Raw genomic sequence first — 71,212 nt, 5'->3', positions numbered from 1 at the left:
AATCAGTTCTCAAAGTAGGCCAATAGAATCCTGCCCTCAAAACTTTAACCGCCAAAGATCTGGCCCCAATTGTTGGGTCCAGGTGGGCCAGCATCCTGCCTGCAGGTAGCATTCGAAACGGGGCGCTGTCTGCTACGCTATAAGAAATAACGTTGCGCCCTCACTAACACCAATTGGTTTTGGCGTAGTGGTAAGCGCGTGATCCTACAAGTGGTATCAGAGCCAGGTCCCGTGTTCGAATCCCACGGAAGGCATGCTGTGCAGCTAGTTTGGCTGGCAGGTGCTGGGGGGGGGATTGTTGGGTCCAGGTGGGCCAGCATCCTGCCTGCAGGTAGCATTCGAAACGGGGCGCTGTCTGCTACGCTATAAGAAATAACGTTGCGCCCTCACTAACACCAATTGGTTTTGGCGTAGTGGTAAGCGCGTGATCCTACACCAATGTGGGACGCACACACTCCTTCGTGAATCTCACTGATTATCCTTTCGATTTGGTCCTCGGGTACACACGCCAACATAGGATGGGTGTGGCTCTGCCTGAAAAGCTGCCCCGCCACCAAAGTATAATGGCTTGCCTCGCGCCTCAATTTTCGGCTAATAGTACTCGCATCAAGCTCGTCCTTTAGAACTTTAAGAATTGGATCCATCCACGACTCGGGTGGCTCATCTATAAGCATGATTGACTCGCCGTCGACACTAGGTCCTGACAATGTTTCTTGAATGACAGATTTATTATTTCCCGGCCTTCTTGTACTGGCCAACTTTGCCAATACATCCGCTCTAGTATTTTGCTCCCGCGGAACATGTTCTATATCCACTTTATCAAAATGAGCCATCAACTGTTTAACGATCACCAAGTACCTCACCAACTGCTCGTCTCGCACCTGGTAAGTCCCCACAACCTGCTTCACCACCACCTGTGAATCACTTCTTATTGCCAAAATCTTTACCCCCACATCCAAGGCCAACCTCAAACCAGCAATGAGAGCCTCATACTCTGCCTGGTTATTTGTCGCCTAGAACTCAAACCTCAAAGATTGCTCGATTTGAATATCTCTTGGTCCATCTAGAACTACACCCGCCCCGCTACCCGCGGTATTGGAGGACCCGTCGACCGACAATGCCCAAGCCGCTCCCTCTGTTGGTACTGTGGCGGGTGTAAGTTCTGCTACGAAATCAGCTAGCACCTGACCCTTAATAGCTCCCCTAGGTTCGTAGGTCACCGAATATTCCGTCAATTCCACTGACCAAGACACCAATCGTCCCGCCAGATCAGGCTTTCGCAAAACTTGTTTTAAGGGCAGGTTGGTTCGCACCACTACCTGACACGACTGGAAATAAGCCCGGAGTCGTCGCGCTGTTGTAATCAGAGCGAAAGCTGCTTTTTCAATTTTCTGATACCTTACTTCGGCCCCCTGCAAGGCCCTGCTAACAAAGTAAATTATGTTCTGCCGCCCCTAAGTTTCTTGAATCAATACCGAACTTACTGCGGTATCCGTTACTGCAAAATAAAGTATTAGGGGGATCTCGACATTAGGTTTCGACAAGATAGGTGGTGTTGACAAGAGACACTTTAGCTGTGTGAACGCCTCCTCACACTCAGCTGTCCATTGGAAAGTTGCACTCTTCCTGAGGCATTTGAAGAAAGGAGCTGACCTCTCGCCTGAATGGGGAAGAAAACGTGACAGAGCGGCTATTCGACCCGCTAACTTTTGGACCTCCTTAACATTCGCCGGGCTTCGCATTTCTCTGATGGCTTTACATTTATCCGGATTCGCCTCTATTCCCCTTTGAAAAATCATGAATCCTAAAAACTTGCCACTTTGAATGCCGAAAGTACATTTTTCTGGGTTCAAACGAACATTGTGCTTCCGCAGCTCCCCAAATGCCTCGGCGAGATCTGTCTCATGTGCTCCGCCCGAAAGCGTTTTTACAACCATATCATCCACGTATACTTCCATGTTTCTCCCCATTTGTTTACTGAAAATCATATCCATTAACCTCTGGTAGGTCGCGCCCTCATTTTTCAGACCCAAAGGCATCGTTTTGTAGCAGTAGTTGGCCTTTTCGCCATAAAAAGCTGTCTTGGATTCATCCTCCGAATGCATCCTTATCTGATTGTAACCTGAGTATGCGTCCATTAGACTTAGCAACGCATGTCCCGATGCTCCATCAACGAGCTTGTTAATGCTGGGGAGCGGATAAGGATCCTTAGGGCAGTTCTTGTTTAAGTATGTATAGTCCGTGCACATTCTCCACTTTCCATTCGCCTTTTTCACCATCACGACATTTGCCAACCATGTTGGATACTTGATTTCCTTTATGAATCCCGCCTCAAGTAGTTTACTCGTTTCCTGGCGATTTCCCTTGATCTTCTTCTCCCCCATTTTCCTCTTCTTTTGAGTAACCGCCTTCGCACCCTGCTTCACAGCGAGTTGGTGGCAAATGAAGTTTGGGTCGATTCCGGGTACATCTTTAACTGACCAAGCAAATAAATCCAAGTTCTTGCTGAGAAGCTTTCCTAGTCGGGCCTCCTGAGACTTGCTTAGGGAGGTCCCCACTTTAAGCACACGTCCCGCTACATGCAGATCTTTGAGTGACTCTACTGGTTGCGCGGCTTCATCTCTCAATTCATCTCTAGGGTCTATGAATGGGTCATCATTATTACCAATCTCAAATACACGGTGGCCCTCCTTGGCCCCTCTCTCTCCGAAGATGCTATAGAGCTCTAGACTTTTTTCATAACACCTCCTCGCAGCCGCTTGGTCAACCTTTAGCACTCCTACCTTCCCAGTGCTAAGTGGGTACTTAACTATCAAGTGCGTCGTTGAAATGCAAGCTGCTACCTTGTTCAGGGTCCTTCGCCCTATAATCACATTGTAAGACGTAACACAAGAAAGAACCAAGTATTTTACTTGGACCCTCTTCACGTTCTCGCCACGCCCGAAAATGGTTTCTAGCTCCAGCCATCCCCTGGCAGCCACCTTATCACCTGCAAAACCCACTAAGCTCCCATTGTAGGGCTTTAGGTTGGCGGGATCCAGCTTCAACTTTTCAAATGCGTCCCCATAAATGACGTCCGCGGAGCTTCCTTGGTCAAGAAGAACTCGCTCTGTGTCATAACCTCCTATCCTCAATAAAACCACAATCGGGTCGTCCTCATGTGGGACTATTCCCTCAAAGTCTTTCTTTGTGAAAATGATGGGTGGATGATCAAAGCCATGCTGCCCTGCGTGCACCGAGTTAACCATACGCGAGTACCTCTTCCGCGCGGAGGTAGTTTCGCCTCCACCACTAAATCCCCCTGAAATACTGCAAACCCGCCCTAATGGAACATCGAGGTCAGAATCTGCTTCTTCTACCCGGGCGACTTCATCGTTTGCTTCTGTATCAACCACAAATTCTAGCAAATATCCCTTTTTAATCAGGCGCTCAATCTCATGCCTCAGAGTCCAGCATTGATCAGTCATGTGCCCATTCATCCGGTGGTACTCGCACCACTTGTCTGGATCATCATTTGCCGGCGGCCTAGTCCGCTCTTTAGGGAATGATATTAACTTAAGACGAGTCGCCTCCTTTAGGATATCCGACACCGGCGCGTTCAACGTGATCCCGCCTCGCGTTGTCCCTCAACTGTTAACTCTTGCTTCCTTGGGATTTTCCGTCGCGTTCACCACTTTCAAAGGCTTCGGCGTGATTGGTCCTCCGGAAGGTTGCGCCTGATATGGGGCTGGGCGATTCGGTTTGGATTGGTTGAATTTGACGGGTCCTGAATGTGTCGCCCCCTTCTGAGATGTGGAACCATCCCTCTTCTGCTTCTGACGGTTGTCCTCCTCCTCGAGGATATAAGTTTCCATTCAAAGGTCCTTCCCTAAGTCCATTCTTGAAAGCTGCCACACAGACCGAGGGCACGGAGTCCTCCAAGTGTACTGATAAGTCATTGAATCGTGTCATGTAGCCCTTGATCGATTCATTCTCCCGCTGAATTACCGCCAGCAAAGCTGCTATTGTGGCCTGCTCAGACCTACTCGCCGAGAATTGAGACAAGAATCGCGTCGAGAACTCTGTGAAATCTGCGATTGATCCTGGGGGAAGGGTGGTGAACTACGTCATGGCAGATTTCCTGAACGTGGAGGGGAGAAGCTTACACTTGACTGCATCATTCACCCCAGCGATTACCATCCGTGTGTTGAAGTAAACCAGATGCTCTTTCGGATCTGTGGCTCCTGAGTAAGGATCCAAAACGAGTGTCTTAACCTGTTCAGGAATCTCCTCCGCCGCGATCTCCTCATAAAAGAGTTGGAAATTGACGACCGCCGCCGCGGTGTGACGATCAGATCCTTGATGATCCAACTTGCCACGCGTCAACTCCGCCACCTGAGTTTGCAAAGCCTCATTAGCACTTTGCATAGTTTCCAGCCTCTCCAGTATCTCCGTTAAACCTGGGTTTCCTCCTCCATCCGCCGCCATTGTTGGCTCTCTTACCGGGGGAGGTTCTTCACTCTGGTCCGTCGTCAATCTCGCCGCAACCGCTCTCCTGGTAAATCCAGCCAGCTCTCAAATTAGTGGGACTGATGATCTTCTCGTCGGCCCCACGGTGGGCGCCAAAAAGTGTTCTTACACGGCCACAAGCCCCGGAAACGGAGGGTTTATCGTCTAGGGTTCCGAGCCCCGAACACAATAAAAACTGATAGAAAATGAGAACCTGTTTATTCAATGAAGTCTGTTGCCTTTTATAGTGGGGCAATTACATCAACCCTAATCTATTACACATGGGCCTCAACTATACTTTCATGGGCCAGACTACTAGCCCAATACTTAGCAGCCCAATTCCTTCATCTAAGCACGCTCGAGCACACTCGCCCTAACGTGACCCTCTGACTGTGGGACTCGCCTGATACCTATTTGGCGAGTCCTGTCCAAGTTGTGCAACCAATCCACGCGATCCGGGAATCAAAAGTTTATCGTTCCCCACAGAGTCAAATGTTCTATCCAAGAACATAGAGATAGGGTATAGCCCCTAGAGTATGAGGATTGCACTATGAGAGGGAGAATTTAGAGAGAGAAAATAACTTAATATCAAGTGTGTATTCCTCAAATGAGCCAAGAGTCCCTTACATTTGGTCACCGTCCCCTATCTATAGACTAAAGGTTGGGCCTAGCGTCCCTAACTGTCCTAAGTGGGCCGGTTGGGCCTCTTCGGGGAGGCCCAACTCCCTGGCTCGCGCGTCGCCCTTAGGCAAGCGACCTTGGGCGAGGGCCCCAGGGGTCTCGCCCAGTCCAAACCTCAACCTTGAGTTTGACAGGAAAAAACCGTTTTGATTAGGTTTAGAAAAAACTGAACGGAGGTACAAGTGCCCGCGAGTTGGTGTAGACCAGATCGGGGGATGCTTAAGTTGAATTTTGATGCTTCTTGGGGCCATGAGAGTGATGCAGGGGTTGGGGATGGTGGTCAGGAACTATGAGGGTTTGCTGCTTTGCAGCGATTGCGCTTGTTTATGGTCGGGTCCGTGGTTATTGTCGAAGCTCTAGCTTTCCGGTGGGTAGCTTCTCTAGCGGTGGAGCTGGGTTTTCGGCGAGTTTGTTTTCAGACGGATAGTCTCCAGCTCTTCCACATGTGGAAGAAACCTCCAGATGGAGAAAATTATTTATCTATTGTTATTTAAGGATCGTCTTCTGTTTAGCCGTTCTTTTGATTTCTTTTCTCTTGCTTTTGTTCACCGTTCTGGCAATAATGTTGTAGACTTCTTGGCCAGGAATGCTTCTCATACACCGGTTTAGTGTGGATTGAGGAGGTTCCTTCTGATGCTGAACCTCTTGTAACCGCGGATATTTTGGCGTTTGTGCCGGCTTAATATGATAGTGTTTCGTAAAAAAGAAAAAGAAAAAACTGAACTTGAACCCAACCTTAAAGAGATGAGGATGAGTTTAGGAATCAAAATAATTTAGCTAAATTCATCGTGATGTAATAATTAAATAATTTAAATATAATATTAATTAAATAATAGTATTTTTATATATTTTAAAAAAATATATGATTTAATCCAAAAGCATTTTATATGTTAAGATTCTTGATGCATATTTTTCTAAAATATGTTTTCTATATAGTTAATTTAAAAATATATGACTTTCAAAAAAAAAAATTTAAAAATATATGATTCAATATAATCATATATCATTTCAAAAAAAAATTAATCATCTAAAAAAGATTTTAAACAAAGAAAAACTCACATTTCGCAGATTTCCTGAACTTTATTAGGATGAAGTTGGCTGTTATATTCTTATCCATGCTTTCCTCAAACTCACTTTGCCCCGCCTCGTTGCTATGTTTGGATAGAGACAATTCAAGGACTTTAGGGATGTTATCCCCAACTTCATCTCCCCACAAATAAATGATCTTCTACTCGTTAGGGATAAACCATGCATTTTTTCACATGAGCTGAGAACTTAATTAGGGCCCTTAAAGCTCTAAGGAGAAATGCATTGAGTGGGCTTTTCTTACACCCAATAAAAATGTTGCAATTTGCAACTTTATCAATAATTTACAAATTTATACTCCTTCCGTTTCAAAATACTACAAGTTACTATCCAATATCTATGATGCATTAATTATTTTTTTCATATTTACCCTCATATTTAGTATGAAAGAGATAGTGTGATTTTAAAAAGTTTTTAACTTGGAGAGAATAATTCATGGGTAGGAAAGTCGGTAAAAGATTTACAAATTTATTATTAGTAACTATTTTTCTTAATCTTAGATAATTAAGTAAATGTGACTTATAAATTAGAATATAGCAAGTAAATTTCTTAGATTTCAAAACTATCAGCACAAGAAAAGAGAAAAAGTTTGATGCACCGACGGTGTAAAGTTTTTTTACACCGTCAACCAATCAGATTTCAAGGATGTGAGAAAATCTCTCTTTTCATTCTCACATCCTTGAAATCTGATTGGTTGACGGTGTAAAAAAACTTTACACCATCTGTGCATCAAAATTAAACTCACAAGAAAATTGGTTTTATCGATAGTCTTGTAATTATGTTTTTACTCAATATACTAATTATTGCACCAAAAAAAAACTCAATATACTAATTTGAGAGGAAATTCAAAGTAAGATTGATAGATGCTCCAAAAATTAAGGGAAAAGTCAAAAGTTGAATGTACATCACAGTTTTAGTAGATTCAAATTATTCAAAGTGGTCCATGTAGGATAGCTCAAGTGGTAGGAGCTGGGGACATATGGGTTGGATAGGGAAAGGTCTAGGGATCGATTCCTAACAAGTGCAATTTATCTTTCCGATGTACCCAAAAAAAAATTATTCAAAGTGGATTTAAGTGAGGTTGTACCGACCACGCAGCCGCCCCTAGCATTATTAAAGGTAAACTATAATCACACAAAGTTACTCATGCAATAATGATTGAGTAATGATATGTACACACCTCATTTCTAAACACTTTATTTCTATTTATTTTTATTTCTATCTCTCATCTTATCATCTATCACATCTCATATTTTCTCTCTCTTACTTTTTCTTTTATTTTTATCTCTCTCATTCCACCTCTTTCCACCTTTTTTAGAGGTGTGAAAGAATTATTAAGACAGGTGGAAAGCATGCGTTAGACGATTTGGTGTGAACTTTGGCTTAATTAAATTATATTCTCTTTCACTTTAGCTTAAATTAATTAAGAACTTTAGTATGCTAAACTGGTTGACCTCTTCCACTAAAAGATTCCGAGCTTTTATGCTCCCACAGTACTTTTTTCACTCCTTACGTGTACCATTACTAATTTACTATATTCATATTTATAATCATTGGACACGTGTCGGGAACCCTGTTCTGCTTTCATGAGATTGATTAAAAAAAAAGGACACACCGGAAAAATGCAAAGAACTGATGTGGCAAGAAGAGAAAGGCACACTGATACTTTTCCCTTTTTTTTTTCCTCTGATTAGTATTTTTTCATAAATAATTATCTCTCATCGTAGATGTTAGACTAGATTCAATTTTTTTTTTTTTGAAATTGGAATTCATTTAATTAAGAAGAAAACACAGAAACAGCAACATCGTTCTGGATGAGAAAAGAAACCTTCAATGGAGCCTCTTCGATCCAAACCAAACACCCCGAGCGAAAAGCTAACTTAGCAATAGCGTCTGCAACACAGTTGCCAGTTCGAAGTACAAACATAAAATTAAAAACATCAAAATGTGAAACTAACAAACGACAATCGTTAACCACCGTCTCTAAGTGCGCGAAACCCGAATCTCGCCTTCCCTAGTAGTTGTGAAGCGCCAGACAATCCGTCTCAAAGCTAACTTGTCGGAACCCTAACTCGCGAGCTAATCCAAGGGCCCATCGCAAACAAAGCGCCTCTGCCAGAATTAGTTTCTCACCGCAAACAAAGCGCCTCGAGACTAGTTTCTCATCTTACAGAAATAGACAACACTAAGCTATGAGGACCCACTTAAGTTTTTCTATTTATTAGTTGAAAATCGAACTTCCAACCATTTTACCGAAGACATCAAATGTTGAACCGCTAATCCACTTAATTCCCTTGGCTTAGTATTTAGATTAGCATTAGTTCATCAGATTATTAGTTTATTATCTCTAATCTAGTCAAGTTCTGTACTAGATTAATCTAGTCTCTTTTTTTAATTAAATAACCTCAATTTTTCCTGCACAACCCACTTTATTTCTTATCTTTCAATAGTATCACTAGTCATATCTTTTTCTTTTACATAAATCTTTTATCGTAATTTTATTTCTTCATTCTATTTCCACTTTTAATGAAATCTGAATGAAACTTTATTCTTTCTTTATAATATATAATATTCTTATGTGCAATTTATCTGACTTTTCTTTTTCTCCTCCCTTGACAAATCCTTTTGCCTGCGAAAATCCATTTATGTGGGTTGTTGAGAGTCAACTTGAGCTTTTATTCAACAAACCTCGTATAAATAAGATACACTTTTTTTTATTGGGTTAAAATACTTATTGTACTTTTAATTTTATTCAATATATATTTCATGGCTTATAAAAAAACACTTTTTTATAAAAATTAAATACATCTTGGTTGACTAATTAGGTTATTAATTGTACAAGTTAAACAAGAGGATGATTGTGATCAATTAAATATTAATAGTACTTACTCCGAAAATAAATTACTTTTTTTTTGAAATGGAAAATAAATTACTTTAACCACAATATCATTGATTTACCAGTAACAAAAGCTCTACGTGCTCTATTTAACCTATGAAATACTCTATCTATTTCAGGAATTAATGGATACAAAATGGCAGGAGTCCCCCTAGTCATGCAACACTAAACTAATTCAAAACAAAAATTCAAACAACAAAAGATTTAAAAAGTAAAAAAAAAAAACTTTAGGCAGAAGTAGGCTTTTCAGGGTTTTAAAAATTGCTATTCCGGCTTAAGTAAGGACAGGTGAATTTAGTAGCTTTTTCTACCCGAAAAGCATATAAATTATGTTCAATTCTGAGTTTAGAGCAAAAGTTATGGCCATTTGAAGTTTGCAGCCAAAATATCCTTCACAAATTTTTATTTCTTACTTTCAGCATCAAATTCAATACCTGTGGTGCATCAACCAGTCATCATAGCATGAAAGAAGTGTGAATACAAAATTTCGATTATCATTTGCTTTTAAGCTCTGATACAATAATTGTCATGTTTAAGCTTTGATACACTAGTTACACTAGTTATGCTTTGATTTACTTGTGTCAATTATTGCTCTGATCACATACTTTATATATAGCTCAGAATCTGGACTCTTCTAATGTTTTCATTAAGTCTTAGATTCAGGGGGAGCTTAGCTCAGAATCAAGTTCAAGTCCTAGATTCAGAAGGAGCTGAACAAACTATACATATCATGATAAGTTCTTTCTAAACCTTAAACTCTGATTGTTTTAGTTTTTCGTTCATCAAAATACATAATTTGGTCATCATCAAAAGGGGGAGATTGTAAGACCAAGATTTGGTTTTGTTGTACATCTCTAGGTTTTGATGATAACAAGTATATATTTATGGATGAAAAATTTTGGTACTCTAACGTTTTTCTTTTAAGTGTTTGACAAATATGTTCTGATTCTGATTTAAAGATGAATTCATCAGAAGTCAAAGACCAAACATTGACCAATGATCAGCTTCCACACTCACTACGTTCTGATGAACGGTAGAATTGTCCTTCAGAAGTTATGAAGACAAAACTCTGATAACCGGTTCTGAAGATCAAGTGTTGAAGACTTTGAAGACCAGAAGTTCTGAGTGAACAGTCAAAGACTCTGAAGACTTGAAGATTCTGAAGACCCAAAGAAAGCTGGTTCTGAATACCAAGTGCTTCTACTCTGAAGACCAGAAGTTCTGATTGAACGATCCAGATGTTGAAGACTTGAAGCTCTGAAGATCTAAGCTACCTCGTGACTCTGATCAGAAGCTTCACTAGTTCCAATGAGAAGCGCCTCTGAAGATCAGAAGTCAAAAGCAAAAGGCATGGGTCATTATCAAAAGTACAAGAGTAGTGTATTATTCTGACCGCCTACCTAACGAGGATCGGCTACAGTAGGTTCTGAAATTTCCAGAATTGCCCTCCAACGGATAGAATCCTTCAACGGAAACATCACGTAAAGCTTGGAGTGTATAAAGGCTGAAGAAAGGAAGAAATAACTAAGAAAGAGAAAGCACTGCAATCAAAAATACACTCAAGAGAATTCCTTAGCAATATATTTCTTCATTGTTCTAAATCTGTTTACACTTGCTAGTTTAGAAGCACTTCATTGTAAACCCAAAGTTTATTCAAACTTGTTTGTAATTCCTTAAGGGACCAGTTCGGTCAGAAGCCTTGAGAAGACTAAGATTTGTGTCTTAGTAGTTACTAGTTCATAGGTGTGTTAGTCACTGAGCAAGTTGTGCTAGTGCAGATTGTAACAACCTTTGATTAGTGGATTACCTTCATTCAAAGAAGGAAGAAAACACCTTGGCGGGTGGACTGGAGGTAGCTTGACGTTTTTCAAGTGAATCTGGATAAAATCATTGTGTCATTCTATCTTTTATCCTTTGCACCTTCTATCCTAAAGAAACCGAAAGATTTACTTTAAATCTTAAAGGGAAACGTTTTATTTGCAAAACCCTATTCAAACCCCTCATTTCTAGTGTTTTTCATACCTTCAATAGCATCTTGGATGTAACATTTGTCCCTGTGTGTGGTTTAGTGTTTTATTGATGAAGTGGTCAATAATATAGGGTTGTTGATAAGGCTTATGTGCGCCGTTTAGAGAATATGCCAAGTGTGATCAAATTGATTCCATCAGATTTGATCTAAGGGTTTGATTGTGAAAGGTTCTATCTTTTGTTCAAATCTTAAGTGATAAGATTTGGTGCAGTTTTTAAAAAGATGGATTTCCTGTTATTTTTTATGGACTCCTTGTTCGCTCAAGCCCATTGAAGACAAGACATGAGGAACTGCTATATGTGAAGACCAAGACCTAGTAACTAGGTTACGTTTTTCAATAGAGATAATTAGGGTTTATCTTGTGAGTTCATGCTGTTGTGATTTGTAACTCTCTTAGCAGTTCTTATTGCATCTGGTTAAGCTGAGAGTAGTTTGTGTTAGTTGTTTGATCGCGTGATCTGTCATTACTCTTGTTGTAAGGGACAAGTTACTGTGGCGTGATTGTGAGAGAAAGTGAGAGGGACTCTCATACTTAGGGGGAGGACTAAGTTATAAGCCATTGGTAGAAATAAGGAAAGGGGCTTTGAACATGGTTTGTTCATCTAAGACCTTGTGTACTTGATTATATATTATAGTGGATTATCTTTCTCGGGTGAAAACCCTCCAGACGTAGGTGATTTTGCACCGAATTTGGTTAACAATCTCTTGTGTTATTTTGCAGTTTTACTTTCTTAATCTGCCAATTTTAATTTACTGAGTGTGATATGTTATACAAGATATCCTAGACATCGAGTAGAACATTTGTCATACGTGTGCCAGAATTTCAATTAAGAACTATACTTCAAGAGTACGATATACGTGCAAAGGGATTCGATCCAAGGAAGTTAGCCTTCCATGGACGGAACGAAAATAACAAAAATATTAGAGAATATAGAGAGTTAAAGCATAAACCCTAGCAAAACCTAATAATTAACTGAAAATTTGAAATTGTATTCAATAGCAAAGGTAGAAGGTGTCTCAAATTATTTCAGCACAAATCCTTAAATAGAGTTGAAATATAATCTTAATAAAAATCAAACCAAATCATAAAGATATAACCTAAAGATAAAATCCTAAAATAACAAACCAAAATAAGATACACTCTTAATATCTCAAACTTAAATCCTAAAATATAATCTAAAATGCAATCTTCACTTCAGCACAAATACAATTTTCATTTCGCAATTTCAAAAATGCCCTTAATATCAAATATGACATGAAAATAGTAATAAAGTTAATTAGACCACATAATAAAAGTCAATTCCAAACAAAGTTAATTAAGCACAACAAACCATCAACAATGACAAATAAAGGTTATGAAAAGTTGATAAAATATTGCTCATGAGGCAGCTTTGGAACATAAACCTAATTAAATAAACGAAGATAATTAAATAACCTGATTAAGGTATATATGTTGATTCTAAATTTATTATAAATTTAGATAATTAATACATCAGAAGGCCCTTGGAATTGTAAAGGGAATCAAATCCAGGGCCTGGAAAATTTTTGCATCCAATTGGGTCTCTAGGAATTTTTTTTTAATTCAATTAAGGACAAAGTGTGTCTGATGCTGAAGTGGCTTCAATTTTAGCCTACTCAGCTTTTCCACGTGACATTTTAATTTTTTTTAATTCAAAAAATTCTAAAACTTAATTTTTTAAAATCCAACTCATATATTAAAGCATAAATAAAAAATAAAAACTTAATAAAAACGTAAATCTAATTAAAAAAAAACCTAATCTAATAAAATACCCTCTCCTCCTCATATAAAAAAACTTAACCTAAATATATCTGGGCCGGGCGGGTCGTTATAAGTCCACTGACTCGCCCGGTAAGGCCAACAGGAAGGTGATTAGGACATGGACCCCAGCTTGAGGATGCGGGCCCGAGTTGTTTTGTCTTATTATATTGTACACATGTATTTATCTTATTCAACATAGGGATTTGGGCCCTGCATGTAAGGCCCAAATCCATGAACATTCTAGATAAGGATCATTCCTACTATAAAAAGGATGTCCTCACCTTGTACTAGGGACCTTTTTCATCATTTATGATATTATTTCCTTATTTACGTATTACTTACCTCTTTCAGCTCTGCTAGGGTTTTTCAAGGGTACTTTATTACCATTGTCATACCTTAGACAGGAACATTGGCGCCGTCTGTGGCTCTGACTCAGTGATTATTCTTCTGCTGACAAGAGACATATTTTTGGCTATGGAGACACGTTCTTGTGGTGGGCGAGCTCCCCACCATCGCGGTGGAGGTCGTCTTACGGGAGTTAGGAGCCAGGCTCCTGTAGGACAACCTGAGTTGGAAGGAGAAGCTTCTTCAGATGAAGCCTCGGTGGCGGTACGATCTCATGCTACCACGGTTCCAGATGTCCAGGCACGGCCAGATGCGGCTGTTGGATCGGGACTGGATCTTAAAGCTAAGCTTCCCACCCCGGAAGCGAATGCTTTGGGAAATCAGCAGGCTGACATACCTGTGCGAGCACCGGACAATGTGGTAGGAGCCTCATTTGCGGAGCTCAGGCAGGTGTTGGATACTATCCAGGCGGTTCAACGTCAAAATGAGCATTTACAGGCTCAGGTGGAGTACCTTAATCAAATGCGTGACTTAAGGCGTGGGCAACGTGTGGACGCTGAGGATGTGGTGGATTTTCAGCCCTTTGCGCCCATAGTCGCTGCAGTTGAGATTCCAGAGCATCTGCAAACTCTGACTTTGGACATGTATGTGGGGGATACTGACCCAATTGATCATTTACGGTATTTTAATACTAAAATGGTCATTGGAGGGGCGACCGATGCTGTGAAGTGCAGATTGTTGCCTTCAACATTTAAGGGCGTGGCCATGACTTGGTTTATTAAGCAACCTCCGTATTCCATCTCCAACTTCACTGATTTGTCAACTAAGTTTCTAACACAATTCTCGGCCAATCAAGCACAAAAGGCGACCCCAGCTGATCTGTTCAATATTCGACAGCATTCGGGCGAGCGTATCAAAACTTACATGTCCCGATTCAGTAGAGTGTCAGTGCAGTTAGAGGACGCCAGTCCGGATGTGTGTGTGGCGGCCTTCAAAAATGGGCTCAGATGTGGCTCATTGAACATAGATTTGACTAGGCGGCCTGCCAAGGATATGATGGATTTGCGGGCACGGGTACAAGAGTTTATCTTGGTTGAACAGGATGAGCAAACTAAAAAAGATAGGGACGACTGGCGAGCACATCCAGATGTCTCGTCCGAAAAAGGCCGCGCCCCTAAAGATCAGCGACCCGCTCAGACACCGCGCCAGCCAAGGCCAGCGCCCTATCCAGCATGGCGGCAGGGGCCACAAAGTAACACTTGGCATCGGAACAGCCAACCCGCCTCAGCCCAGGGTGGACATGCTTCCGCCCAGGGTCATCAAACCAAATTAAACGCTCCTCTCAGCACAATACTGCGAGCAGTAGGGCAAACTAATGTGGTTCAGTACCCAAGGCCACCTAGGCGACCCCCTGCAATCGTAGACACAACAAAGTGGTGTGAATTCCATAAAGCCATGGGACATAATACAGATAATTGTTGGACTTTGCGCAAGGAAATTGAACGACTGATCAAGGCGGGGCATTTGTCCAATTTTGTCTCAGGAGACAATGCACAACTTGACGCAGTCAAGAACAAGGGCGGTGATTCCGCAAAGGGAAAGGAGGTCGTTGAGGAGTTAGGGGTACCCGCCGGGTCTTGCTTGTCAATCGCAGGGGGATTTGGCGGCGGGCGGATATCTAGCAAGGGAAGGAAAAGATTTGTGGAGGCAGTAAACTCGGTTCACCACGCCTATGAGGGGGAATGTTGGCTGAACCATACTCCAATTACTTTTTTACCAAAAGATTTCGATCATGTGATACCGCATGATAACGATCCCATAGTGGTGACTCTGCGCGTGAATAACTATGTTACCAAGAAAGTTTTTCTCGACCAAGGCAGTTCTGCTGACATTATATATGGTGATGCATTTGAAAGATTGGGCTTAAAGGAGTCAGATTTAAAGCCGTATATGGGGTGTCTGGTTGGATTCACAGGCGATCGGGCCAAGGTCCGAGGCTACGTGGAGTTGGACACTGCTTTTGGTGAGGGTGAATATGTGAAGAAATTTCAAGTAAAGTATTTGGTTCTCCCGTGTAAGGCAACGTATAATGTGCTTTTAGGGCGTGATACTTTGAACAAAATATGTGCAATAATTTCAACCACCCATTTGACAGTAAAGTATCCGGCTTGCAATGGAAAGGTGGGAATCTTAAGGGTGGATCAAGAAGCCGCCCGAGCATGTTATGCACAAAGTCTGGAACTTTATGGCAAGAAGGCAGCCAAGAAGGCACATCGTGTCACAGAGATTTTTCCACATGAGAATTTCAACTTGGATCCTCGGGATGATTCGGAAGAGTTGAGACCTCAGCCGGCGGAAGAAACCAAATCTGTTCACTTATCTGGGCGTGCTTTGAAGATTGGAAGTACCTTGTCAAAGGAACAAGAGGACCGATTGGTCGAGTTACTCAAAAATAATTTGGATTTGTTCGCATGGACAATTAAGGATGTTCCAGGCATTGATCCCAGCGTTATATCCCATCATTTGTCAATTCAGCCAGGAGCAAAACCTGTTGTACAAGCTCGTAGGCGGATGGGCGAGGAAAAGGACAAGGCAGTACAAATAGAAACTCAAAAGTTGCTCGACGGAAAGTTCATTAGAGAAGTCCAATATCCAACATGGTTGGCAAATGTTGTTATGGTGCGCAAGGCTAATGGTAAATGGAGAATGTGTACAGATTACACAAGTCTAAACAAAGTTTGTCCAAAGGATTCTTATCCGCTCCCAAATGTGGACAAGTTGGTAGATGGGGCGTCTGGTAATGAACTACTCAGTTTAATGGATGCATACTTCGGATACAACCAAATAATGATGTATCGCCCTGATGAGGAGAAAACGGCGTTCATGACAAGTCAGGCGAACTATTGCTACAGGACGATGCCTTTTGGTTTGAAGAATGCGGGGGCGACCTATCAGCGGTTGATGGACAAGGTTTTTGTAAATCAAGTAGGAAGAAACATGGAGGTATATGTTGATGACATGATTGTTAAGACTGTCAAAGGGGGCGCCCATCATGAAGACTTGGCAGAGGCATTTGCACAGATCCGGAAGTACAATATGCGGTTGAATCCAGAGAAATGCTCCTTTGGAATTTTAGGTGGCAAGTTTCTAGGATTCATGGTCACATCAAGGGGGATCGAGGTTAATCCCGACAAATGCAAAGCTATAGTAAATATGAAAAGCCCATCCAACATTCGTGAAGTTCAGAGATTAACAGGACGGTTGGCGGCCTTATCTCGCTTTTTGCCAAAAGCAGATGACAGGGCGGCGCCATTCTTTGCGTGTTTGAAAAAGAATACTACTTTTCAGTGGACAGGGGCGTGTGAGGAGGCCTTCCAGCAGCTTAAGGAGTTATTAGCTTCACCCCCTATGCTAGCTAAGCCAACGCCCGGGATTCCTTTAATTCTCTACTTGGCGGTCACGGAGCGGCGGTTAGTACAGTTTTGCTTCAAGAAGAAAACAAGCAGTATAAAATCATATACTTTGTCAGCCACACGCTGCAAGGGGCGGAAGCGCGGTACCAAAAAATAGAAAAGGAGGCTCTAGCAATACTAAAGACGGCCAGGCGACTTCGGCCATACTTTCAGAGTTTCCAGATAAAAGTCAAGACAGACATTCCGTTGAGGCAAGTTTTACAAAAGCCTGATTTGTCAGGGCGACTAGTGAGTTGGTCGATTGAGCTGTCGGAATATGACATTAGTTATGAACCGAGAGGACAAGTCACGATTCAAAGTCTGATTGACTTTGTGGCAGAGTTAACGCCCACAGAGGGTGACAAAGAAAATGTAGAGTGGGTACTTTCGGTGGATGGCTCGTCTAATGAATCAGGAAGTGGGGCAGGCGTGTCGATCGAAAGTCCGGACAAAATGCTGATTGAGCAATCACTTAAGTTTGGGTTCAGGGCGAGCAATAATCAGTCTGAGTACGAAGCATTAATAGCATGTTTGAGACTCGCCATTGAATTGGGAGTGCAAAAACTGTATATAAAGGGTGACTCACAGTTGGTAGTGAAGCAAGTACGCGGTGAATATCTGGTGAAGGATCCGCAATTGTCCAAGTACCTAGAAATTGTTCAAAGGCTTATGCAGGCGATTGGACATGTAAGAATCGAGCACATACCAAGAAGTCAAAACGAGCGTGCGGATGCATTGGCTAAACTAGCTAGCACTGGGCGCCTCGGAAACTATCAAACAATCATACAAGAAGTTTTGCCTCATCCAAGTACAGACATGGTAGAGTTCAAAGTGGCGAAGGCTATAGGAAATGGAGAGCCATCTTGGATGGATCCAATCATTGAATTCTTAAGTCAACAACCGCAAGATGAAAGCAAAAACACAAAGGAAAGAAGGCGTGAGGCTAGTTTTTATACTTTGGTGGGTGGACAGTTGTATAGGCGGGGAATTATGTCTCCAATGCTTAAATGCGTGGACACCACTAAATCTCAAGAAATAATGGCTGAGGTGCATGAAGGAGTATGCTCAAGCCACATTGGGGGGCGGTCTTTGGCAGTTAAAGTCCTTAGGGCGGGATTCTATTGGCCAACCGTCAAGAAAGATTGCATGGAGTATGTGAAAAAGTGTTCGAAGTGTCAAGTTTTTGCCGATATACACAGGGCACCACCAGAGCAACTCACAACAATGACCGCCCCATGGCCCTTCGCCATGTGGGGAACGGATATTTTGGGACCCTTTCCAAAAGCAAAGGCTCAACTAAAGTTTATTGTGGTGGCAGTGGATTATTTCACCAAGTGGATAGAAGCTGAGGCACTCGCCACAATTACTGCAGCCAAGGTACGGAATTTCTTGTGGAGGCGTGTTGTGTGCCGTTTTGGAGTTCCAATGGCACTGGTTATGGACAATGGCACTCAATTTACCAGCACATTAACAAGGGACTTCTGTGCTGACCTTGGGATTGACATGCGATTCACTTCAGTGGAACACCCTCAAACGAATGGTCAAGCTGAGGCGGCAAACAAGATCATATTAAATGGGTTGAAGAAGAAGCTTGATGAGGCGAAAGGCTGGTGGGCGGAGGAGTTTCCCGGTGTTTTATGGGCGTACAATACCACGATACAAACCAGCACTGGAGAAACGCCGTTTAGGCTAACCTATGGGTCAAATGCCATGTTACCCGTTGAGGTAGAAAACCAAAGCTGGAGGGTTACAAACAGAAATGAGGAAGAAAACAATGATAACTTAATTGCAAACTTGATTATGCTCCCAGAATTGCAAAGAGAGGCGCACTTGCGTAATGAAGCTGGAAAGATTAGGGTCGCCCGAAAGTATGCAACTAAGGTCGTCCCTCGAAAAATGAAGGCAGGAGACTTGGTGTTGCGCGAAAGGACGCTAACTTCAGGAAAGAACAAGTTAACACCCAACTGGGAAGGTCCTTTTAGGATTAAAGCTGAAGTAGGTGCAGGGGCGTACAAGTTAAAGCAATTGGATGGTGTGGCAGTGCGCCGCACATGGAACGCCTCTAGTTTGAGGCAATACTATAGTTAAGAAAAGAAGGTCGCACTCTTTTTTCCTTGAAAAAGGTTTTTAATGAGGCGACCAGTAAAAAGAAGGGAGGAAAACTCTCATGTACGGGTCTATGAACCCTAGTTTTTGTTAACAGAAATGAAAAATGTTTTAAAGTTTGATATTTGTCACAATTGGCGAGATCTAACTCATAAACCTTGCTAAACAAATTTCTTATGGCGATGACCCAAAATGACAAAAAGCTTTCGCAATCAGAAAGTGTCATCACTGAGCAAACATAGCCTTGGCAATTCTAGTGGCCACTAGAAACCAAGCCTCGTCCGTAAAACGACTAAGGCCAGTAAAATGTGCCTAAGCCTTGGTTCTCATACCAAGCCAAACACCTTGCCAAAAGGCGAGTAAAGTCTCAGCAAACACGCTATACCGAAATTAAAATGATTGAGCAAAATATGACTGAAATAAAAAGGGAACGAACGCCCAAATGTCATGCGTCATTACAAAATAAAGGGCGGAGCCCGAAGTTCAAAAGAAAGCAACAAAAGTTTTACAAACTTGGAAAATATTCTTAAAATCCTATTCTTGGTTATTTGCACTAGTAGTAGGATCAGTCTTTTACACGCCCTCGCCCTGAGTTGTTTCACTGGCAGCAACCTTCTCCGCATCCTCGCCCTCACCTTCATCGTCGGACTCTTGCATAAAAGGAAGGCTGCTCACTTCAGGATCAGGATCGCCCACAATCTTGCCATCCACGATCTTCTTCATGAAACCAAACGCAGACAAATCAAGTTTCGGATAAAGAATCCGAAGTTGCTCTTTGGCGCTGAGATGACCCATAACATATTGGCGAGAACTCTTCACTAAGAGTGTCTCGTTAGTTTTTTGCATCTCAGCCTTCAACTTGTTAATTTCTTCTTCAGCAGTGTGAAGTTTGGTTTCAAGAATCCCTTTTGCAGCCCTCTCCTTGGCAAGATCCTCAGTCGCCCCCTGAAGCTGACGGCGGACGCCGGCCAAAGCATCTTCAGTTTGCTTCTTGGCAGTATCTGCACGCTTGGCGGCGGTTTCTGACTCAGCTTTCAATTGAGCATAGGCCACCCTAGCATCTTCAAACTTTTGCTCGGCGCGGGCCTTATCAGATTCAACATTTTTTAGATGAGGAAGAAGACCGACGGCACAGCTGGCAGCGGCGAGTGCTTGGTTCACGGCAAGGGTCACAACAGCTTGAACGCCCTTGGAGGCCACATCATGTGGAATTTGGGTGTTGAAATTCCTTTCTATAAAGTTCAGGCCATTGAATTTGGGGTCAAAGACGCTATGAAGAGCACCGGTATCGCTTCCAGGTACTGTGTCCCGAGATGATTGAGGGGCAGGACTGGCGGCAGCTATCAGATTGGCAAGAGCGCCAGGAGTGTGAGTCGGGGGCGGGGGAATGTTGCTAGAAGACCTCCTGTCTTTTGAAGCCTTAGATAAGGCATCATTCAATGTTGTTTGCTTGGGATCACTCCTGGAAGAACCGCCAGGTTTTTGCCGTTTAGGATCACGTTCATCAACCAGGGGTGACTTATTCCTCTTGTCATTCTTTGAATCCTTCTTCTCATTCTTCCTTTGCCCCTTAGCAGCGTCGACCTGACTGGCGATCAAGGCTCGCATGTTATCAGCATTAACGCTGCCTTTGGTCTTGCCCATTCCAGCTGCAAAAAAAAAAAAAAACAAATAGGGGGTTAGTAAGGGGTGAATGAAGAAAGCTCATTACAAGGCATGCATAATGAATCTAGACTTACAAAAAAATTGCGGAAGTTTCTCATCTTTGGCGGCCTGAAGAAGGTCGGTACAGGAAATTTGAGGGAGGGTAAGAATGTAAAAGGCGACCTGTTTCTCCTCCTCGGTCAGTGCCTCAAGCACGACAGTGATGTCCCGCCGAGAGTTCACGGTCCAATGTAGAGGAAACAGGGGGCAGTTTTTTTGGTCAAGAATGAGGTTTGGAATATCGGGCGAGTGAACGATCTTAAAAAACTTCTTTTGCCAATGTTTGAAGTTACTCTTCAAGGGTTTGAGAATGGCCATGTTAGGGCGGGCCGACAAAGGAACAAAGGACACACAAGAAGGTTTGGTGATGCTAGTCTTATAGAAAAAGAAAAATAATGGGTAAGTGGGGACAACATTTAGTTGCTCACACAACAACTCAAAACAACGGATGAAGCCCCAGGCGTTCGGTAGAAGCTGGCAGGGGGCGACATTTAAAAAAGTAAGCACATCACAAACAAAGCTGGAAAAAGGAAGCTTCATGAAAAGCTCGGTAAAAATATACCCATGAAGATAGAACCAGGCGGGCTCTCCGTTGGCTCCATTCGGTTTAAGGGTGACGACTTCATTTTCATCACAAGGGGCGACGTTCAAGGCCAGTTCGTCATTATGACCGGTTTCGGGGTTCACCTTGGTGAAGCCTCGGGCGTTAAGGCGGTTATTATTTAGTGCTTGAACACTGTTCCAAACGGAACGCAGGAGACACTTGTCATCAATACACTTATCACTAGTACGCCAACTTTCAGAAATTGAGGGATTATCGGTGGAAAGGTGAGAGGTTATAGAAGCCGCTCTTTCTTGGGCGGGTTCCGAGGAAGAGGGCGAGGTGTGGGACTCAGAATCAGAGTCAATCGTGACAACATCTTGGTTATTAGAAATTTTGTCATCATCAGAAACAGGGTCAAGAGAAAGAGAAGAACAAGGGGTTTTTGGCAGACATTTTGGAGAAGCTTCAAGAGAGGGAGATGAATAAAAAAAAACAAAGAAGAAAAAGTAAAGAGAAAAGAGAGGAACTGACCGAAGATAGGAGAAGTAATGGGAATGCAGCGAGCAATGGTGGTCGGAATACTGAAAAGTCACCGGAGTAGCAAGCGGCCGTCAAGAGCGGAAAACTTTAACAAAGGCAACGGTTGAAAGTAAGGAGAAGTAAAAGAATGAAAAAATGAAGATTTGGGGTTTTATATAGGAAAGCTAAGTAAGGAGAGAGAAGGAAAGTTGAAAAGACGTGACCATTTTAAAACCACTTTAAAATGTTTTCACAAATCGAGGCAATCCCTCGAATTCCGCGTGAAAAGACTGCGGCAGTTGAAAGCTAATGATAGCAATTTTTCGGTAACAGTGCAACGGTAGAAGAAACGGCACGAGTCAAGCAGTTTGGGCGACTAGGCGTGAACTTCATAAGACAAGTAGACTCCAAAAGGGGTGGTCTCTTGTCTTATGGGCTTGTGGGCTAGGTCAGACTAGGCGAGCTTACCACGGGAGAGGTGGCGGGAACATTTCTATCTTGATTAAGACATTTCAGTTCCAGAAAACATGGAGCTTCATGTCTTGTGGGCTTATGGGCCGGGCGGGTCGTTATAAGTCCACTGACCCGCCCGGTAAGGCCAGCAGGAAGGTGATTAAGACATGGACCCCAGCTTGAGGATGCGGGCCCGAGTTGTTTTGTCTTATTATATTGTACACATGTATTTATCTTATTCAACATAGGGATTTGGGCCCTGCATGAACATTATAGATAAGGATCATTCCTACTATAAAAAGGATGTCCTCACCTTGTACTAGGGACCTTTTTCATCATTTATGATATTATTTCCTTATTTACGTATTACTTACCACTTTCAGCTCTGCTAGGGTTTTTCAAGGGTACTTTATTACCATTGTCATACCTTAGACAGGAACAAAATCTAATATAAAAAACCTAATCAATCATCTTCTGGAACCTTCCTCCTCCACTTTATTCTAATCAAAATTCAATTAAACCCAAAACCCCTTGTGTCCCTTTCCCCTACCTTGTAATGCTACAGAGGAAAAAAACCCAGATTGAAGCTCTGAGAGAGGAAGAAGATTATGGGATAGAGGCTTTGAAACAGAGAAACGTAGCAGCGCTGTGGTGGTGGTGCGATTTGTTGGGCACGATGGCGCCGACGATGACTTCACCACCTCCTTCCTTCCTTCTAAATCGCCTCCACCGCGCTCCTCTGCTAGCCACCGCCACGCACCTCGTCGGATCTGTTACGTTGTCGCCACGCTCCACTCCTCCTTCTTGGTCGCATCCTCTCTCCACTCCTCTTGTGCCGCCACGACTCTCCATTCTCCCTCACGAGGTTCCGATCTGCCACTGTTTCTCCTCTCACACGCCGGCATGTCTGTCACTGCTGTTCCTCAACGCGAATTCGTTCTGGTTCGCTTCTCCCTTTCCCCTTTGAATCTCTGTGTTTTGTTGCTGGTTTAGATGTGAGACTTGTTGGAAATCTGGAAAGAATGAAGGTTTGGGGGTTTTTTGAACCAACCTGCAAATGAGAGAGAGTGGAGGAGCGGGATGTGCAAGAACGTGTATACCAATTTTTGAATTAGATATTTCTTTGTTAATGTTTGAAGAGGAGATGATGATGATGAGGAGAATATATTTTTGGGTTCTTAAATTTCTGGATTTGAAGATGAATGAGGATGAAGATGAATGAAGATGTTTTTTTGTTATTAATAGATTATTAGATTAGGTTATTATTTAGATTAGGTAATTATTTAGTTAAGGGATTTTATTTAAATTAGAGATTTATTAAGTTTTTTAAATTTTTTTCTGATTATTTAATTGAGTTGGCATTAAAAATAAATTATTATTATTTTTTAATTAAAAAATAATAATAAAAGCCACGTGGAATTAATGACTGGGATAAAATTGGGGACTGGCACACTTTGGCCTTAATTGAATTAAAAAAAAAATTTCTAGGGACCCAATTTGATGCAAAAATTTTCTAGGCCCTGGATTTGATTCCTTTTACAATTACAGGGGTCTTCTGATGTATTAAGCCTAATTATTATGAATGTGGAAAGTGTTACTATAGTTATATCTATTTATTTCATTTTCAAGCAATGAGTGAGAGGAACAAGTCAAATAAAGCAAAACAATTTACTAATCATAGATGTGGAAGGAAATAATTTCAAGCTGTTAGCTCTGATGTAGTAATATAAAACTATAAAAAAAATTAATTATAAATTGTGCATTGAAGGGTTATTATCAAGTGTCGGTTTCTCAAAGAATGGAGAACCTTTCCTCTGCTAAGGTTTCTCTAACCCAAACAGACTCAAAGGCGGCTGGCGGCGTTGGCGAGCAAGGCGCGGCGGAAGAAGGAGAGGCGACGGAATAAGACGAGCCAGAGGGCGCTCAGGGTGACCCGACTCTGGTTTCTTTTGTGGAGGGAGCGACGTCAGTGAAAGGGGGAGCAGAGATCGAGAGGGACGGTTTGTTCCAGTGCCATGATAGGGCGCGGAGGAGCAGAACGACCCTCTTCGTGGATGGCATTGAGAAGGCGGTTGGCTACATCATATACGAGGCATGTTCGCTCTGTTCGGAAAGATTTTGAATTTGTTCTTTCAGCGGAATCGCAAGTTTGGGCGGCGATTCCGCTTCGAATTCTTTCGTTTCTTCTCTGAGGAGCAAGCCTATTTTGCAGTCAACGTTCTAGATGGCCTTAAGGTGGGTGGAGCAGCCCTATCGGTGGCATCGATGAAGTTTCCAAGGGACAAATCGAGAAGCTCTGTTTTTCAGGGATGTCGCAGCAAGGGTTCGCCGACGTCGATGGCTGACCCATACAAGCCTAGCGTTTGTGGGCAGAAATCTTGGAGGGAGGATCTTGTAGGTAAGTGATGTTTATTTCTTACCTTTCCTCTTGAAGAGCTGAGGGGGTTGGATCGTGGCTGCGTTTTAGGGGAAAGAATCTGTGTTGAATTTGTTTTCCCTGAAATCGGTTCATGGTCCCTTGGTTCGGGTGAGGTGCTGCCTTCCTCTCCTCTACAGTTACTTACATCTTTAGGGGATAGCGAGAATGGAGAGTTTGGAGAGGGAGTTAATCATGGGGAGGCGGAGGTTGGGGCCAGTCATGGGCAAGAGGTTCTCTTGCCTAAGAGACGTGGGCGCCCTAGGAAACTGGGTCGCAAAGCTCGATTAGCTGTTGGCATTGTTGGTAGAGACCCCGAAGGGAAGGATGTTCGTCATCGTGGTCGACCTAGAAAGAATGAGAGCAAAGTCAAAGAGGTGAGTATTCATAAGAGCTCAACTTCCTCTAGCCCACAAGCAGAGGACCCTTCTGAAGACCGTAAGTTGATGCTCTTGTCGATGGAGTTTTCAGATCCACGAGGCGTTTTGACTAGGGCAAGGAGTGCCCTTCTGATGGGGAAACAGTTGGGCTTGGAGTAATCTTGTTCTGATACCGTTGCCTTGAACCAGATTGCGGCCCATATTTCAGCGCATTGAGCTTTGTAAGGATGGTCTTTCTGGTTACGTTTGTTGCTCGACCTCATTGTTTGGTTGTTTTGTCCTTGGGGTTTTTTTTGGGGTGTTTTCTTTTAAGGTTTGTTTGTTCTAGTGGACTTTTTATTGTACAGGGGAGGGTGTGCTTTTGGTCAGTGTTGTGTAGGGCGTTTATGATTTTTTGATAGAGCTGTTGCTCTGCTTCCTCTGCTGCTTTTGAAGAGGGCGGGTAGCTTCTCCTCTTCATGAGATGGTTGTTCTCTTGTTTTCATCTCTTTTATCATATTATATATTTTGTTTTCGATTTTTTTTTGCATTGAATTGATAATTTATTATGATTATTCTTTGTTATTCTTAGAGAGATCCTGAAACTGAAAAGGAGCCTAATTATCAAGATTTATGGCGAATGACTCACCAACAACAATGGAGAATGGATAGATGAAGCTTCCAAGGAAGTTCATGTATGTCCTTTTATATGATTTCTAATTATGATTATGATTATTTTAGCACTATTTATCTATTAATTATTGTTATGATTTGTCTTTAATAGATTTTCAGTTCAAGATGCTTCTACAAAGAGGCTAGAAGGTATAGATGAAGAGACAGAGAAAGATCCAATTATCAATGATGCTTTTAAATCAGTTGTAGGACAATGTTCTGTGTATTCTCATGGTCTTGTTGCTTGAATTCAACAACAAAGGGAAAACCTTATACTGGTTTACATGAACAACTAGATAGTGAGCGTGCAAAGCGACAGGGACAGAGTATGGAAATGAAATTAAGAGAGGTAGTGGCACAACTTCAAGATGTTTCTACAAAGAGGCTAGAAGGTATAGATGAAGAGACAGAGAAAGATACAATTATCAATGATGCTTTTAAATCAATTGTAGGACAATGTTCTGTGTATTCTCATGGTCTTGTTGCTTGAATTCAACCAACAAAGGGAAAACCTTATACTGGTTTACATGAACAACTAGATAGTGAGTGTGCAAAGCGACAGCGACAGAATATGGAAATGAAATTAAGAGAGGTAGTGACACAACTTCAAGAAGAGCGTATCATGAGGGGGTATAAAACCTTCTTTATTTTTAGATGAGTACTAACGAAATTGCTTAAAATAAATTATATTTTTTAGTATGTGAATTCTCTTTCTAGACGGGTAATAAAGTAATAAAGTATAATGGTAGTAATTAATTCTATTTTTTTTATCTTATGTAGTAATACTCTTATACAGTGACGGATGCAAGTAGAGTATTATGAGGGCAAGTGCCCTCACTTGAATATAGAGAAATACATTAGAAAGAAAATTAGAAGTAAAAGTTTGTTGTTTTTTATGATTCCTTTGATAAAAATTGCCCTGACTTATGTCTCACATTGCTAAATGTCATCACTTATGTCCCATATTGCTAAATGTCCTTACTTGAGTAGTAAAAATATGTGGTTTTTTGGTGGTCCCTTTGGTAAAAAATGTCTTCATTTGTATCTCATTTGGTAAAAAATATCATCACTTCTAATAGTATATATTAATTTTTTTAATTACGAATTTATATGTACATATTGCTCCCACTACATAAAATTTCTAGATCCGTCACTGCTCTTATAGGTCCATGATGCATCGTTCTAGAATAAAAATTCGTGTACACTTAAAGGGTGTAGACTACTAGAAAGATGTAGGAATAAAAAAGAGATAAGTAATACATGTAATACTCCAGTCCTATTTATAAGCATGAAAGAGAAGAAAAACCTTGGTCCTTTTTATAAGAACCAAATGAAAGTTTGAGCTATATTAATTAATTTTTTCCAATGATGCCCTTATTAATTCTAACTAGTAAAATGTGTTTCATTAATTATTCTCTCTCTTTCCCACTTTCCAACACTAATAGCAAAGAGTAATTTTGGAAGTTTATTTTGATTTAAGACAAATTTAATGCATTTTATTTACTTTAACTACATTTCTTAAACTATGTGAATTTTTTTTTTGTTGCTTATAAATAGGACCGGAGGGAGTATATGATTTGATGTGAGTGGAAGAAAGAGATCGAAAGGAAAAGAAAGATATCTTAAAGTGTCTGCACTATTTAGTACTCCATCCGTTCCAAAACTATTGTAGTTTTAGTTTTTTTGTTCCAAAATCATTGTTGTTTTACATATCTAAAGCACTTTATTTCAATCTCTTCCATTCATGCTCTCATTTAATATTGTATCTCTCAAGTATCATCTCTTATTTCCACTAATCACAAGTCTCACTAGTTAGTTGACCAATGATGTTCATTCTCTCTCTTTCATATATCTCATATTAAATAAGAGTATTTCAGTCAAATTACAACATTAATTAATGAACTCTTAAACTTTATGATAACCTTAAACTACAATAGTTTTGGAACAAAGAGCATCTATAATTGATGAAGGTTCTTCTTGGTGGTTGTGGGCACCATTACTATCAACATTATCGCCAATCAGATTCCGCCAATCCCGGTATAGATGAAGTTGGAACAGAAAGAAAGAAAGACCGTAAAAGTAAAAAGTTCAACTCAAAAACAGCCCCAAAGCTGAGTGCAGGGAAAGTGTGTGCAACGAGCAGACAGAGAATCAAATCTAATAAATAGAAAAAGCGTTTGTGAAAAAAGAAAATCTATTACAGGCCACAAGAACTTGTGGCTAGGAAATCGAGACCCCAGCTGACGTGGCACCCCTCTCTCGGTTTAAACGGATCAAAATTCCACTCGTCAATGCTTCCATTGCCAACTGAGACCAAAAACCCAAACAAAACTGAAACACTCAAAACACGCTCGCTTGCAGTTACGAACCACCTGAAACCGCCGCAACCGTCTTCCGCATTTCTCGCAACCGTCTCCCGCGTTTTCCGCAACCGTCTCCGCGTTTTCCGCGCACTCTGTTTGGATCCCGAGAAAATGCAGGAAATGAAGGATCCTGCCATCAGGCTTTTCGGCCAGAAGATTCGCTTTACCGGGGAGGAAGCAGAGGCTGCTGCCGTTGCCGCCGCCGGGAAAATTACCTCCACGGCGGCGGCGATTGATGTTGACAAAGAGGAAGAAGAAGAAGATGATGTCGATAGGTCAGAGCCTGAAATTGATAAAGTAGACCAAGGAGATAAGGTACAGTTTGTTATATGATTCAGGAGACAAGGAACGTGTTTTTCTGGCACTTAATGCTAAAACAATTGATGTGTCAATTTTACTTAATTTTTTTTTTCTTCCTTTGATTGCATAATTGTTTTGCTTCCTTCTGCCAAATTTCCCTAACTTTTCAAAAAAAAATCCTGTATTTAGCTTTTACTTGAATTTCAATGTTTTGAATTGTTGAAAATTGTTACTTCACATGTTTTACTGTTGTGAATTTTTATGTGTGGGATCTGGAACTTCAGAAACAGAGTGATTGAAGCAGAGAGTGGATTAAAACAAACCATGTTTTGCTTCAAGTAGTCAAAATAACTAAATTAGCTATTGTGACCTGCTTGCCATGTTTACGACTAATGGAAGTCAAGTGTTTTTGTTTCTATTTTTATTTTTTGAAGTTTCAAACTTTCAATTAAACAATTTTTCATTTTTAGTATTGGTTAAATTTCAAGCTTTTATACTAAACAATTTCAACCAAATCAAATATGGCTCAACAACCTGGGTTTTCATTTTTACATCAGTTGTTCTTCTGTTGTTTTCATTAACTAACTGGTCCTCATTTTAATCAAACCTTTATGTTTATACTTTATAGTCTGTGTGACTCCAAAGTTTTAACTTCTAAGTTGGAGCAGAATATTAATTTTCCCTTTAAATTTTTCTTCATCCTATCTTCTATAGTACAATTTGGACTAGAAAAATTGTGAATCTGGATTTACATGATTGGTGTTATTCTTGTGTATGTGTTTCATTGATTAATTGAAAACATTCTGTCAAATTATTAGGATCCTCCAGCTGAAAAAGTTACTGAGAAAAAGAAAGAGGCTGATCCTCCTCCAAATACAGTTGCAGAGACCAAGGATATTCAGAACCCAAAAACACCTCCCATAGATGAAGAAACTGCAAATTCAGAAACGGGTAAATCGGAGAACGATCAAAATGATGAAAACAACAACATCAACTCTGACGACAAAACACTTAAGAAGCCAGATAAGCTTCTCCCGTGTCCACGCTGCAAGAGCATGGACACCAAATTCTGTTACTACAACAACTACAACGTGAACCAGCCACGCTATTTCTGCAAAGCGTGTCAGAGATACTGGACTGCCGGTGGCACCATGAGGAATGTGCCGGTCGGGGCCGGGAGGCGAAAGAACAAGAACTCTTCCTCGCATTATCGCCACATAACAATCTCGGAGGCTCTTCAAGCGGCTAGAATTGGTGCTGCTAATGGAACTCACCATGCACTGAAATCCAATGGTAGAGTTCTCAGCTTTGGAATTGACCCTCCGATCTGTGATTCAGTGGCATCTGTGTTGAACCTTGGAGATTCGAAAAAGGCTCTTAGCGGCACAAGAAACAGGTTTCATAATCATACTAGTGAAGAGCAGAAAATTCCTGTTAGTGGGGAAAATGGCGAGGACTGCTCATCTTCAATCACGGTCTCAAATTCCATGGAGGAAACCGGGAAAAGCACAATCCAAGAAACATTTCTACCAAACAATGGTTTCGTTCCTCAACAAGTTCAATGCTTTTCTAGTGTTCCTTGGCCTTATCCGTGGGGTTCTGGAGTTCCCTCACAACCACAACCCGCTTTGTGTCCTCCAGGGTTTTTCTACCCTGCCGCTCCTATGTGGAATTGGAGTGTTCCTTGGTTTTCATCTCACACTTCTGCTCCAAACCAGATGTCCCCTAGCTCCGGGTCAAATTCTCCAACCCTTGGAAAACACTCGAGGAATGATGATGACATGGTTAAAGAACAAGATCTTCAGCAGCAAGAAGAAGAATCATCACAAAGGCACAGAAACGGGTGTGTCTTGGTTCCCAAAACCTTGAGAATTGATGACCCGGATGAAGCTGCTAAGAGTTCTATATGGGCCACTCTTGGAATCAAGAATGAATGTGTGAATGTGAGTGGTGGAGGAATGTTCAAGGCCTTCCAATCAAAAAAGAAGGAAGAAAAAAATCATGTTTTGGAAACATCTTCAGTGTTGCTGGCTAACCCTGCAGCTTTGTCTAGATCCCTTAATTTTCATGAGAACACCTGAATTAGCAACCCTTTGAGACCTTAATGAGTCTTGCATTGTGTCTCAGATGTTGTGAGAAAGAGACACTGAGACAATGACCATCTTTCATCAAATGTGCATTTGATTAGGCCTTGGAATGAAGTGAAGGTTGGTAGTCTCTGATTTCCTCAGCACAAGTAGGGGGAAACTAATCTACTAGCAGTTTTGTTGGGATGCTGGGAACTGTTTTTGTCTTCCTTTCCATGTACACTATAAATAGGTGCCGTTTAATGTGTTCAGTTTGTTAAGTTTGAGTTGATGTACATATAGACATATGTGAAAATGCTCTGCCAAAGAGGGTAAAGATCTTTGCGATGTATATAAACATTGAGGTGCTGAATTATCTTGTGAAAAAAGGAAAACAGAACTTCCTTTCTTTTAGGTTATTTATGTATTTTGTGGATAGTTCACCATTTCTCTGAATCTTTTAAAAAAGATTTGGTAAAGTATGAATCTGAATCAGAAGTGGCATCTGCTTTTTCGAAATATAAGAAAAAAGAACTTGAATATAACCGACCACAAAAAATGCAATGCGAAAGGAAATGTGGATACTCTATTCATAGTCATATCTCTCAACCATTTTGGTCGAAAAGAAAAAGGAAGTGATTACAAGTTTCACATTGATTAGAGGTATGATTGAAATAGTAATTATAAAGGTTAGAATAACCCTCAAATCATATTATAATAGGAGGGGATGAATTTTTTTATGAAGTTCTATTACCTTTCTCCCTCACTTCACTCCACTTTGTCACCTTTCCACCGTCGCGGAGGAGCCGCCGCCATGTGACCTTGGCAGAGGCCAACGTGACCACCGCTATGGGTCGGAGGATGAGCGCCGGAATGATCTCGATGAGCTTCAACGTGAAGAGTTCTTCGAGGGACTGAACCAGGTCAACAAGCTTGTCGAGGAAACCACCTCTGAACCCCTAGTCAACCCTGGATGGGCCATGAACCTCCAAATTTGCTACCTCATCAACTGCGGCAAGGTCATGGAGCTCGGATATAACTACTGTGCTAATTGTGGGATTATAGTGGAATCGAAGAAACTTTCACTAAGCCCCTCTTTGCTGACTCGATAGGATAAACATGAATCTAAAAATGCCAGCTTGCTCTTCTTTTTGTGCACCAAGGATCTAAACAACTAGAATATAAATGCTGGACCACCAGAATAAATTTCCTTGGGTTTTCTCTTGTTATTTCTTCTATGTTGCATACTTCTTTTTCTTCTTTTAATTTCTTCACAATACATTCTAGATTTTTTTGGAAGGCACAAAATACATTGTAGATAACTTTCAAACGCATGATAAGTTGGATTTAATCCAACTTAATTAGATATCTCATATTTAAGTGCTAATTATACAACTGCAATAATACTAGGAACAATAGTTTTGGTACTATACCTTCGTTTTTTTAACGATACTATACCTTTGTTACAATACCTTATGTGGAGGATATGATCCTATATTAAGCTGTAGATGAGAAATTGAAAATTAACGTATCCACATGTTGGAGTATACTGCTATTACACTCCTACTGTACTGGATTGTATTCTCTGTTAGTATTAGTAATTAGTAATGTTGATGTGACAGCATGGGTTAATTAGCACATTAATGCACAAGGGTAGTTAGGATTGATCCTTTCAGTTACTATGGCTATGTTTGGCACGTTTAGCTGATAAGCTAGTTGAAAGCTGAAAAGCTAACTGATAGCTGAAAGCTGAAAGCTCATAAGCTAGCTGAAAGCTGATAGCTGATAGCTGAAAAGCTACGTAATTTGAACAAAAATGTTTGGTAAAACTAGTCGTTGAACAAGCTGAAATTGTAAAATGACATAAAAAGACATACTTGTATAATTTTTTTTTATATTTAACATTACTTTATTTTCACATTAATACCTATATGATATTAATATTAAAGTTATTATAAATATTTTAATTTCACTCAAATTATTTATCATCTTAAAAATATAATATTAATTTTTACTTATTTAATTTTCTATATTTTTATTAAATTAAATAGAATAAAATAAATAATTTGTAATATAAAATTATTTATTTTATTCTGAAGTAGTAATTATTTCTGTGCGGGAACGATGTACATATGAGACAAGTGTGATAACTGATAAATAAATAAGTTTTTTTCTTGGTACATCGGAAAATGAGTAGGTAAATAGGTTTAGTAAAAAACATATAAGGCTAAAGGTGAAATTTTGATAAAATAATAAGGATAAAAATGAGAATATATTTAATAAGCTATAAGCTTTAAGCTTTAAGCTACCTGAGATAGCTTATAGCTTAAAGCTTTAAGCTACTGAAATAAGCTCATTCACCAAACATTTTTATAGAGCTTTTAAGCTAGTCAAATAAGCTTTAAGCTAGTCAAATAAGCTATAAGCTAGCTAAAATGACATGCCAAACATAGCCTATACCTAATAATTTATGCACTCACCATTGATATATCAAAAGTCATAGTTAGTTGGATTAATAGTAATTAATGGTAAGTGGTAATTTTGGAATTGAAAATATACAATTAATGTGAAGGATAAATATAAAAGAGTACAAAACCTTTTGCTAGATTATTATAAGAGGTCTTATATTTATGAACATGAAAAATTTGAAACTAATTCTTATAATTAGGGATTGAGGAACCGTTCATATTGTATCACAGTTGTTCATTAATCAATGAAATCATAGATTCACTTTATGTTCTCTCTCAAATTTATCATGGTATTAAGAGCCTAATCTATGTAAAGTTGATACATTTATTTTTATTTTTTTTCTTTCTCTTGGTTCCTACTTGTATTGGGTTGAAGTACCCCTTGTACTTCATTCAATATATTTTATCCAGCTTATCAAAAAAAAAAAAACTAAATAATCAAATAAATTAAGTATTTATAAATAACTTACATAGAATTTGTGTGAGATGAAATAATTATCTCATAAAACCTCAAATTATTATCAAGACCCATGAGGACTCCTAAATTACGTGTTTATTGAAAATTACAAGACTTTAGGAGGACTCAAAAGACTTTATTCTCCTCCGTGGCGACGACCAGCTTCCTCCTTTCCGTTTTGTAATTCGATGCCCTTGTTGTTTCTGGTTTCTTTGTTCACATTTTGTGTTTATGGTTCGTTCGAATCTCTTTTCCCCTCTTTTTCTGTGGGTTTGTTGTGATGTGACGACATTGCCCCAAGATGTGGCAGTGCTCGGTCGAGGTTACTAATCCAAATAGGTCTAATGTTTCGAGGTAGGTTGAAGGTAGCTTTGTTAGGGATAGTGTCACTCTGTTCATTGATGGAATCTTTGAATTGGCGGGATACAAACAATTCAATGACCTATTTTCACAATATGGCAGTCCGGAAAAGGTCTTTGTCCAACGTGAGAAGAAGAAGGGACGTAGGGGCGCTTCGAGTATGTCAAATTTACATCCTTAACTTGTGAGGAGATGACTATTAAATTCTTGGATGGGTTTAAGATGGGTGATGCCTTTCTGGAAGTGAAACTGGTGAGGTTCCCCTTCTTAGACATTTTCGGTGTGGCTCCCACTAGGGGTGGAAATCGGCTGGGCTGAGCAAGACTTTGTGAAGCCTAGGCCTGGTCTACATTCGGAACTCGCGGCCCAAGCCTTGGTCTGTGGCCTTTCATAGGCCAAATATTAAGGCACGACCTGGCCTACGAGCCTGTTTGAAAGCCTACTTACCTAAAAATAACCTCTTAAAGATGCTAATAGACCTTGGGTGTAATAGGTCACGAGGTAATAGGTCTGCAGACTTATAAGCCTTCACAACTATCATTGAATTTCTATTTTGAATATTGGAGAATCCAGTTAAAAAACTCATCCTCAACAATACTAAATTGATTTCTTCTTCGGAGAGAATGTTTTTAATTTTGGTTTTCATCTTAGTATTTCTTCTCTTTTAGTTTTTTTTGTATTTTTGTACTTTTTATAATATTTTTTTGTTACAATTAAATTTATTAATATATTAGGTAAATAGGTAAGTAGGCCGGCCTATCCGGCCTAATAAGCTTTTTTGTAAGCCTATGCCTGGCCTTTTTAGCTAATCAAGCTTTTTAAAAAGCCTAAGTCTGACCTTTTTAGCATAAGTCTGGCATAGGCCCGACCTTTGGTAGGCTAGGAAGTAGGCCCTTGACGAGCCACCTGGCCTATTTCCACCCCTAACTCCCACTGAGAAACAGTGAAATCTGTGACAACTACAATACACGTGGGGAATTTGAAGGAAGCAGAGCTTGTTTTGGATCTTGTATCATGGCAAGATGTTTTGATGGGGGGGCCAATGAAGCATTATAAGGTTTTTGATCCTGCAGCAGAGGTAGGCATATGTGTTGCTTTTTCTTGTCTTTGCGACATGGAGCAAGGGATTCCATACGAAGCTTTGTTTTAAGAGATTTATGGGCACATGTGTTGGAGGGGAGATGTGGCTTTAAAGTGGATGGTGGTGAGGTGTAGGGGTTTGATGTGGGGATGGTGCAACCTAGAGGAATCCCTTCATGTAGGCTCACAATTTTTGGGATGGGAAATTCTGTTGGGTGTCTTGGTGTTTATCAAGTGTAGGGCCTTGGAAAGGTTAAGCCGGCGAAAGTATCTTCCAAACATGTCTTTTCTTTGTTGCATCTGATCTGACAGGTGTTTGATCTTCACATAATTGGACAGATTTCCGTTTAGAGTTGTTTTTCATTCTGTTTTGTTTTCGCAGAGCCATGATAAGGCTAGCTTTGCGTCCGTTTTTTATTTATTTTGCGGGTCCTAATCTTGTCCCTGTTTCTTGCTGTTTGGCTAGGTCTATTAATGAGGGTGGTTCTTGTTTAGGCAAAGCTTATGGTCTCTTGCTTCAGAGGTTCCTAAACCTAAAGGTCTTCTCAAGAAGAAGCGTCTTGGCATACTAGTGGGTGGTTCTTCAAATCCTCGTGGAAGGGCAAAGAAGCAAAAAAAAGGTTTGGCCTCCCCGTTCTTTGGTGACCTCTTCAGTCGGTGATCCATGAGCTTTTGGCTTTGCCAGATGGGGCGATTAGTTTCTCTACCATTTCTTTTCATTTAGAGATGTCAGCTCTTTCAGCCTCTGATATAGGTTTTTTTTATCAGGTAGAAGTATTTTACTAGAGCAAAAAAATCATCTAGGAAAAGTCTTGGGTCTTGAGTACCCCAAGAGAGACTTAGAAGCTATTCAAAGTTTGGAGAAAGAACTCAGAGAGATGTTCTCCTCTTAGCGTCCCGGTGGTATTTAGCTTTGTTGGCTTGTGTTTGGGTCTTGGCTCTTTTTTGTTGAGTCTTCCTCTCTTTTTTATCTTATAGTATAAGCGCTTATGCTAGTATTTGAGAGAGCTTATGTTACCTACCTATAAACTGTGTTGAGGTTATTGTCATAAGCAATTTAGAATAGCTTATGAAAAAGAGCTTATGTTTATTTATATCATATTTTCAACTTATTTCAATAAATAAAATTAGAATCGCTTATGATTATACTTTAATGTGATAAGCGCTATGGTCATACGAAGTTAATTAAATTATTTTTCCAAATGCACCCTATGTGTTCACGAGGTTTGGAATGGATGGAGTATTAAGATTTCAAGTTCATATACCTCTATTATTAGGTTAAAGAGCAATAGAGGAAGAAACAAAAACTAATGTGATGCCAATACAATACTAATGTTTTCTCTCCTCAAATGTGAAAAATATGCAAATCAATAAAGAAAAAAACAATTTTTTTCTTATACTCTTTATTCTTGTACTTATCCCTCTACTTTAATATGGGATTGACTTGATTTGTTATTTGATTAATGGAAACATGAATGTATTAAGTGTTCATTTTTTTTTCTACTAACTTTTAAATTTTGGTAAACGGAATAGAGAAAATTAAATCTTAAATTATTTTATTCGTTCAAATAAATAATTTTTTTAAAATCAAATAAATAAAATTATTTATTATTTTCTTTGTTTCAATCTAATTTTATGACACAAATGATTAGAGTTATGAGGCATATGGTTGGATAAAAGAGGTCAAAAGATCAATCCCTCAAAGATGCTATTCATCTTTCTAATATACGAAAAAAAATTTATTTTCGCCCAACATGGAAATATGCGGGTTCATGTTTTTAAAAAAGAAACCAATGTATGCGTATGATCCACAATGTTAGCATCAAACAAACAATGGATATATTCATAATGTATTGTATAAGATTATATAATTATGCCCAATAGGGCGGATCAGAGGAGCCATTAATTTTCAGTATTAATTTTTTCATATTCTCAATCTTAGTCTCTCCGTTCTTTATTAGTATATTTGAATTTAAAAAAAAATATAGGGTCTTCACTTTTGTTGAAAATTGAAATTACATAAAAATAGATTTAGATATTGCTACTGAAATTGTCTTACAAGTTGTGGATATGTATCAATCCCCCACATGATAACAGGCAGATATTTCCTCAGCTTCAATCGAATACAAGCCACACTTTGTGAATGAGTTGGGATGCTTAAAAGTGACACCATCATGACTATATATATCCTTATTATACCCTTGGCATTGAACCCTTTTGTCACTTTTGTCTTTTCCACTCTTCTCCTTTTTTTTCTGGAAAGAAAGCAACTGTTGGTTTCTTTTCCACCATATGTCTTGGCCAGTTTTCAATTATTAGGGGAACTCAAACCATGATGATAATCCGCTGGAAGCAAGCATCATTATCAATTTCTAGACATCACTATTGAATTTTTTATTTTATTTTATATTCTTCATGGGAGATAATTTGGTTCGAGCAGCGAACATTACTTAAAGAGTTGAGTTTTTTCAGCCAGAAATTAAATTTTCAAATGATCGCGACTTGAATCTGAAACATTTTTCTAGCAGAATCAAATATGTACTCCATAAATCAAGCACAAATGTTGGTAATGCATTTTCAGAATCTAAAACGCCAACGTGAATTTCTGTTCTAAAGGAAAGAATAAAGGGATACAAGATCGACAATAGGAAGCAAAGTTTTAGTTACTTATTGTAGCCTTGTAGGACAATGATAAATTAGGGCAAAACCAATTAACATATAAATGTTGGACATATGCAAGTTGATTAGCATGCATGGCGAGAGTGTTTCATTCATTTTCCATGATTCTATATATGCAAATGGTGGTCCTACGAGCTGTCTTCCATTGGCTATGCAGTGCTTACTTAAGGTGTGTCAACTGTCAAGTGCATGTTATGCTATTTTCATTTTCCAGTCCTTCTTCAAATTATAATTATGATGAAAAGAGTAATTAAAGCAGAATCACTTTGACTACGGGACCTGGTTTAGGAGGTGTATGGCCACTTATAAAGATGAGTACTTATTAGAAAAGCAATTCTACCATCATTGCTTGCTCACGATAAAAGACATGTTTTCAGCTTCAAAATTTGAAGTGAAAATAATAATTCATATGACTTATTAGTAGGGTTGACTTGACTTATGTTAATAGTATGGGTAAAACTCACTTAAATGACCGATGCTAAATAAATTGTTAATCTATATTAGCACTGAATTAGCTCACATGAAAAAAATACAAAAATATAATGGGTAGCTTGGTCAGGCCGCCGAAACTAATTTGTTTTTTTTTTTTGAAATTTGAAACTAATTTGTAAATATAATGCTTTAGCCAATAAAGGGACTCGCTTTTCTTCATTCTATCCTAACTGAAAAACAACAAAGTAACACGTGAAAAGAAGATTAAATTGTGTTTAAAACTTTTTGCAAATCTAATTCAATAACTAGACATTTTTTAAAACCTTTTTCTTAAAAACCTCTTTATTAGTAGTAGTGGAAAAGATAAAAAGTAAATAACTAAGAAAAAATGGATAAGAAAAGGACAAGAGAGAAAATTTATCCCAGTTCACCATTAATACTTGGGTTACATTCAGTCATTGGTATCCCACCAAGATTATTCACTAAACAAACAAGTATTCTTCAAGGCTCATCCGCTTACAAGTTTTATCCAGTACTTCTTCTTCAAATATTTTCAAGGACGCATCTCCCTTAAAAATTATACATGGTTAGACGATCATAGCATAGACAATATTGAGCAACTTGAGTAAGAAGATCTTGCATATATATACTTTGCTAAGACGATCGTGTTTTTGTTGTTAGACGATATCTCTATTTCTAGATATAAGACGTGAGGTTTCAGATATAAGACGATGTTCTTGTCGGACGTTATTGAGAGATCTCAAAGACTCAGTGTTTTGAGAGATAGTATTCTTGAAAATTTAAAACACCATAGTTAAATGCTTTCTTATATGACATGCAACTTTCACTTAACTGAAGGGATTTTTAGGTATCTACACTTAGACTTAACACTAATTAAACCTAGCAACCATTCTTATTCGTTCTCCTCAATCTCAAACCCTACATAACCCCTCTTCTCCTCCACTATGACGCGCATCTCTGAACCACCTCCTTGCCAATTAAGAACATATGCTCAGCGCCATCCGCGTCGCACGGGCAGTCATTGAGGCTAGCGCCACTTGTGTTACTTGTGAGTGCAGAGATTGTGATTTGGGTATGTGTAAATAAGACCAGTAAATTATGTTCTCTCTATTATCTCTCCACACTTCTGCTATTCAGGTGAGTTAACTCCTATTTTGCATCTTGAATTCTCAATTTTGAGCTATGTGTTATTCTAGTGCTAATAGAAGTTGAATTGCTGCATTTCAGTGTAAATTGCACCTCTTTGTAACCAACTATTAGCTATGCAATCTAATTTATATATGTTTCATTATACTATTGATTTTCCACTTTTTTCTCTTTACATAACTAATCTTTTTATTTCCTTTATTAATCCAATTACTGACTAGATTACTTAAAATACAGTGACAATCCAAATAGAGATGTTGGGTGCTTCACAAATATTTCACTGCCAACCAATTCTTGTTTTAGTGGCATCTCTAAACTTGTGATTGGTGGATCTCCCCAAATCTCTGCATTTTTGAGGGTTTTGGTGCATTGAATGAGTTCAATGGTGCTGATTTCTTAGATATACAACATTGTGAGAAGTTTGCATACCTTCTACCAAATAATGACTGCTTAGATTGTGAATGTGATTAAATTTGTCAAAGGGAGAAGATGTGTGAGCAGAAAACATTCATGAATAAATATTTTATGGCTAATTGCATGTATTTTGCAGTAACTGATTATCTACCATCATCAATGTAAGCATTTTCCAATTGAGAAACATGTTAGGTGAAGGGATATGACCAATGCTTGCTAATAAGCTTTTCACACAACCCAGAGTGCAGCTTCTATTGTACAAGATTTGTAGGATTGCAGAGAGTCTAGATTCTATATAATCTTGCCTAATTGATTTACAGATGATAGTGTTCTGAAATTTGATTCAGTGCTCATACCTGTAAATTTGAATTTTAGTAGAAAATGGAATTAAATTTAAATTTGGAAATGTAGTTTAACTAAAAGTTTGATTTTTCAATTATCACGTTTACTTGCTAATTAATGGGATTGAATCTAAAGAACATTATATAAAACCATCTTAGTTCCTCTGTACATGAAAATAGATGGATGGAACATAACAATCGTGCCCAAATCTCTCCCAAAAAATTCACCCATTCTGGATTACACGAGTAGGACACACAAGCTTTCATGTCATAACAGGATACAAACTCTTAATTAGTTGCCACTCAGTGTTTGGACAATGGTGTTGTGCCATGGATCAGAGAGGTGCTGCAAGAGGTTATCAAATGGCCCTTTCCCTGTCACGTTGTGTTGAACAATAAATCCCAAGAATGCCAACATTGCCAATCTCCCTGTAAACAAAAAGTTTTAACTCAATATTTGCATCCAATAAAAAAAATTAGACTCTTGTGCAGTCCAACTTTAATCGAAGAAGATAGTAAGCGCATTTTTAGATACACTATAAAAAACCACAGTGAGAAAAAATCACAATGGACAGAAGCAGCTTCCTAAGCTTTTGCTGTTGTGCATTGTGATTTTGCTTTTATCGTGGTTTTCTTGCGTGTATCCGAACATGCACAGAAAGCATTAAATTACCATTGGCAAGTTCCTTTTCTTTGGCCTCTTCAGTTGGTGCAAAGTTCAAGGGGTTGAAAATGCCACCAGGGTAGCCAACTTCATTTGGGGGCAAGCTGTATTGCTTGAAGATGGGGTCTTGGTTGACACTGCCAGGGTTCTTAATGTCCTGCCATCTTCTAATCTCCACATAGTGGAACAGGATGAACTCAATCACAAAGAGGGTTGAGGATGAAGCAAAGTACTCTGCTTTCCCAGCATCATACCATTTGGGGACATTGATGAGTCCAATGTTGGTGAGTACCTCAGGAAGCAACATCCCTGCAACACCCAACATGGCCCATCGTCCGTTCACAAGCTCTGCTTGAACAAACCACTTCAGGTTCTCTGGGTCTTCAGCTAGTGCCAGAGGATCAAACCCATTGTCACCAGGAAGACTAAAACCGGCATAAAAATAAACATGTTACAATGAGTACTTGGAGTGTGTCCTTAAAAAAATATAATGCTAGGATTTCTCTAATAAGAATGCATGCATTCAATCTCATGTTCACAAACCATGTGATTTGTGTGTATTAACTATTAAGTGTGTCACTCAAAATTTGCCACAATTGATTCTTATCTTGACAGACATTCACTAGGTAGATGTTAATTAAAGCTTGTAAACATGAAAACAAATTCTTAGATTACTCTACCATTTATAAAGATTAATTGGATCATATCTCTAATTAATCTAGAACGTCTCAACACACACATACTCAGGGTATGAACATATATGTGGGTAAACCCATATATGGGTAGCCCAATTACCGGTTACCGGATATTATCTAAAAATTTATGTTAAATCTAACTTTATTTATAAAAAAAAAAACTTGATTAGAGATGACAGTTGCTCTTCATAACAACTGAATTGTTTGATATCTTTGATTAATATGAGATTTCTAAAACAAAACACACAAATTTCAGATGATAATAGTATGAAATAAATTTTTACCAAAGAACTCATTTCTAATTATAATTATTAATTATAGTGATCAGGGTACTATAGTGATATTTAACAACTTGCACATGGGTATTTAAGTAATGTGAGGTGTAACATCTATTATGATAACTAATTAGTGTTTGGAATTCTTATACTAAGATTCTTTTATTTTACATAAATTTCTGTTAGAAGCACTTGTATATGTGTTATTAATGAAATTCTAAACACATACCAAATATTACATATGTTACATACCTGCCATTGAGGTAATTTGGGGAGGCCAAGCCAGGTAACCACTCTCCTTTTTTAGCTTCTACCTTGAAAGAAGTAGAAGGAGGACACCCCATTGGCCTAAAAGCTACTTCCCTGTTCAGTTTACCAGAAGAGCCGGTAAGAAACCTCGACCTAGAAGCACATGGCCGGAAAATAGCGGCGGAAGCTTGTGTAGTCACGGTGGCCATGTTGTTCAGCTGCTGCTAGTGGCAGTGGTGGTGATGGTGGTTGTGGCAGTAGAAGATGAAAATATGAGGAGTGGTTTGTTTCATATGTATTTGGTTTCAAAGCCATTCATGTGGTTCTTGTGGCCTGCTTGTGATCCACCGTTGGATCTTGCGATATTTTGGATCGGACGGTGGGCGTGCGTTTTGCCTTATCCTTTTATCTCAGTGTTATATCCGCAAATCTATTTCTTCACATCGTTGTTGGCTGGGAAAAGATTCTGTGGGGTCATCAAATGCCAGGTCGCATGATAGGTGAAGAGGGATTGAAATATCGAGATCACCCAATCATTCCTATACACCTGGTTGGCTTCAATTCTAGCTGGGATTGTTTGTCTCTCAATCCGAATAATGTTACTCACACACCTCAAAAGAGAGGTGTGTGAGGTGGAATGATGAGAGAGATAGGAAGAAAAAAAAAAGTAAGGGAGAGAAAGTATGAGATGTGATAGATGGTAAGAGGAGAGAGATAGAAAAAAAAAAGAGGTGAAAATGAAGTGTTTTAAAAATGAGGTGTGTATATATCATTACTCCTCTCAATCCACCCATGATCATTTTTTTTTTCTTTTACAGAAGTTATAGTTAGTTATTCGTTAAAATAAAAATGGTTGCATGTTTCAATATGCGTGTAATCGAGTGTGGTTGATTTGAATTTAGGCAGTTTATCAATCAAACATATTTGTTTTGAGTTGGTTTTAATTTCATAATTTTTACTTTTATACCCGAACTGAATCAACTCAATCTTAATTGGATTGGTTCAACTCGAGTAGTTAGATTCAAAATAAATAAAAAATTAAAATTTGCACAAAAATTATTTTAAAAACGTGAAAAAATTATAAAATAAAATAGAAACTATAAATAATTCAACATCTGTCAAAATAACGAAACATTCTACAATCATATAATCCAACATAAATAAACTAAATCCAACGTCTTTAAAACAAACATAAATAGGTAACATAATGTTAAACTCATAAGTAACTTCGGTCTTAACTTAAATAAACATTAACTTATGTCTTAAAGTATTAGTACTCTCTAAGTCTTTATTAAAATAAAATATGTAGTAAACTGTTAAACAATAGTGAGTATGTCTTTATATCTCTTCAGTTCTTACCCCAAATTTCTTCCATTCCTTCTTTCTCGCAGCTGCAATATGTTAAACAATAGCGAGCCGAATGTAGGCAAGGTAAAAGTAAATCTATAAATGTGTTAGGGTGTAAAATCTAAAGGCTTAATCATCAAATTAGTCCCTGTCTTTGTCTCGCCGTCTGAACTAAGTCCCTCACCGAAAAAATTTGTGAAAAAGGTCCTCTTCTTTGTAAAACATCTCGAGCAAGTCCTCGCCGGAGCCCGGAGCTCCGGCGAGTGATGAAGTGGCTTGTTGAGTCGATTAATGAATCCTACGTGGAATTTAAAAAAAATAAAAAATTATCAAATCAGGAAAATAAATTAATTAAAAACCTATTTCCCAAATAATTTCCCAAAACTAAGAACACTTTGTGGAGCACCCAGAAATTCTGATGCAAAGACATGTTTTTTTTGAACACCCACAAAATTTCATTTATATGTAGAACTTAAGCAACAGTAACTGCACATCTACTAGTCTGCAAGTGCAATGAAGATAGGCCAACTAGTCAACAAGAACATAAAATCACGTAATTAAATGGAGCAAACCCTTCACAAGAAACAAGAATTGAACATCTAAATTCCTCAACAGTAACTACTCAAAGGGTCAGCAGTTTTTCCAGATCTGGCATCAGTCCATGCTTTCGGAATTGTTTTCTTCATTTCCTCATCTCCTTCCTCATACATGTTCTTCATTAAATCCATAATTCAAACACATTCGAAACCTAATTTCATCTCCTCCTTCTCTTCTCAAAAAATAAAATTATAAAACCTAATTTCCCAATTCTTGTAGAACCTTGAAATTCATCTCCTCCTCCTTCATCTTCTTATTATTCTTCTTCATCATCATCAAAGAACCCATAAAGGCATAAACCCAACCACCACCTGCAACCCCCAAAATTGTTCTTCTTCATCCCTTCATCTTCCTCCTCTTTTAACAACCCAACCCTCTAATGCTCTGTTTCTGGATGAAGATGAAGAGCATGGGCAAAGAGAAACCGAGCCATCACCAACACCACCCAAACACAGCAACTGAGCCACCACCAACACCACCCAAACTCAGAAATCGAGCCACCACCAACACCACCCAAACCGAGCCACCACCACCCATAAATGTGCAATTGGAGCCAGAAAGAGAAAGGGGAGAAAGAGAGATCCGCAAAGAAAGAAGAAAAAGAGGCAAAACAGCTTCTTCCTCCTTGCATCCCTTCTTCTGATTTCATTTTCTGGTCTTGACAAGAGCAAAATTCTTCTGGTTCCGTTTTCTCAGTAGCGGGTGACATAGGAGGTCGAGATCTGATTGGGTAGGCTTGGTGGTCAAGTGCGGTGGTCCTTGGTGTTGGAGTGAGATGGGGGCGGATCTGGGGAGATATGCGTTTAGATCTGGAGGTTGATGGATCTAGAACTCAGTGGTAGTTGTAATTTCATATCTTAGGCGTGTGAGAGGGTTTTTGGGCCATGGTGACTCAGATATGGAGAAAGAAAGGAAGAGGAAAAGGTTGAGGGATGAAGATGATGAGATGAAGAAGATGAAGAAGGAGATTGATTTGAGTTTTTCTGGGTTCAGCATGATTTTATTTGGATTTAGGTTTTTAATTTCTGTTAATTAAATTAGGGTTAATTTTGTTAATTGGTTTTATTTTTATTAATTAAATTAAAAATTCTGATGTGTTATTTATTTTTTAATTTTTAATTTAAAAAAAATTCATGTCAGCTCACTTAACCCAGTCAGCGTGCCACTTCATCACTCGCCGGAGCTCCGTGCTCCGACGAGGACTTGCTCCAGACGTTTTATAAAGAAGAGGACCTTTTCCACAAATTTTTCCGGTGAGGGACTTAGTTTAGACGGCGAGACAAAGATAGGGACTAATTTGAGGATTAAGCCAAATCTCAATGAGTATATTTAAATTTTGTAATGGACCAGAGCACTTTAGGCTAAATGGTTAAAGAAATGTTTCCAATACCATTAGGTTGCTGGGTTTATTAGATATTCAATCCCCAAATTTGAGACTCGAATCAATGGTGATCACATGCAGTAAAAAAATTCGGACCAAATTCATAACTCAATCCAACCCACAAAAATGTGTTTGGTTCGATTCGGTTTGATCGGGTTCGCTGATCAAACTGCACCCACTTACACTTTACACCCTTCGGTCACTATTATAAGCAAAATTTTGCTTTTTAGATTAATTGAATAAATGATGTATGTGGTCACCACATACATCATTTATTAAATGAATCTATAAAGTTAATTTTTGCTTATAATTGTAACCAGAGGGGGTATATTTCAAGATGTTTTATTGTTTTTCCTTGAATTTAAAAATATTTATTTATTTTTAAATAACATGTGAAAGTGTATTGATTATTATCAATTTATTAGAAAAAATATGTCATAATTTTATTTAACTAAACTTTATAATAAACACACTCTTATTTATTCACATAAAAATATATTATTTCAATGAAATTTAATTATAATTATTAAAGTTTTAATTTTGATGCAATGTCGCTATAAATCATTTTTTGCGATCCAAATTATAAAAGAAGAAAGGTCAAGTGGGGGCGATGCCCACGACATCACATACGATTTCAAAACACTGGATGAAACCCCAAGCATTAGGATGCAATTGAGTAGGGGCAGTTTCATACAATTAAGGACGGAGCAGATAAAGGGCGAGAAGGGGAGCTTCACGCCAAGATCAGTGAAAAGCACGGAGGCATAGGCTTCCGGTGCGGTGGCAGGAGGAATGGAAAGGTAGGAGAACGAACTTTTGACACAAGAAATGGAAAAATTGCAGCTGGAGATGGGGCAAGTAATTATCAGGGCTTGAGGATGGGTTTAATTGGTAAGAGGAAAAAGAAGAGACGTTTGAAGAAGGAGAAAGGGGCACAAGTGTGGGCCACACACACTCACTCACTCGAGCTCAATGAGGCATTCAAGACTAATGATGAGAGGTTTGGGAAGATGCGAACATTGATGAGACTGGTTCAAAAAGGACGTGACGTGACAAGAGGGGCGCGCTGTTTGGCTCTAATGCGCGTTGAAAGGGCACATTGTTTCAGCTAAAAATGGGAAGCGTAACTGACACACCAAGCGAACAGCTGCAGAGGTATACCTAATATGTGAAACAATTTTAATTTCACTTACATATTTTGTTTTGTGGTCAAAAAGCAAGGGTTAGGTACGGTGATGTCATGTTTCAGATTAGAAAAGGACCTGCCAAATGTAAAATAAGGGCGCGGAGGCGAGAAGACAAAGGCAATAGAAAATGAAGCTCATGTGACATGATAGGGAGGTCTATCAGGTAGGAAACCAATTGTGAACCAGAGCTTGGGAATATGTTCTTGCATAATTGGTCAAAATCGCTAGCCGAAGAGCTCAGTACCGGGCGATGGACTACAGAGGCGATCCGCTCGACAAATGGCCCAAAGACTCATACTGTGAAGACTTGTGGACTAGGCGCGACCCCTCGCCACAATATGGTCCCGCCCGTGCAGCTTATTGTTCAAATGTGAAAGTGTAAGGGCACGTTACGCTTTCATGCTTCAAGCTCGGTGACTTGTGGACATGGTGAGACCGCTCCCATAATAAGAGTCCTGCCTAGAGAGACTTATATGAAGAATCAGAGGACTTAAAGACACGTTACGCTTTCATGCTTCAAGATCGGTGTCTTGTAGACTTGTGAATTAGGCGAGACCTCTCGCCATAATAGGGATGCCACCCATATTGCTCATTTTGGCTGGACCAAACCGTCAGGACGACAGGGCATATAGGGATGAGTGAACGGTTTAATGTGTAAGGAATTAGATAGAAACCATCCCATGGTAGGAGTAGTGCTGTAAAGGTTGTTGGGCTAGAACTTATAAGGCCCAACAACCCAATAAAAGGAACATTTGCACTTTGTGGAGAGACTTTTGGGCATTTATGACATAGGCAGCTAGGGTATTACAAAACCTCACCTCCATTACGGTTTTAGGTGTATCATCATCATTATTATTTTTATAACGGCACACATTGCCGATATTTTATTAATCAAATATAAGCGAAGTTGCAACAAATTTCATCAACAAGTCTATTAATAAAAATATTCTCAGGAGATTTGTGAACTCGTAAAATTTAGGAGATGCAAGAGTTTAAATACGTTTCAGAGAAATAAAAAGTCAAGGGGGTCTTTCTTCTTATTCGTCGAAATTATGCATGTTTACTATTAAATCTTCATGATTAGAAGTTCAGAACATTAAAATTTAAGTCAACGATTTAAATATATATGGTAGCCGGTCGAATCTGGACTTTAATTTGGCTAGCTATGTATATTAATTAAATGAACTAGTACAAGTAATATTGTATTAGTTGACCTTTGGGTTTTCATTTAAAAAAATATAAGGTTGACATTTTGTATTGTCAATAAAATCTCAATTTCAATGTTTAGGCTTTGGTTGAGTGCATGCTCCCCGGCCGCGTGCGTTGGTTTTAAAAAATTTACCGAAACGTGTCCACGCCTTCTTTTCTTTGTATATAAACAGCAGCAACCCTTAACCCCAGCTCAAACTCAACTTACACACCACTAAATCACCATCTTACAGCTTCCATTTTCATCTTTTCCTCCACTCCCAATATTCAGGTACACTCAGTTTTGCTGCACATAGTTGTTGTTTTAATACCAAGTCGATCTCACGGGCATCAATTTCCAAGGCCATTATTAGCGCAATGTGCAAAAAGCATGCATATGGAGATTCTTCTGCCTTTGCCCAAACTGCATACATGGAAGGTGATGATGATGATGATGTTGTTTATGACTATGCTCCAGCAGCATGAGCTCTCATATTTTGCCTAGTGGCCGGCCACCCCATATGCATTTGACAGTGTTATCTGGATCCTTTTAAGTATAAACTTTCTTAAATTTACTTCACTTAAATCTTGTGTCGCTTTCAAAAGCGACCAAACACCAAGATTTTATATTTATTTCTTTTCATACTTATTAGTAAATGATACTACTCTTTTAATATTTATAAAAAGAGATATACAAACAAATAATAATGTTCTATTTAATATACATTTGAAAATATCTTAATTGATCTCATAGGATAGTTGTAGCCAATGGTACTGATATATTTGTTCCATGACTATATTCTACGTGTATAATGCGGGACTGTGGGTGTTCATTTCTTAGCTTGAGTTTAATATTATTATTTATGAAATTGAGTCTTGTAATTATTTATCCTTAATTATCAATAAATTTTTTTGGATTTTCAAAGAAAGAGAATGAATGAAACTTTCACTCATTTCAAGCCACATTTCAAGTAGAAGTAAATTTTGTGTACACTTCATTTCCAGTCACATTTAAAGTTTTTTTTATAAGCCAAAAAATGAAATTAATGAGAAGTACATGGGGTACTTTAAAGTTTAAACCAATACAAAGAATAATGAGCAAAAGAAAAGAGCAAAAGAAAGAAAGTTTTAAAACAGACCAACATATATATGTATGTAATTGCTACGTGTGTAATAGTTTCGAAAGATAATTAACTAAATACAAGCCAAAGTAGTGCAAGATCATCATGACAAGAGCACACCAATAGAGCCAAATATTGCAAAGCCAGAGTCTATCCCAACGAAGAGCACCCCGTATCGGTTAACCTATGGTTTAATTAAGATGCATTTTTGCCTGTACTCAAAGATATGTGTACTGTCTTTTCGTGTGGAAAAGCAAAATCACATACAAGCAGATGAGCTTCACCAACCCATGCTTCAGTCGATGAAGATAGACTCAGGGAAATGGGAAGCATTCGATTAAACAAATCTAAAGTGGCTAAAACATACAACAAGCACATGAAAGCTAAAGCGTTAATTAGCGAAGGTGCTTTGGAAGGTCAGCAAAACTGGGAAGGTTCCTTCAATGTTAGCCAAGTAATTCCTGAGGAGCCTATTGACTAGCAATAAATATGGATGAAATAGATAGAAACAGAAACGCAAAGCACCTTAAAAAGTACTATCCTTCCTTATGAGAGGATTCAAACCTTATCTAAAATGATGTTCACAGGCCGATCACCTAACCTGAAAACATGGCGAAGGATGTCATGGGGTCCCATCCATATAGGTTGAAGAATTATGTGATGGGGGATCATGAGAGCAGGAGGATATGGATTGATGCAAGGTTGGCCTTCAGGCTGCGCCACATGAGAAGTGCATGGTTGATTCCTTCTAGGCCAGCCTAAAAGTCCCTTTCGGATAATTTCTTGTGCTGCTAAAGGCTTCTAAATTCATCATCCAGGAAAGTCAATCGGGCATAGAGTTTAGTCATTTTTAGTATGTTGTTAGGATGATAATCTCGGTCTGAATGCAAGCTAGGGAGGAGTTCAAATGCTCCAATCGAGAAGTGTAATCTCACTACTCCCAAGATAAATAGTTTCAAATTTTAAAGCAACTAAAATTTAGAAATAACAAAACTCGGTAGTGAATTATATTGTCATCAGCAATGGGTTCGCATAAAGAAGTGGAAGATAACTAGTGTTATCTGCAATACTATGCTGAACCAATTATAAAAAAGTCAGTCAGGAAAGCAGACAACAGAACTTTCTACCAAAGTAGACACAAACAAATGTTACTTTGTCAAGTAAGTGTTTTAAGGGTAAAGATCAAATTGTTATCATTATCCACAGTCACATACTAAGGCTCCAAATTTCAGGTTCTCTGACGCTTCACATTTTGATGGATGGGCTCCTTGACCTGCAAAAAAAAGGAAAAGAGTACAATAAAAGTTCAGACAGCAAACAAAACATGTCCAGATTACACAAAGTGTTGCTTCGATATTGAAGAAGATATATTAATTAATGTCACACTATAAGGATTAAGGAAGCCATGGTATACCGCGCTTGTTTTCCTGGGTCGCTTGTCTTGGGAGGACCTACTGCAGATTATTGTTTCAGCTGCTTCATCATCACCTTGATTTGCAATTCTGTTTCCATTTGCTGTGCTGTTCTCTTTACCCTGCGCAAAGCTCTCTCTTGAAGTAACTGGCTGCAATTCCAGAATCATACAATCATTACACCATTAGTTACTTGCCTCAGTATGGAACCAGCGAGTCCTATGGATAACAAAACTAAAAACTTAGTGTAACTAGCCTCAGTCCTGCTTGTGGGGGTGTTCCCTAGCTCTTTTGCCTTTGGAGTTTTGTGTCCACTCCTGAAGTCACTATAATTTGTATCAGATGTCACTTTCATTCGAGTTAAATCTGATCCAATAGAGTGGAGAACACCACATGTGGACTTGTTTGGTTCGCAATTATCAACATCCTGTACATTTTACAACGTGAAATAGGTGAACTTCGATGTAAATAAATCTGTAATATAAACCCCAAATGCTCCACAGTAATTAGTATTACCATAGCTTCAACAGCAGTTATAGCTTTTTGGACCTCAATGAATTTTCTCTCAGTCAATTCTGAATGGATCACACGTTTCCCTGATGTACCAAAGATATAAAAATTAACCAGGGAAAAACAGAAAAAGGAAAGAAAAGAGAATGACTATTCTCTAAAGTTGATTGAATACCTAATCTTTTGTTGCCTTTAGGTTCCACAAACCCATCCCGAATCATTTTATCAATCATCTTTCGTGCTGCTGTCTGGTTTACTTCTCCCTCAAGCAAGCCTTGGAGCTTTGTGACTGACACATATGTCATCGGGAGAGTATGATAGAGAGCCTGAGATACTTAAACCTAAGTTAGGATATTCACTACAACAGATAGTAGTTCAACTAAGACAGATATATGTCATAACCAAATAGCTCCTATCCATGATCATATATCAGGTAGTGTACAGATACAGCCTGCATCCGCTCACTCTTCAGATGAAAGATAACAGACAATCCATAATGTGTAATAATAAAATTTATTAAGAATTTTCATTTTACATAAAACATCCCTTTAGCTGTTACACATTAATTGTGACTAAACATGACATAATTATATGCAGACAGATTTCAAAGAAAAAACAAGGATCCTCAAAGATATCACATAAAAGAAAAAAACCTGAAGTAAAACTCACTTTCATGTATAAGAGATCTTCACCCTGCAAAGCTCTGTCAAATACTTGAGGAATTTGACCAACAACTTCTTCCTTCACTACTGTGAACTCGTATTCAGATATCTGACAGTACATTCCGATTAGAAATAGATAAATAGAAGATTGCTAGAATCAAAGAAAGGGTATTGATCAATTGAGAAAAAAATCAACCTTGTCTTTGGTAATGGCATAGGTGTCGTTCCCTGATTTTGATAACACACCTTCCATGACAAGCTTGTCCATGATCTCTGAAGAAACCAATCAAAATCAAGCAAAAGAGCAATAGAATTCGTAAGGAATGGAAATCTGAAGGGCAGCTTGAATTTCAAGATTACATGTTCACCTTCAATTAGAACCTGCGCAAGTAAAACAATTTAACTGAAATTACATTTCACAAAAAATGAGGTGAATTGGGGCTAAAGTTGTAGTTAAATCATAATACAAAAAAGGCCAAGCCAAAGCAACATTTGAACAGCAAGGTTATAACTATCAAGAAAAAGAAAAAGTAGTACCACTGAGATGTCTGGAAAATTTGAGAGAACGTCAGTAAGCTCAATAGTATCAAGGTGACAACAGTTGATCCACTCCCTGACCCGGAGCAATTGCTGCTCATCTTCCACAGGGTCCTGGGTATCTGAAAGCGGAAGGGATTATCATATATTTTCAGTTATAAGACTTACAGCCTAGCTAGATATTGAGTTAACAACTAGAGAGAACTAGAAAAAATTATGTACAGCAGGAAAAAAAAGATTACTGGAAACATCATTCCTCTGGGTTAAGTTTTCTATATCTATACATCCGTGTATAAACACACAATTTTCAGCAAGAAAGCAAAAAGAACTAGTTTACCTTCATCAGTCACGCCATTATCTTCCTGTGCTTGCTGTTTCTCTGTCAATGTGTGCTTATAGAAAGAAAATTAGTGGAGAAAGACAAGTAAATTGTGCTGCAATAAGTATAGTGATTCTAATTACCTATTGGAGCAACTATATAGTGATCCCCTTGAGAATGATTAACCTGAAACTTGCAAAAAAAAATTCAAATTTAAGTAACACAGTGAGTTTGGTTTCATTGACAAAAATATTAATAGCAATGGCTTCCTCACATAGCATACTCATTACCTCACTGTCAGTCTCATAATATTCATCCTTTTGCATGGAGTCATCACTGCTCATATCATCTTGGATTCCCTCATTATCATCCTCACAAGGGTCAAGCACACTCTTCACCTATAAAATGAAAGAAGACATCATTGGCAGGAAACACTAGAAGTCAATTTAGAACTATCAGTGAACATGATATCCTTCAAATTCCATTACCTTCAGAGCTAATACAAAATGCTTGCTGTTTACATCTCCAACTTCCATTTTCAGTGGATTTTTTGCCCACTCATGATAACCTTCTTCTTCTGTGCAGCCCCTGAAGAAAGGAGGCTCATAATCGGGTGGCTGCACGAAAGACAAGTATATAAGTCAGCAATATGGCATAACAAAGCCTATGATCATTTTTAATCAATGCAATCGACCATTTCAAATTAAACACTGGAATCTGGATGATTCAGGAAAGCAAAGCTAAAAAAAGCAAACAAACAATTTATCAGGAATTGAGAGTACCAATTCCATGTCAAAGAACATACCGTCACATCGTCATAGTACAGGAGCTTCATCAGAATTGTACGCTGACCAAATCAAAGAATAGAAATCAGTTTTGCAATGAATGTAGGAATTGTGAAGAGTATATAATATAGTGTGTTATCAAGCGAAGCATCTGAATTCACTCACCTCTTCTGGCATTTTCTCCAGAGTTCTCATCAACTGAACTAGAGTTCGGATCATTTTACAAGCAGAACTCCTGAAGAATATATGATATATAACAGGTACAAACAATGTTAGCTTAACAAACAAGAAATCTTGATAAGACACGTCAGAATTCAGATATAAATTTTATTTTCTTTTGTGACCAACAACCTCATCTGCTGGGGAGTAATATCTGAGGTCGAGTTATGCTTGAAGGTCCCCCCTTGCTTTTTGTTTCCAATGCGGTTGATATTCATGGAAACCTCTTCTTTCTCAGAAGCTGAATAGCTAAAGGAAACTGTAGGACAGGACAAAACTAGTTACCCGAAGAATCCTCCCTAAGTGTCTAAAATCCAAATTTGTAACAAACTAGCTATATATGGGGTTCTCTTCTTGTTAAAACAATAGCCTAAGTGAGAAAAATTGTATTCATTCATTCTACAACAGTTTCTATTCTACTGAGAAAATATGCAATTAGATATGTCAAGAGCCTTACATGCATATTCCTCAATCATGGGTCCATCCACTGCTTCACACACGCAAAATAGAAGCGTCTTCAGATATTTCTTCTGTAAGGCATCATATACACCTGCAAAAGAAGTCGAATAGAACGGATAAAACCCCAATTAAAAGCAACTCAAAATCGCATCGTAGAAGTTCAGTGTTACTGTTACCCTTCTCCATCCAGTCAATTAGTCTGCGAGACTCGGCATCCACTGGCATAAGCTTTTTTATCTTCATCTCTGTCAGTTCAAGCATAGTTTTAGATCAAATTCAATTCAACCATAATAATTAATCAATTAGTACTTCTCAGAGACAGGTTTTAGTTTTATTTACCCAACGCAGGAACAGACTTATCATTGAAGTACTTCTCAGGAAATAGTCCTCTAATATAACTGATATTGAATATGGCAATTCGGAGCAGGTTCCTCGTCTGCCAAATCAAATTTCCAATTACACAAACAGATTTCAAATTTCAGACTAGTAAGCCTCTCAGATTCAAGAAACTGGTGCATCAACATTTCTTCTTGTGACTCAAATCACAAATTCTCACTACTCAGTACTAGTATTCAGAATCAAAACAGCTAACATATATGAAATTAAGATAACGAAATTTCGCTTTTAGATCTCAATATCGAGTTTCTGTCAAAGATGAATTAACATATTTTTTATGAATAAAAATTCATTCGGTGATTTCTCCTATCAGCGAGTATTGATGAACAAAAAATGAATCGGTGACTACTTCAATCCTCAGATTTAGAAATGATAACGAGAAGAGGAAAAATATCTCAACAATTTTGGAAACTGAATCCAAAGGAAAATTGAAATCCAGAGAAAGCAAAAAATGATGAATCGGAAACACAGCAGGGGAAAAAAAGAAAATTACGGTGAATATTGATGAACAAAAAAATAAATCGGTGACTATTTCTATCGGCAAATGAAATCCTCAGATGAACAAAAATATCTCAACAATTTTGAAAACTGAATTCTACTGAGGAAAATCAAAATCCAGAGAAAGCAATAAATGATGAATTGGAAACAAAGCAGTTGAAGAACAGAAAATTAAGCAAAAGTCACAGATCTGTAAGATTTCAGAAAAATCTGCAGATTGATGAAACTGTGCAACATATGAAATCATGAAAACGAAGCTAAAATGGTGAATCAGTACCAGAAGAAGTGAATGCTGCTCAGTGATTTCAGCTTCCTTGAGTTTCTGTGCAACGACCTGAAAGAAGAACAAAATTGGAAAGGTAAGAGAGATGCCATGGCAGAGAGAGGAAGGGGAATGGAAGAGTGTTGTGTTGTGGTCTCAGTCGCACTCACCATGGTTGCTGAATTCGAGAGTCACAGTCTCAAAGCGTGCAGAGAACGCTGATTGGATTTGAAATTGTGAATCAGATGAAAATGGTGGGAAATGAAGGAGGAAGCGAAGGAGTGCGATATTTATAGGCTGAATCTCATGTGAGAGGGTCACGCAAGTTTCGTGAGTGTGTGAATTGGCGCCAAAAGATGATGGGGCCTCCACTCTCAATTTTGTTAGGCATCAATTTTCAAGCATACGATTAAATTCAAATGTATGTTCAAAAGATTTGGGAATGTGTTATTATCAAAAAAAAAAATGATTTGGGAATGTGCCTAAGGAGATAAAAGACACAAAAGAAAAACTTCAAGAATTGCAAGAAAGAGTGCATGAGGAAGGGTTGTTGGTGCGCATAAAATCTTTGGAGGATCGTTTGGATGATTTGTTGGAGAGAGGAGATTTGGTGGGCGCAAAGATCACGTGCCATGTGGCTCCAACATGGAGATAAAAATTCCAAGTTCTTCCACCAGAAAGCGTCACAACGTAAAGAAAGAAATTGGTTGGACTCTATTCGGGATGATGAGGGGATTTGCCATGAGAAGAAGGAGGAGATAGCTATCATTATGGAAGATTTTTTTAAGAATTTATTCACTTATGGGAGTCCATTGGTGGCGGATGAGGCATGTGATGTGGTGAGGGATCAGGTTTCTGTGGCTATGCGAGGGGTGCTGGATGGTGATTATACATATGAGGAGGGTTATGATGCCTTGAAGCAAATAAAGCCAATAGCAGCGCCAGGTCCTGATGGTCTTCCGGCTCTTTTCTATAAAAAATTATGGCCTGTCATAGGGGATCAGATTGCTACTATTGTTTTGGAGGTGCTGAATGGTGGAGCTAGTCCGGAACGGTTTAATCATACTTACTTGTGCCTGATTCCAAAGGTCAAAAAATTGCAACATACCAAGGATTTCCACCCCATTTCGCTTTGCAATGTGATTTTCAAGTTGATTTCAAAGTTGGCTTTTGTACCCTAGTAGTATAGTTTTTTTTGAAAATTACAGCTTTAGGGTACTTTTTCTTTTATTTACCAATCTAGTATAAATTACTACTGACAGTGGCGATTCTATTTATTTATTTTTATTTTTTTAAAGAATCGCCAATAGCATTGGCGTTTTCATTTTTTTTTCGTTTTTTATATAAATCGCCAACCATGTTGGCGTTTTCTTATTTTTTGTTTTTTATTTTTGTTTTTTCTGACAATCGCCAACTATGTTGGCGTTTTTTACCTTTTTATTTTTTTTTTAAATCGCCCACACGTTTTTTTAATTTTTTTAAATTAGTAATTAAAATGGTTAAATCGCCCACAATTACAAATTACTAATTTAAAAAAAATTAAAAAACGTGTGGGTGATTTAAAAAAAACAAAAAGGTAAAAAACGCCAACATAGTTGGTGATTGTCAGAAAAAACAAAAATAAAAAATAAAAAATAAGAAAACGCCAACATGGTTGGCGATTTATATAAAAAACGAAAAAAAAAATGAAAACGCCAATGCTATTGGCGATTCTTTAAAAAAATTAAAAAAATAAATAGAATCGCCACTGTCAGTGACAATTTATACTAGATTGGTAAATAAAAGAAAAAGTACCCTAAAGCTGTAATTTAAAAAAAAAAACTATACTACTAGGGTACAAAAGTTAGTGGCAAATAGAATGAAGTGTGTGCTTCCATCAATTGTAGGTGTATTCCAAAGTGTCTTTGTATGCTTTGATTGCTTTTGACTCTCTTCACTACATGAAGAAGCGTGCTATAGGTAAGGATGGTTATGTGGGGCTGAAATTGGACATGGCAAAGGTGTATGATAGGATTGAATGGGACTTTTTGCGCACTGTGCTTTCCTCTATGGGTTTTCCACAGCGGATGGTGGATCTTATCATGAGTTGTGTTTCTACTGCAAGTTTTTTTTGTTTTGCTTAATGGAAGACCAGGGGCTTCTTTTCAATCCCCTAGAGGTTTGCATCAGGGAGACCCTCTCTCCCCTTACCTCTTTATTTTGTGTGTTGAAGTTTTATCTGGTCTTCTCATAAGGGCCCAAGAGGATCGAGCCATCCATGGGATTCGCATAGCACTTCAAGCACCGAAGGTCTCCCATCTTTTTTTTGTTGATGATAGCATCTTATTTTTCCGGGCTACGAAAGAGGAGGTAGAGGTGGTGAATGAGGTCTTGACCGTCTATCAACAAATATCGGGATAGCTTGTGAACTTAGACAAATCTGAAATCTCTTATAGCCGAAATGTACCAGAAGAGAGAAAACACGTCATTCATGATAGATTGCAAGTTAAGGCAGTTGAGGTTCAATCTAAGTATCTTGGCTTACCGACTTTTGTTGGCAGATCAAAGACACAAGTTTTCAATTTTGTCCAAGAAAGAGTTTGGAAGAAGCTTAAGGGTTGGAAGGAGAAGACCCTCTCCATGGCGGGTAGAGAGGTATTGATTATATTAGTGGCTCAAGTTATTCCGACATACGTCATGAGTTTCTTTTCCTTGCCTATGGGTTTATGTCATCCTATGGAGAGCATGATAAGCAAGTTCTGGTGGGGTAGTAAACAAGGAGAGAGGAAGATTCACCGGGTTAAATGGGATTCCCTATGTCAGCCAAAGAAGGATGGGCAATGGGTTTTAGAAGCTTTAAGGCTTTCAATGATGCTTTATTGGCAAAGCAAGAGTGGAGGCTCTCTACATGTAAGGAATCACTGGTGTACCAAGTCTTGAAGGCTAGGTATTTCTCTCAGACCAATTTCATTGACTCTACTGTGGGTTCTTTGTCCAGCTATACATGGCGCAGTATCCATCAGGCAGCATGGGTGGTGAAAAAAGGATCTTTCTGGCGGAGCTGGGAAAGGTACGGAGGTGCGGATTTGGGGTGACAATTGGCTGCCAAACCAACAAGGATTTCAGGTTTGGTCGCCCAGGCCAGAAGGGTGCGAGTACACACATGTTTATGAGTTGATTGATCACTCTACGGCTTATGGAGTAATGACCGTTTACAGCAGGTTTTCCTTCCTTTTGAAGCTGTGCAGATACAGAATTTCCCTTGGATCCGAGAGTGAATGATGATGCGTTGGTTTGGGCAGCAACGCCGAAGGGTTTCTTCTCAGTGCGATCTGTTGGGAAATAACACAGCTAAAGAAGTAAAATAAACCAGGAGCGCAATCAACAACTCAAGAATATAACGTGGAAACTCCAAAACCGGAGAAAAAACCACGGTTGTTGTCAAAACCGACAACCAGAGAATAAACACTATGTGAAAATTGTTACAACACATAGACTTCACTCTCAACCACCCCATGATCCCAGTACACCCACACTCTCCAAAGTAAATATTTGAACAACATCTCACAATACTCTAAAACAAGAGTATAAGAGAAAAAGAAAACACAAATATAAACTTAAAATGTTTTCAAGTGCTACATCTTTGGTGTTTTTGGTTTTTTTTTTTTTTGGATAAGCAAAATTGTATTAGATATCAGAGTACAAGGGGTACTCCAACCCGAATACAAAAGGAAAAAGAGAAAACAGAAAAGAGCCTAACAATAGGAACTAACAGAAACCAACATGAAACTTGTACAGACTCAACTATATCAAAGTATATCCTTAGTTACTCTAACAAAGTATATCCTTAGCTAATCCCCTCTGCCACTAACTAGTAACATGGTTGGACCATCCAGTAAATGCTTCAGTCAACTAAGCAGCTCACAATTGAGAGGAACCCGAGCACAGCAGCAGCGAGCACCATTCAATCACCACATTTCTTGGACGCAGCTCCCAAATCAATAATAGTAAAGAAATAGTGAATTATAAGCCACCATGGCCCTTTCACTGCTAACAATTTTGGATACACATCATTGGACTTGTAAACCATTCAAATAGTGAATTTCTAAAACCTCCCAGACCTGCATTACACCATTGCCAGGATTTCAGCTTTACCATATCCAATATGTCAGATAAATTAGCCTCCATTGATCTAAAAATAACTTCATTACAATGGAGCCACACCGACCAAAGCACCGCCAACCAAATTGAACTCATACATTGATTCTGAACTGTATTTCTGCCAAACTGAAATTGCCAATAATGTGCTTTAGGATCCATTGGTAACACAGTAGTATATCCTAGCCACTTGGAACAAGCACACTACACATCATAAACCAATGGGCAAGAGAATAACAAATGGGAGCATGCTTCCATTGTCTGCAAACATAGCTTGCACACAGCTGCTTCCTGAGAATGGACAACTCTCGGCTTGAGCAAGTTCTCCAACGTCGGGACACAGTTCAGTAAACATCTCCAAGCGAAGGCCTTTACATTGGAAGGCCCTACAAACCGCCACAAGGTTTTAAAGACAGGATCAGAAGGATGATCCATGGGTACCTGCAAAAAAGCAAAAAATGAGTTAACGGAATAGCTGCCATCCATACTTGGCTGCCACACCCATTTATCCGGAACACTCGTTGTGATGGGAACACCATTGATTTCCAGGATTAAAGTTTGCAGCCATCCCAGCTCCCTACCGACTAGCGGCCTACGCCATTGAAAATCCCAGCTCCAACCTCCTTGTCTCCAAGCCCCGCACTCACTGACAGTGGCCCATTTCAACCGCGTTAGATTATACAAGCGATGGAATTTCTCCCTCAGAACACCCACCCCGGACCAATTCTCTAACCAGAACTTTGTGTGATTTCCCGACCGCACATCTTTCCGCACACCCTCCTCAAACCAACCACTTTCCCCGGCGCCTGCGTCCTGCACACCCTTCCACCAAGCAGAAATAGGCCCGCTGCCCTCCTCACCATATTTAGCCAAAATAACACGACACCACAGTGAGTTGGGCTCTGTCCTCAGCCGCCACAACCATTTTCCTAGTAGTGCCTTATTAAAGGATGGCAAGTCTTTCACTCCCAACCCTCCCTCGTCCTTTGGTTTGCAAACCTCCGACCACTTTACCTAAGAAATTTTCCTCACATCTTCACCACCACCCCAAAGGAAACTTCTCATCAGACCAGTACAAGTCTTGACCACACAAGCTGGCATCTTGAAAAATGATAAGAAAAATAATGGCAATGATGACAAGACACTCTTGATAAGGCATAACCGCCCACCAAAAGAAATCATCTTCTGTTTCCAGGGAGCCAGTCTAGACCTTATTCTATTTATTTGGTGTTTTTGGTGTGTTGAAACAAGAAGCTTGAGATCTCTATAGCCTTAGACTTTCTCACCCATCACTAATCTAAGCGATGTGGGACTTCTATAACAACTCTCCTTGATCTTTTTTCTCCTTCATTAGCAATGTGAGACTTACATTGCAATCAACCCCAACACGATCGGCGTATCATTGCATAAGAACCTGGAGTCTTCAAAGTGATACATTGACTTCCGAGATAACCAGAGATGAGGCATGGATGAAACTGTGGGCGTTGAATGTTCTTCCTCGCTGTTCTCATTTTTTGTGGAAGGTGCTGAAAGGAATTGTACCGTGTAAACGGCTATGTTGCCAAAGGCGGCGAGTAGAGGGCACAAGAGAGGCTCAACGTTTGGCAGGGTGGATCGTGGCTTCATTAGGATTCCTTTCTTACTCGAGTGGCAGCTCAGTACTATTCTTCAGGTGCCTCGAGAGGAATGCAGTGTTTGGGACAACCGTCGAATGCGAGCGAGCCTCCACCGAAGCAACAACTAATGGCGAGCTTAGAACGTGGCGAACCTACACTGTTACTGCAACTAAAGTCGGGGAAATAGTGGCTTCAAGGGAAAGTGAGATAGAAAGAATAAAGACGTACTTTTTTTTTCTCCATTTTGATGTAAAATCACATCAATTGTATTGATGAATATATATAATAGGATATTCAAAGAAATATACCTGCGATTGGGTTTACCAATTGATAAGCTGAATTACAACGATTGCTAGGTGGGACAAGTTCCCTGAAGGTGGCAGTTCCATAACGACCTTTAACATCCAGGAACCGCCCCGGAAAGTCTGACACAATCGTCGGATCCGTTGGCGATGTGTGGGATAAGCTTCTTATCCAAAAAATCCTCCCCGGAATAAGGGCGAGCACCTATAACCAGGCATAAGCCTTGGGCAACCCCAAATGGCCATTGGGACCCGAGCACGTTGAGCCCCAAATGGGCGAATACTTTGTGAAATCCAAAGTCAAATAAACCCGAGCCTAAGCCAAAGTCTACTTTGGGGAAATCCAAAGTCGCACCTCTTTAGGTGTGTCTAAGCCTTGGTCGAATTAAACCAAGCAAAAAGACCTGGTTAACCTTCACACATTAAAGTTGTTAAACGTAATTCACGTTCAAGTTAAAAAATAACGGCAATGGCGTAGGAAAATAAATGCGCGACGATCAATCAAATGGAACTTAAGCGAATAAAGCAAGAATAATGGGCGATAAAACTTTGGCGAGAAAAGAAAAGTAAGTAAAAAAAAGTACATTGCATGCTGGTGAACGCCATTATCAAAGGAACATACTTAACATTTAACAAAATGTTGGTAACAAAGAACGACAACAAGAGGTAAATATTAAACTAATTGTTCTAATCCTCTTGATCTTCTTCTTCTCCCTCTTCCTCTTCACCCGCGACGAAGTTCAGGAAATACACGCCAACCCTGGAGGGGTCGTCGGGACCGACCAGGCCGGTTGGCATGATCTCCTTCAACAGTCCCATTGCGCTCAATTCGAGGTTGGGGAAAAGGTGCTGCGCTTGGTCCATCGCCAAGTAGAAGCCCTCCTCGAGCTGTGCGGCAGCGGCCATAGCCAGTTTGCTCCGCACCTTGGCAACATAAATAGCCTTCTCCTCAGGTTGGCAATGATCTTCTCTTTCGCCTCAAGATCAGCTTGCTGCTTGGATAGCTTCTCAGCCCGTGCAGCGAGCTCCTCCTCTTGGAGAGCGACCTTGTCGTCAAGGTCGGCGATCTGCCCGTTGCGGTTGGCAAGGTCAACTTTGGCTTGGCTGACCTCTGTTTCCAACAGGCTCAGCTTCTTCTCATAGCAAGCCCCGAGTTTCGCAGCTTGGGAAATGGCGCTTTGCTCTTTTACGACGGCGGTCTCAAACCGCTGGAACAGGTGGGCGAAGAGGCAGCCGGCATGAAGGAGGGCACCTAATCCCTATTTGTCCATATCAGAGAGTCTGGTGTCAAGAGCCTCTGCATCGGCCTCATCAAGCTGAATTTCTAAAAGAAGGAACTCAACGGGATTATGGGTGCTGCGCTAGTGAAGCTGGGTGGTGTGTTCGTCTTCCTGGTCGTTTGCCGCATGGGCGTCTGAAGGCCTCTGACTGTTGTTGAGACCTTGGCCCTGGAAGGTGTTGGGCAAGGGCCTCGACTCGTTCCCCACGCTTTGTTCTTTTTCGGCGTCGGGGGTCTGTTTGGGAAAAAGGGTTGGCGTCTGGCTCTGGTTGAGTGGTGGAGTGCTAGCCCGTGGCGGGCTCTTGTGGCGAGGGGTTGTGGCATTTGTAGTCTCTGGCTGGCGGTTGGAGGCCCTGGGTCTGGTGGGCGACGAGGTTCTCTCCGCCCTCGGCTTATTGAGAGCGAACTCATCGTTGGTGACCGCCTTGTGGAGGCGGCGTCTTTTCTTTCCGCCTCCCTGGTGGGATTTTGAGCAGCTTGAGCAGCTTGGGCAGCCTGGGCGGCCCTTCTGGCGACAAGGGCAGTGTGAAGCTCGGTGAGAGAAAAGTTCATTGTCGCTGCAATACAAAGAAACGAGTTTGTTAGTTATGGGAAAATAGAAAAAATATACTTGGTGCTGGGAAGGAAAGTGGGAAGAATAAGTGAAAGCTGTAAGTGTGACGAATGGCGTGAGGGTTGGTGAATGGATTTCTACCCAAATATTTCGGCGCGACTGCACATTGGGCGAGTTCAAGGACTTCTGTGCAATCCATGACGGAGAGCTCTGCTGCTGAAGCATATGAAAGGATGAAGACCTAAAACAAGAAGACCACCGAAGCTAATAGAGAGATCAAGTGTTTTAGGATTGTTCATTGTTCTTTGTCCTTGTTACTTGTGAACAAACTTTGCTCATTGTTTCTATAAAGCAAAGTTGTGTTCTGTGTTGTTTGATTCTTAAAACTCTGATTGTTGATTGTTGTTACCAATCACTGTGGCAGTGATTGAGAGAAAGTGAGAGGGGCTCTCATACTTAGGTTGAGATACTAAGTAGAAATACACTGGGTAGATTAGGAATTGAACTATGAACTGTGGTGTTCATGAGTGTCTGTAGTTCCTGAATCTTGAGATAGTGGATTTCCTTTCTTTGGGTGCAAACCCTCCAGACGTAGGTGAAGTTTCACCGAACTGGGTTAACAATTCTTGTGTCTTGTTTACTTATGCTTTTAAAGTTTCTGTTGTTACTGTTAGTCAGTTGTCGAACCGGTTGTTCCAGCATCGCGTAGAACATCTGTCCTGTGTGAGAATCAGAATTTCACTCATGAAGGTACCTTTTGGAAAAGTTGAATCAAGTCAAAAAAAAAAGTTTGATGAAGGTTAAAGATGATTAATGGTGGCGGGTTCTCTAGTGTTTTATGGTGTTTCCAAAAAAATTTCTTGAACTTCTTCACTTTTCTAATTGATGTCATGATAGGGAATCATGTGATTCTCTAATTGTGATGTGCATGAGTCATGTACGCTAGTAACAACCGATCACATAGTATCTATTACATTTTATATTGGGGCGCGCAAATCCCAATAATGACATTTTAACCCCTTATGCTAACGGCTGAATAATTTCCCTTGAATTTGGACAACTGAGCTGCATAAGTGCTCTGACGGTCCATAAATATATGCCGAATATATGTTTGGATGCATATTTTTCAGTTCACAAGTGATTCTAATTTGAGATTTCACATTACAACTTTTGATCTGATGACTTAAGAATTGCATTCCCACCGAAAAGAAAAAAAAAAAAATGAAAAGGTAGCTGGCTGAGGTACAAACACTTTGAACTCATGGGTAATTGGGTATTAAGTTTATTCATTTGTATATGCCATATCATACATACATTCACTCTTAAACTAGGCTACATAAAGTTCAAAACAAATGCTAAGGAGCAAAAAAACTGCTTTATCTCTTCTTTATTATACTCTTTGGCTATATGCTAGCAAATATCATGCATTTTATTTTCAACATGGGGATTATACATAACACAAATCATAGAATACACTATATTGGCGGGTGGTAAAGCGTATAGTAAACATCCACCACTGCCATCTAAACTGTCTCTGCCTTCTTCAAACTGAAAGCAGAACATAGTTCCTCATCAAGAAGCAATAATGACCAGGACCATCTTAAAATAAGCCCTTTTCATTTGCTCCCAAAACTCACCAAAATCACTCACTCCTAACTCATGTAACTTCTCTATTATATACCCCACTTGTATTATTACACTACTAATTTAAGACAAATAAACTAGTTTTAGCTCCCAACGCTCAATAACTAAATTTAAATGGTTTAATTAATTAATTTATGTCGTTCTGTGTTTCTCGGATAAGGGAGCCTTGGCGCAATGATAAAAAATTGTTGCTGCGTGTATAGTAGGAGCTTTGATACACCAGACTCCCTTTTTTTTGTGTCTCTCAAGGGAATTGATGGCCTGAGAAGGTTTGGCCAAAGGACCAGCCAGCAGGCACAGCGTTTTCAGTGACGACGGTGCGACCGTCGCTAGTGGTGACCTTGAAGGATAGGCTCTGACCATTGAGATAAGAGTTGCTTTGCCAGTTCTGACCCCAGTTTCTGGACATTGGTTGCCAATTAGTTCTTGAACCTTTTATGGAAACTGATTGAACATCTCCAGCACCACCAACGTTGGTGATTAGTACTAGGTTGAAGTAAGAATGGCCATTGATTGTGAATCTGATGCCTCCTCTCTTTTGGCAAGGGACCCTGAACAAAATTAAAAGGGGAAAAAAAGAGAACCAGATAGTTAGGTCAGACAATCCAGACAAAGTGCCAAACTAAGGTATCAACACAAAAGGGGTTGCTAGTGGAATATATTCCTATCTAGAAATCACGAGAACATTAAAATTAAGAATATATGTAGTCTTTTAATGTGAAAATATATTTTTGAAGGGTTAAAAACAGAGAATTTGAGAATCCTAAGCTATTTTAACAGGTTAGATGTCCCTGTACCAACTTGCCTTCAGTAACACCTCTTCAACTTTAAAAAGTGAATAGAAGATACTTAAATATTTGATTCTATATTGTAAGATAATACGTTAATTGTTCAGAGAATCCTTTCACAAAAGGTAAAATAGGTAAAAATTTTGGAAAAAATAATTATATGAAAATTTTGCAGACTACAATTTTAATTGTGTATGGTTTGTTGTGGAAAATATACAGTTCTTTCTCTGGTACCCCTTTTTAAATGAAGGAGTTTCATACATTTTTGTTTTGATGTATAATGTTAGTTTTTTTTAATAAACTTCTGTAATTTATAATTTAGTCACAAGATTCATGATACTAAACTCTCTCATTTTGAAAGGGTACCGTAAGAGGCACTCTAAGTATAATTAGGCAAGGAATATAGTAAAAAAAACCTTGGTTAGAACAATGGAAAAAGATTCTACACTATGCTGCAGGGTACAGGGCCAACCTTGATGTGTGAAAAATGACAACAATTACCAGATTTTGTTTTATTAGGCACTAGATGACTCATGATCACTCGTGCAGTGCACAGTGCTGACAACTTGATAAAAAAAAAAAAAATCCAAAACAGAGCCTGAGAATTTGAGAAAAAAAGACAAATTAAAATGAAGTAAATTACCTTCGGTAAGCAACGGGTACTATTCCAGCTTTGTATTGAGCAATTTGTTGGAAAACAGGCTGAGCGAGATCAAAATGTTGAAGGGGAGGGTTGCACCACCCACCTGCATTGTTAGGGAGGGCATTGTTTGGAGGGCAAAAATTGGTTGCAGTGACCACAATTGATTTTGGAAGGCACCACTTTTGGTCATTCACACACTTAATTTCAAAACATGCCCCACAGCTTAAACCATTGTTAAACAAGGCAGTGCTCAGAGCAGCAGTGTTAGTCCCATACCCCTGACTATATAAATTCCCATATCCACAAGCTCCACCTGGTAAAAAACATAAATCACACTACATAAGTTTGGCAATTCTATACCATGTTAAAAATCGGTCCACTTCTAGACCACGGAAAAATAATTCGTACATTTTATTTATAATATGTTTCTTACGTGTTAAAATTAATTCACAGAGAAACTTTTAATTTGTCAATTAGAATTTTCTACTCACCCATTGTGCCAGCCGCGTCGCCTCCTCCATAGAAGGTTGCATGGGCATTCACCCAACCACCATTATTACCAACCGCATGGACAGATGAACCCAGAGAGAGAAATCCCAGCAAGATCAGAAGCCCCAAAAGCGCCATCTTTTTCTTTTCTGTAGAAATTAAGAGGATGAATCTTAGTGTTATGAAGTATAATATAACTCCTGAATGAATACAGAGGAGATAAAGAGGTGGTGAGTTGTGAGGAAAAGCAGAGGAGCAAGTGTGGGGAATAAATAGAAGGAAGCGAAGAGGGTTCTGGCTTTAACCAACGTCATAGCATGACACATTTGTGAACTGTGGGGACCCATTATCGCCAAGTGCAGCTATTTCGTTTTGTTATGCAGGGATGAGGGACTAATACTATTCCTCAAACCACATGGTATTCAACTTTTTCTGTGTGTAATGTATAACGTATATATGTATATTTAAATAAACAAAAAGTTTAACATGAAAAAGTTTACATGAATGAAAGTGGTGAGACATACAGTCTCATAGATACATTGAGTAAGTCCCATACCTGATATTTATTGGGCACGTACATAAATGATTTCACTCTTCTAATGATAGAGTCAAACTAGAGCGTAAATTAAGTTCTCATAATAAATTAATGGTTAAATTAGGGTTTTTTTTTTCTTATTTCATTGGTTTATGAACTTTCATTTTCTCTCCAACAAGTGGTATTAAAGTCGAGGGTTGGTGTAGCCATGGTGACAACTCCTTAGTATCGAACGTTTACTTAGCAGTGCGGCTAGGTGGCAAGTTTCGTTGACGCGGTGCAAGCATGAATAACTTCTGCAAAGGGGAGCGTGGTAATTTGGTGGTGATTCCCATTTGAGGTGGGGGAGGGGAACGTTAATAATTGAAGTGTGAGTAGGAGTCCCGCATAAAGTAAAAATGAGTGAGATGAAGACTTTTTAAGAGATGTGATCCATAAATTTAATGCATTGAGGTCTTGGGTAAAGATGTGGCGTCTCTCTTTGTGTCTTGTTTCATTGACTCATAGGCTCCTCTATCTCCCAAATTTATGAATTTTATGGTTGAAACATAATATCTTTTTGTCCCTTAGTAGTGCCATGCACGCAGAGAGGGAGGGAGAGATAAAGATCGAGAAAGAGAGGGCGAGATAGAGGAAGCTCGCGACAATCCTGGTCTTGGACCACCGGAGGGGCGAAGTCAGCAACAAGAAGAAGAGGTCGTGCAATTCACAATGAAGGTGCACCTTGACTATTGGTGCGAGGGGTTTGGCCGGAATAGTTGAGGTTCATGTCGTGACGACAACTTTTAGATATGGTAGTGTCGTTAGGATTTCGCGTTCTAGAGTTGTAGCCGTCGTGCTTAAGGGAACCAAGGCTTGGTGGTGAGGAACCTAGTTTGGTGATGGACGGATCGTGGGCTCAATTGTTGGTTTGTTTTTTATATTTTAATTCAGTAAAATTATTTTAATAAATTAGTATATGATGTAGCACAAAATTGAAATTGTATTGGATGTCAATTTAAAAGAGATCTACAGAGATGTGCATATCTATTAACTTTATTATGTTATTATAATTTATGTTTAAACCCTATTTTACAATTTAATTATGTTTATATTAACTCTATTATATATATATATATATATATATATATATATATCAAATTTTCAACAAAATACGTATCTCATTCTTGTATCTATATGTAAGGTTGTCAGACTCAAGAGTCTAGGTAGACTCATTTTGTGATGTAAACTCGTTTCGACGAGTTAACTCGTAGACTCGTAAGAGTTTACCAAAAAAATCTAAATAAAACCTGTCATAATTAAGAACACATACTACGACCATCAAGGAGACATTAACCAAATAAACTCAACATCCAACTTCATAATAAAGCATAGTTCGACAAAATCCATAAAAACCATAAGTTCTTAGAGTCTAATCCATTAATAACCATAAGTTCTTAGAGACTGGAGCATTATATAAAGTCTTAAAAAGTGCTCAAGATAAATATTGGGGGCATGTAATTCATAATCTTTAAACTTCAAATGATCCACCATCTTTCATGTGATCTTCTGATTCTCCGCCATCATCAAGCTCATTAGAATTGAAAATTGAAAACTGAAAACAATGAGTTGAAGTGTTGAACTACCAAAGGCTGGTCGAGGTTGTTGAAAATATAAAAAATAATTGAAAACAAACAGACAAACAGAACAAACAAATAACCAGTTGAAAAATGGATTCAAAAAACAGACAAAACCGAGGAGAAGTGAGAAGAGAATGAGAGAAGATAAGAACACTCACCAAGAACTTCCGACAGCGGCAGTGGCTTCCCCTTAGGTGGGAGCGCTTGTTCTTCTTCTCCAAGGGTTCGATGGCTTGGAAGGAGAATGGGAGAAGAGAACCCGATAAAGAGTTTTCGTTAAAAAAATTCTGAAAAATCCCCCAAATTACCCTTTCAATTTGGGGATTTAGGGCAAAATCGGATTTCCACCTTGACTCGTTAACTCATTGTAAACTCGCGATTTTGTACGAGTCTACCGAGTTTGCTTGAGTCAAGGAAATTTCGAATTTACCTACGAGTTAACTCATTTTTGGCACCTAGAAACGTAGACTCGTACGAGTTTACGAGTTAACTCACGAGTTTGAGAACATTGATGCGGCAATTAGAATGGTTTTTGTTGCCTCTACACACTTGAGATAAGCTTCATATAAGAGCAATATCATGGAGCATTTCAAAGGAGGTTCTCCTGAGCACGGAAGGGAGTAATGATCTCCTAGTACATAAAGATAGCGAGAATAAACTTGAAACATAGAATTAAAGTTGTCAATCAAGAAAAGTCGTTACTGACACATGTCAACCCTCTTCTTGTGTTCCTTTGATTATCTTCACATATATCTGATTAGATTGTAACCATTGAAGAGGGAAACAACAAAGTTACACCATGGCGGGTGATTTGTCGCGGTGAAGGCTAGAGGAATTTGTTGGTGGGCATTGATGGCGATGAAGGTGTCATCAAACATTGTGGTTAGTGTGGGTGTGGTCTTAAGAGGGGAGGAAGCGAGCTTATTAAGGTCTTTAGACAAGGAAGCTCTTAATAACATAAAATGAATAGAATTATGAATTGTGAATATGGGTACTTTCGATCAACAAGGGAGTATACATTTTTACTAGAATTAGAAATAACCAATTAAATGAGATGATAAGGGATGATTTTTAGGAGGATTTGATACAATCAAATCTCCTTAGATTTGGAAGACACGTGAGATTAAGAAAGTTTTACGGTGGATGAAAATGCAAGTGTTACACTAATATATAAATGACATGACTCACACACTTAAACAATCCTTTAAAATTTTGTACTATAAAAATGTGGAAGATCCGAAAATGTCTAATCACTTGTGATGACTAGTGTATGAGTCTGTGTGCGATGGCAACTGTTAGAGATACATATGCGTAATATCCTACGGGATATTCCTTTTACTATTATTTATATATTTTGTAATATGTCTCATAATATTCCTTAGGATATTCTGTAATTTCTTTATTATAAATAACATTGTCTACCTCACACAATTTGTGGTGAGAGTATCCAATCTTACATGGTATCAGGTTTTAGGTTGAAACCCTAACCAAACACTGTGCCGCCACCCTTCTCTCTTTTCTGTGTTGCAGCTTGTTTTTGCTCGAGCACCGTGCCACCAAAATCTTGCTTTCCGCGTGTGCCTTGTGCTCCGTGCGCAGCCTTTCTCTTTTGGCTTTCCGTGTTCCTCTGGAATCCGTGTGCTTCGTGCTTTGTGCGCCCCATCATCAGCCTTGCACACCACGCGTACGACACGCGCCAGAGCTGTTGCCCTTGTCCCTTGTGCAGTCGACAACATCTGCACGTGCTTTCTGCTCTGCGCCCCTGTTCTTGTCTCCTGCCGCCGACAGCTTTTGTCTCCTTGCTGCCAGCCACGCGAGACACGCGCCAGCACGCCGTCAGGCCTTTCTTTCCGCGCCGCCAGCCACTTGTGCCTCGATTCCGTGCTTTTTAGGTTTCCGTGCCCGCACCCCAAGCCTTGTTGACCTTGTTGACCGTGCTGTCCCATACACCTTGTTCCTGCATCAGCTATTTTGTCTTTCTTGTTGGCAGATTATTTATTTCTTTATTTTTGGGACAATTGTGTTCTCTTTCCCATGGCTTCGGACGCTACACCTCCGACTTTTTCCTTCAACACTTTGGTGCATATGATTACAGTAAAACTAAAATCAGATAATTTTCTTCTCTGGCGTAAACAGGTCACTGCTCTTCTTCAGAATCAAAATCTTTATGACATTGTTGATCCTACCGTTGATCCACCACCGGAGTTTGTGCCACAGAATGTTTCTCTTGGTTTGCGTGCTGTTCCAGGTCCAAATCCTTCCTTTACTCAGTGGCAGACTCGCGATCGCAACGTCAACAGTCTCCTTCTATCCTCACTGACTGAGGAAGCTTTATCTGAGACCCTCAGTGCTACCACTGCCCGGGATGTTTGGACTGCTCTTCATTCTGCTTATGCTTCACGCAGCAAGGCCCGTGAACTGCGTCTTCGTGATGAGCTCCAACTCATGCGTCGTGGTTCCCTCTCCGTTTCTGAATGTGGACGGAAATTCCGCACTATTTGTGATCAATTGGCTGCTATTGGTGCCCCTGTCGCTAATGATGACAAAGTTCATTGGTTTCTTCGTGGTCTTGGCCCCTCATACGCAAATTTCTCCACAGGACAGCTTGATCAGGTACCCTTACCTTTCTTTACTGACATTCTTTGTAAGGTCGAGAGCCATGCTATTTTTCAGGCTTCTCTTGAGGAATCAGTGACTCCTCCGCCTGCTGCTTTCCATGCGACAAATCAGACTCGCTCTTCTGGCAATCAGTCTTCCACTAGTGGCAACCGTGGTCATTATGGTGGTGGTTCTCCGGGTGGAAACCGTGGCAACTCTCATGGTGGATCTCGTCAGCGTCGCAATAATGGTGGCTCTGGTCGTCGTGGCTCTTACATTCCTCGCTGTCAAATTTGTCGTGAGCAGGGTCACTATGCTGATAAGTGTCCGGTTCGCTAGGATCGTTCTTCTGAGTTTGCCAATTTAGCTCAATCTTTTGCTGCGGGTTGTTCATTGGACAACTCCAATCGTTCCGACTGGTATATGGATACAGGTGCCACCTCTCATATGACTCCTTCTCTATCTCAGCTGACGGACTCTCAGGATTACTCCGGTAATGATCGTGTTCTTGTTGGTAATGAGGCTGGTTTACATATTTCTCATATTGGTTCTCGTTCTGTTTCACATTCTGTTCCTTTATCTAATGTTT

General features: G+C 39.4%; 4 protein-coding genes and 1 long non-coding RNA gene across 6 annotated transcripts; 2 read left to right on the top strand and 3 right to left on the bottom strand.

Annotated features, from left to right (window-relative positions):
• The first annotated feature begins 23,917 nt into the window (after window positions 1–23,917).
• Window positions 23,918–26,151, top strand: LOC130731891 (uncharacterized). Its single transcript, XR_009016874.1, has 3 exons — window positions 23,918–25,345; window positions 25,451–25,553; window positions 25,643–26,151. It is a non-coding gene; the product is annotated as an uncharacterized LOC130731891 (long non-coding RNA).
• Window positions 26,152–27,806: 1,655 nt separating this feature from the next.
• On the top strand, window positions 27,807–30,673 carry LOC130743289 (cyclic dof factor 3-like). Its single transcript, XM_057595505.1, has 2 exons — window positions 27,807–28,208; window positions 29,012–30,673. The coding sequence occupies exons 1-2, from the start codon at window positions 27,822–27,824 to the stop codon at window positions 30,272–30,274; spliced, it is 1,650 nt and encodes a 549-aa protein (XP_057451488.1). The 5' UTR covers window positions 27,807–27,821; the 3' UTR covers window positions 30,275–30,673.
• A 9,105-nt stretch (window positions 30,674–39,778) lies between these two features.
• Window positions 39,779–41,821, bottom strand: LOC130743223 (chlorophyll a-b binding protein P4, chloroplastic). The gene is made up of 3 exons (XM_057595399.1): window positions 41,544–41,821; window positions 40,331–40,746; window positions 39,779–40,086 (listed from the first exon to the last, which is right to left on the bottom strand). Exons 1-3 carry the CDS (start codon window positions 41,747–41,749, stop codon window positions 39,950–39,952), a joined length of 759 nt encoding a protein of 252 aa, XP_057451382.1. The 5' UTR covers window positions 41,750–41,821; the 3' UTR covers window positions 39,779–39,949.
• A 7,453-nt stretch (window positions 41,822–49,274) lies between these two features.
• On the bottom strand, window positions 49,275–54,886 carry LOC130743096 (meiosis-specific protein ASY1). Of its 2 annotated transcripts, none has more exons than XM_057595242.1 (21): window positions 54,591–54,886; window positions 54,436–54,492; window positions 53,604–53,700; window positions 53,441–53,509; window positions 53,263–53,355; window positions 52,938–53,064; window positions 52,752–52,821; window positions 52,607–52,648; window positions 52,290–52,418; window positions 52,092–52,199; window positions 51,945–51,993; window positions 51,820–51,861; window positions 51,483–51,604; window positions 51,314–51,326; window positions 51,142–51,218; window positions 50,953–51,054; window positions 50,459–50,609; window positions 50,290–50,369; window positions 50,026–50,200; window positions 49,776–49,921; window positions 49,275–49,634 (listed from the first exon to the last, which is right to left on the bottom strand). In XM_057595242.1, exons 1-21 carry the CDS (start codon window positions 54,591–54,593, stop codon window positions 49,590–49,592), a joined length of 1,797 nt encoding a protein of 598 aa, XP_057451225.1. In that variant the 5' UTR covers window positions 54,594–54,886; the 3' UTR covers window positions 49,275–49,589. The 2 variants fall into 2 exon arrangements, with proteins under 2 accessions (XP_057451225.1, XP_057451284.1); XM_057595301.1 differs by having other exon boundaries at window positions 49,278–49,634; window positions 51,945–51,987.
• Window positions 54,887–63,558: 8,672 nt separating this feature from the next.
• LOC130743014 (expansin-A10-like) lies at window positions 63,559–66,206 on the bottom strand. Its single transcript, XM_057595147.1, has 3 exons — window positions 65,874–66,206; window positions 65,383–65,695; window positions 63,559–64,502 (listed from the first exon to the last, which is right to left on the bottom strand). The coding sequence occupies exons 1-3, from the start codon at window positions 66,007–66,009 to the stop codon at window positions 64,196–64,198; spliced, it is 756 nt and encodes a 251-aa protein (XP_057451130.1). The 5' UTR covers window positions 66,010–66,206; the 3' UTR covers window positions 63,559–64,195.
• Window positions 66,207–71,212: the final 5,006 nt, after the last annotated feature.

This window comes from Lotus japonicus, chromosome 1, assembly GCF_012489685.1.
Source record: "Lotus japonicus ecotype B-129 chromosome 1, LjGifu_v1.2".
NCBI classification, from domain to species: domain Eukaryota; kingdom Viridiplantae; phylum Streptophyta; class Magnoliopsida; order Fabales; family Fabaceae; genus Lotus; species Lotus japonicus.
This window is presented reverse-complemented; position numbering and strand designations above follow the sequence as displayed.

Bases quoted from the DNA above. Each gene is read 5' to 3' on its own strand.
- LOC130743289 (XM_057595505.1), top strand. From the start codon at position 27,822: ATGCTTCCATTGCCAACTGAGACCAAAAACCCAAACAAAACTGAAACA. The intron at 28,209-29,011 runs GTACAGTTTGTT...TCAAATTATTAG, and splicing joins AAGTAGACCAAGGAGATAAG to GATCCTCCAGCTGAAAAAGT.
- LOC130743223 (XM_057595399.1), bottom strand. From the start codon at position 41,749: ATGGCCACCGTGACTACACAAGCTTCCGCCGCTATTTTCCGGCCATGT. The intron at 40,747-41,543 runs GTATGTAACATA...TGCCGGTTTTAG, and splicing joins CCAAATTACCTCAATGGCAG to TCTTCCTGGTGACAATGGGT. The intron at 40,087-40,330 runs GTAATTTAATGC...TTTTGTTTACAG, and splicing joins AGAAAAGGAACTTGCCAATG to GGAGATTGGCAATGTTGGCA.
- LOC130743096 (XM_057595242.1), bottom strand. The intron at 51,994-52,091 runs GTAATGAGTATG...TTTTTTTGCAAG, and splicing joins ATTATGAGACTGACAGTGAG to TTTCAGGTTAATCATTCTCA. The intron at 49,635-49,775 runs GTATACCATGGC...TTTTTTTTGCAG, and splicing joins GACCCAGGAAAACAAGCGCG to GTCAAGGAGCCCATCCATCA.
- LOC130743014 (XM_057595147.1), bottom strand. From the start codon at position 66,009: ATGGCGCTTTTGGGGCTTCTGATCTTGCTGGGATTTCTCTCTCTGGGT. The intron at 65,696-65,873 runs GTGAGTAGAAAA...GTTTTTTACCAG, and splicing joins CGACGCGGCTGGCACAATGG to GTGGAGCTTGTGGATATGGG. The intron at 64,503-65,382 runs GTAATTTACTTC...AATTTTGTTCAG, and splicing joins GTACCCGTTGCTTACCGAAG to GGTCCCTTGCCAAAAGAGAG.